At 38.8% G+C, this 67,679-nt stretch overlaps 4 protein-coding genes across 4 annotated transcripts; 2 read left to right on the forward strand and 2 right to left on the reverse strand.

Moving 5' to 3' along the window:
* The first annotated feature begins 7,150 nt into the window (after nt 1-7,150).
* On the forward strand, nt 7,151-9,946 carry LOC138404614 (uncharacterized). Its single transcript, XM_069509179.1, has 2 exons — nt 7,151-7,529; nt 8,481-9,946. Exons 1-2 carry the CDS (start codon nt 7,151-7,153, stop codon nt 9,944-9,946), a joined length of 1,845 nt encoding a protein of 614 aa, XP_069365280.1.
* A 21,939-nt stretch (nt 9,947-31,885) lies between these two features.
* LOC138404615 (uncharacterized) lies at nt 31,886-32,827 on the reverse strand. The gene is made up of 2 exons (XM_069509180.1): nt 32,276-32,827; nt 31,886-32,032 (listed from the first exon to the last, which is right to left on the reverse strand). The coding sequence occupies exons 1-2, from the start codon at nt 32,825-32,827 to the stop codon at nt 31,886-31,888; spliced, it is 699 nt and encodes a 232-aa protein (XP_069365281.1).
* LOC138404613 (glycine-rich protein 1-like) lies at nt 32,815-57,905 on the reverse strand. Its single transcript, XM_069509177.1, has 2 exons — nt 56,642-57,905; nt 32,815-32,949 (listed from the first exon to the last, which is right to left on the reverse strand). The coding sequence occupies exons 1-2, from the start codon at nt 57,498-57,500 to the stop codon at nt 32,942-32,944; spliced, it is 867 nt and encodes a 288-aa protein (XP_069365278.1). The 5' UTR covers nt 57,501-57,905; the 3' UTR covers nt 32,815-32,941.
* LOC138404616 (uncharacterized) lies at nt 39,098-47,567 on the forward strand. Its single transcript, XM_069509181.1, has 4 exons — nt 39,098-40,693; nt 41,144-41,218; nt 46,713-46,850; nt 47,542-47,567. The coding sequence occupies exons 1-4, from the start codon at nt 39,172-39,174 to the stop codon at nt 47,565-47,567; spliced, it is 1,761 nt and encodes a 586-aa protein (XP_069365282.1). The 5' UTR covers nt 39,098-39,171.
* Nucleotides 57,906-67,679: the final 9,774 nt, after the last annotated feature.

A 67,679-nucleotide genomic window follows, 5' to 3' on the forward strand; every position in this document is an offset into this window, starting at 1 on the left:
TGCAAGAAGAATTGGCTAGAAAGCAACTAAATCAAATAGAAATAGAAAACATCGAAACACCAGTTGAACTCGAACAAGCGATAACGACATACGCCAACTGTGTCGAGAAGGCTTGTTGTGAATCGATCCCTCCAGTCGCACGAAAACCCAAGTTTAAACTACCATGGTGGACCGAAGAACTCGAAGCTCTGAAGAGAGAGGTTATGACTAGGAAGCGAAGAATATCCTGCGCAGCACCACGAAGAAGGCAATACGTCGTCGACAAGTACCTGCAACTAAAAGAGAAATATGAACTGGAGGCGATGAAGGCCCAAACTGCAAGCTGGAAAGAGTTCTGTGGGACCCAGAGCCGCGAAAGTGTCTGGGACGGGATATATAGGGTAATAAGAAGGACGACTAAGAAATATGAAGACCATCCCCTAATAGACAACGGAGTGGTCCTGGATCCAAAGGACTCGGTCCAGCTTCTGACCAAAACGTTCTTCCCGCAGGACTTAGAAGCTGACGACAACCAAGTTCACAGAGAAACGAGACGGAAAGCTGAACTGGAAGTGGACAGTAGCCAGGAGAGCGTCCAAGACCCACCGCTCACAATGGACGAGCTAATACACGCGGCGGAAAGCTTCAACCCGAAAAAAGCGCCGGGAGCAGACGGGTTTACAGCTGATATATGCTTGGCCGCTATCAGAGCGAACGCACAAGTGTTCTTTGGTCTGGTGAGCAGGTGCTTCGCCTTGACATATTTTCCGATATTGTGGAAAGAAGCAACGATAGTAGTCCTGCGGAAGCCAGGCAAAGATGATTATACAAAGCCTAAGTCATACAGGCCCATAGGACTACTATCGGTCTTCGGTAAGATATTAGAGAAGATTATGATAAAAAGGATTCGTTGGCACCTGCTACCCAGACTAAACACGAGACAGTACGGCTTTGTCCCCCAACGTTCAACAGAAGACGCTCTCTATGACCTCGTCCAGCATATCCGAGAGAACGTTCGTGCAAAAAAGGTAAATATCGTGGTGTCTTTAGACATTGAGGGGGCTTTCGATAGCGCATGGTGGCCGGCAATAAAATGCAGATTAGCCGAAAAGAAATGCCCCCTCAACTTGCGCAGGATAGTCGACAGCTACCTTAAAGACAGGAGGGTAAGAGTGAGGTATGCGGACGAAGAGTTCTGTACCTCAACAACGAAGGGCTGCGTACAAGGGTCTATAAGTGGTCCAACATTTTGGAATACACTTTTAGACCCCCTACTAGACGAAATCAGCGAACGCGACGTACACTGTCAAGCGTTCGCTGACGACATAGTTCTGGTCTTCTCAGGGTTCAGCATTGCTCAAATGGAGCAACAAGCCGACCAAGTCCTGACCCGTGTGTATGAGTGGGGCCTCGCAAATAAGCTGAAATTTGCACCTCACAAAACAAATGCGATGGTAGTAACCAAGAAGCTTAAATGCGACACCCCTCACATACGCATGGGTGGCACTCAAATAGAAATTGTAAACAAAATTAAGATTTTAGGCCTATTGGTAGATAACAAATTAACATTTAATGATCATGTAAAGGCTGTGTGCCAGAAAGCTACCAATATTTACAAACCATTGGCAAGGGCAGCAAAAATTAACTGGGGACTGAACTCTGAGACTATCAGAACTATTTATGTGGCTGTGATTGAGCCCATTATCATGTACGCGTCCAGTGTATGGGCACCGGCCACACGGAAGTTGATGACACAAAAGCGGCTAAACACGGTTCAGCGGGGTTTTGCCCAGAAAATCTGCAAATCGTACCGAACCGTGTCACTGAACGCAGCACTTCTGCTGGCCGGTCTCATACCACTTGATTTACGGATACAAGAGGCGGCTCAGCTTTACGAGGCCAAAAGGGGCCGACCGCAGCCCATACTGAATGGCAGGGAGGTCGAAGAGAGAGTATGTTTCCTGAACGCCCCGCATCCCGCAGAGGAGGCTGTCGTGGGGTTCCGGTGCTTAGAGGACATGGAGGAGGCCACCATCGCAGACTATGACATGACCGGTCTGAGGATATTCACAGACGGCAGTAAAATGGACGCCGGAGTGGGTGCAGCTCTCTCGTGCTGGAGGGATGGAGAGGAAACACTGAGTAGGAAGTTTCGTCTCGAGCCTTACTGCACAGTGTTCCAGGCAGAGCTGTACGCAATCCTTAAAGCAACAGAACTGGCTTTAAAAGACAAGGACTGCTCTGTGAATATCCTCAGTGACTCCAGGTCTTCTTTAGAAATACTGAGCACTGGAACCTTCCACCCCTTGGCTTTTGACATTAGGAGAAATTTAGCTCTTCTGAGGGCAAAAAATAAGAGGGTCAGCCTCTTCTGGGTGCGAGCTCATGTAGGAGTGGTCGGAAATGAAAGGGCTGACTACTTGGCCAGGGAGGCTGTCACAAAGCTCAAGACCAGGCCGGCTTATGACAGTTGTCCAATTTCATATATAAAGAGATCCATAAGGGAGGACACTGTCATGAAATGGTCTGAGCGTTACAGGGAGGGTGTGACGGCGTCCGTGACCAAGACCTTCCTGCCGTCAGTTGAAAAGGCACATAAAATTTTGAAGAAAATTAAGCTCACACCCCTTTTGGTCCAAATATTCAGCGGACATGGCGGGTTTTCGGAGTACCTACACAGGTTTAAGTGTAAAGACGGTCCTGGCTGTGTCTGTGATGAAACGGTCGATGAATCAATATTGCACTTACTCATCGACTGTCCACAGCACAGCCGAATCCGAGAGGACCTCCACCAACAAATTAGGGTGGAACTGTGTAGGGACTCCGTCCCCGCCATTCTGGAGTGCGACGCAAGTCGGAGCTTATTCCTGCTATTTTGCTCTAAAATAGCAGGAATAGCTATTAAGAGGAACAGAACAGGGTGACAAGGACACAATGTTGTCCAGTATTATAGAATACGACGATTAACATGGGTCCAAATTAAACTGTTCTGTTCCTTTCAAACAGTCGCGAAGTTCGTACAGTCTGATAAAACTAAAACTTAAAAGGTCTCTGACATTATGTCAGGGGAAGAAGCTGCCTAAATAGAATCCGAAAAGATCTATTTAGTAATTTATAAAAAAAAAAAAAAAGCTGTCTGCATACTCAGCCAGTGCGAGCTGCTGTTATGGTGAACCAGAGACGGTGGCAGAGGCCTTGCAGGGTGGAGATTCTGAGAGATGGAGAGCCGCTATGTCAGATGAGTATAAATCTTTTGTTGATAACAACTGCTGGATATTGACGGAACTGCCTAAGGGTCAAAGACCTGTCAAATGTAAATGAGTATTCAAAAAGAAGAGAGGATTAACTGGAGAAGTTTTGAGATATAAGGCTAGATTAGTTGCCAAAGGATACACACAGAAACATGGTGTTAATTACTTTGAAACTTACTCGCCAGTTGTAAGGTATTCAACCTTGAGAATTTTACTTACTTTAGCTGCAGAGAAAAATATGGAAGTAGATCATTTAGATGTAAAAACAGCTTTTCTTAATGGTGATCTTAAGGAAACCATCTACATGGAACAACCAGAAGGTTTTATAGATAAAGAAAAGCCTCATATGGTCTATCGCTTGAATAAAGCAATTTATGGTCTCAAACAGGCTTCTAAAAGTTGGTATGAAAAGATTAATACTGTTTTGATAAACAAAATGAGTTTTAGAAAGCTTTCCTCCGAGCCATGTGTATTCATTAAGAATCATGATGATGGGACCATGACAATCTTGGCTCTTTATGTTGATGATATTATTTTGTTTACTAATAACCATAAAGAGAAACCTTTTATTAAACAGCAGATAATGACTCAGTTCGAGATGAAAGATTTAGGGCCAGCCCATCACATCCTTGGTATGCGACTATGCCGAAAGAATGGTATGTTTTCTTTAGATCAGACAGAATACATTCGTAGGGTGTTAGACCGTTTTAACATGACAAATTGTAAGCCAGCCAGCACCCTTATGGACACTGGATTAAAATTTGAGAAATGTAAGAATTTGAGGCACGACTCGAGTGCAACATAAAAGAAAACTTGCTGTACCTGCTCATAAAAAGGCAGGGTTCAGGGGCTGTTTTCGTTTTGCTGCAGCAAAGGTTTGGAATGATCTCCCACCTCCTCTCCGTGAATGGAATAGTCCTACAAGCGAAATTACGATAAAAAATAAATTAAGGAATTTTTACTTAAATGACCAGATAGAGGCAGCTAAATTTATTTACAGTAAATAATTAGTACCATTAAAACTAGGAAAATTATTACAAATTATATATTGTTTTTTCTTTTAAAGATAATTATATGTTCACTAGATGATGTTGCTGTATATTACTGATAGGTATTTTTAAATGATTAAGAGCTTTATTCTTTAGGCTAAGCTGGGAAGGGACATTTTTTATATTTTATATACTTATATTTTACTTTTATATTTACATTTATTTTTACTGCTAATTTTTAGATTTTGTTCTTTTTTATGTTACTGTTTTGGTTTTAGTTTGTTCTTTTTATGTCACTGTTTTGGTTTAGTTTATACAAAGTTTTATTGATCAATGCAGAGATAACGCAACGGGCGCGGTGCGTTTTTATTAATCAATATAAATTTATGGCGCAAACTGAAAACCAGCGCCGAGCATTGTGAGCAGTGCTCGGCTATGCTGAGTTTGCGACCTTTTGTCTATTGTTAGTTTTTAGTTTAGATAGTATATTAGATATTACATTGTACATACTAGTTACTAGCAATAATGTAAACAATAAAGCATATTTATTTATTTATTTATTTATTTATTTATTTAATAGTAAACATGATCTAAATGTACCATATAGGGAATTGATAGGTTGTTTAATGTATATTGTAGTATGTACTAGGCCTGATTTATAGCTAATGCTGTTAGTATTTTAAGTCAGTTTAATGATTGTTATAGTGAACTTCACTGGAAAGCCGCAAAATGCGTGCTGCGTTATTTAAAAGGTACAATTAATCATTGTCTTACTTATGTTAAAAGTGGTATGGAACTTAGTGCCTATGTAGATGCGGATTAGGCTTCTAATGAACTAGATAGAAAATCATTTTCAGGTTTTGTATTTAAACTTTGTAATTCAACAATATCATGGGAAAGTAGGAAGCAAAAAACGGTTGCTTTGTCTAGTACTGAGGCTGAGTATATGGCGTTATCGGATGCATGTAAAGAGGCTTTATTTATACGATCCTTTTTGTTTGAATGTTTAGGTATAAATAATTGTAAGATTTCCATGTATAATGATAGTCAGTCTGCACAAAAACTTAGTACTAATCCCATGTATCATTCAAGAACAAAGCATATTGATGTCAGGCATCATTTTATTCGGGAAATTATAAATAAAGGTATAGTTAATTTGTGTTATATGTCAACGGATAACATGATGGCTGATATATATTAACTAAGCCCTTAACTCAGTATAAAACTGAAAAATTTGTAAATCAGTTGGGCTTGTCTAAGAATAACTTAGTTTAAGTTTTCATAAGTTATTATTAGAGTATGTTCTATGGTTGAATTATGTGTTTAACTTAAGATTTTGCTTATGTATTAGGTGAAATATTGCATGGTCATTATGCATTTATGTTGAATATTGTATTAATGTTTAATGACCATATCATGTGCACAATGTATAACTGTAAGTTATTGTGAATGTTTCGTTTAAGGGCCAGTGTTGGAAGTGTAAACGAAGCATTATAGAGTAGGTGGTTTGTCTATGGTGTTGCATTGTCTTTACTCCTGTCAAACGTCTATGCTCTCTCTGCCTGCGACTGGCCACCGACTCACTGTGTTTTTATATGTGCTCCTGTTCAGGATAGCCGCAGTTATCCGGCCGCGTTGAGAAGGTCGCGCGTCGGCAACGGCTCGCGTGTTACGCGACCGCGTACGACTAGCGGACCACACATTTACTTTCAGACACGACAACGAAAAGTTACCACGTCAGACGATTCTGTGTCTTTACTCATTTTATTAATTGTTCTCTTAAATAATAAAAATATAACGTATAATACAGTTCACTATTTTATTGGACGCCGAGAAATCCCTCAACAATACGTGCAGGGCACTTGGCTCCACTATATGGTCCTTCATCACCAAAATGAATCAACGACGTTTGTGAAGAGAACAATACCTGGACGCAGAAGTTCATCGCCACGTACATCATTCCCGCGACTCCTGGATTTTTTGTGGCTTTTGGAGTGAATAGTGCTGAGTTATATTTTAGAACACCAGCATAAATTCTCGGCCATACATCTCATACAACAGGATAGTGGATTAATAATTATAATAATTATTGTGTACTGGTCTTAAGACGTCGACAATCCAGTTTGAAAACGCAATATTGGTCAAGAATTCATCAACAAGACAGTGAAGATATTAATTGTGTTGTGCTCAGATTTGGTTCTCCGGTGTGAACATTGCTGAGTCATTGTTGGACATAGCTGACATACTTGGACTTCAAACAAAGCCAACCAAAAAGGAATTGTCAAGAGGATAGCACAGAAACGTGAGATCGTTCCATTATTATCCTTCTTATTCATCCTTATCGTCCTTCATTGCCTTTAGTTACATTTACTTATACCATTTTTAATAATAAGTAAAAAGAATTCATATCATCAATTGCATATATAGTTAAACATTTTTCGTATAATCGTATCATTAGAATCATAAATTAGTGATTCATCTTCATATTTCAAGTATATCACGCATAATAATTCATTAAAGTTCACAACAAGTCATCATTTTACATCATATAATAAAATTTATAAAGACTGTTGTATTTTATTTTCAGTGAATTTATTTTTATAAAGTGGGTAATTTGAAAATCATACGTGCCTATAGTAGCAAAAATCAACGCCTTACATAATTTATAGCAATTTTTAGTAAATTAATTTTCACTTTTGTAAAAAATTTACAAAAGTGACTAGAATATTATTGCTATTGTACTTCTGACAGGCGTCGAATTTTTTCATACTTTGGTTAGGTAGGTTCAACGCCTTACATAATTTGATAGCAATTTTAAATTTCAACGTTTTACAAAATTTTCGTAAGTGAGAAAAAATAACATTGCCATCATAATTCTGACAGGCGTCGAATCCTTTAATACTCTGATTAGAATTTTTTTTCAAATTCAAAATGAGTGAACAAAAACAATTAAAACAGTTAATTAAAAAGCGAGCTATTATTAAAGGGAAGCTTACAAACTTCAGTACTTATTTAAAATATCTTAAACAATGTAAGGAAACAGATCCTATTCAAATTCAAATCGAACTTCAATTGCGGTTAGAAAAGTTAGAAGCTTTATACGATGAATTTGATAGTTTTCAGAACGAGATAGAGGAGATATCTGAAGCGATCGAGGATGAATGCAAAGAGCGTCAAACATTTGAGACGCTATACTATTCGCTCGTGTCTTCCGGTCGAGCTTTGATCGCGAGCCATCGTAAACTATCGATGCCGTCCCATGACTCCATGGTTGCGACAGACGCTGAGGATTCTTCAGATATAAACAAACGTAAGGTTGTTAAGCTACCTAAAATAGATCTGCCACATTTTAATGGCGACTATCATCACTGGCTCGGTTTCAGGGATACATTCAATTCGTTAATTCATTCTGACGAAAGTATTGACCCGATTAGTAAATTTCATTATCTGCGCGCTTCACTTAAAGGAAATGCTGCGTCAACTATATCAGGATTGGATTTTTGTGCAGACAATTATCAAGCAGCATGGAAAATCTTATGCGATCGATATGATAATAAGCGACTTCTTGAAAATCATCATTTGAATTCGCTTTTAAAAATAGTTTCTCTACAAAAAGAGTCAAGTGCAGACTTGCGTAATTTAGTAGATGCAATAAATAAAAATCTAAGAGCTTTAGCCAATTTAGGTCATTCAGTTCAACATTGGGACATTTTAATTATTCACATTATGTCTTGTAAATTAGACAGTGTTACCAACAGAGAATGGGAAACTCATAGGAACAAATTAAAGGATTCTCCAACCTTAGATATTTTTTTAAAATTTATTTCCAATAGAGCTAATGTTTTGGAGACTCTTGATACTACTAAACAGGACACCAATAAACAGGATAATACTAAACATATTGTGGTGAATAATAAACCAAAAAGTCTTCTTGCTTCTACGAGTAAAACTAAATCAAATTCGTGTCCACTATGCAATCAAGAGCATTGTCTATATAAGTGCGAATCTTTCAGACTCCTACCAGTAGAAAGTCGAATTCAGAAAACTCTAGAATTTAAAGTTTGCATGAAATGCCTTCGATTTGGCCATTCAAAAAATAAATGTAGATTTTCTAATTGCAAATACTGTTCAAAAAAGCACAGCACATTATTACATTCAGAATCCATTACTCCTCCTGCTGTCACTGAAAACATAGCCTTATCAGCCAATAATCAATCGCATGACTCCTCGTTTACAACTTCAACTGTTTTACTTTCCACAGCCTTGGTTAAGGTACTTGATAGCAACGGGCAGTCGCATGCTGCCAGAATCTTGCTAGACAATGGGAGTACTACCAATTTTGTAACGAAGGACTTCTGCAGAAAGCTGAATCTCAATACGGTTTCAGCCAAATATAAAGTAACTGGTATTAATAATCAGGCTCTCTGTAGTAGAGAGTCTTGTTCAGTTACATTAGAGTCTTATATTGGTTGTTTTAGGACAGGTATTGATTGTATTGTTCTGCCAATCATTACCACTCCACAACCATCGACAAACATTAAATTGCAAGATTTACAAATACCCTCAGGAATTTGCTTAGCAGATCCGTCATTCCATATTCCATCCACTATAGATATTTTAGTAGGAGCTGATATATTTTGGAGTGTAATCGGCACCAATCGCATCTGTCTCGGTAAAAATAAACCTACTCTTTTTGAAACACAGTTAGGATGGATTGTCTCTGGTACAGTGCGAACTAATAGTAAGAACGATAACATATGTATGTTAAGCAGTTCCTTAGATTTTGATCTGTCACGCTTCTGGGAGTTAGATTCCATATCTTCTAAGCATAATTTAACCCCAGAAGAACGAGCGTGTGAGGAACATTTCATGAAGACCACTAAACGTAAACATGATGGACGTTTTATTGTCTCCTTGCCTCTGAAGGAATCTCCCGAAGTTTTAGGAGATTCGTATCAAATGGCTAAGAGCAGATTTCTATCTTTGGAACGCAAGTTGGGGAGAGATTCCAACATGAGACAACTTTATGTGGAATTCATGAAAGAATATCTGACCCTCGATCACATGACAGAACAAAAAACTCTTAACAATAAAGCTTGTTATTTACCTCATCATGGTGTTTTAAAAGAATCCCGCACAACCACAAAGCTCCGCGTCGTTTACGATGCGTCCGCAGCTACCAAGTCTGGAAAGTCGCTAAACGACATTCTAAGAGTTGGACCAACAGTACAAGACGATTTACTGTCTATACTGCTGCGTTTTAGACAACATAAGTACGTCGTTACTGCGGATGTAGAGAAGATGTACCGCCAAACGGAAATTTTCGAACAGCAACGCGCACTTCAACAAAATTTGTGGAGATTCGATCCCTCTCATCCTCTTAAAAGCTACCAGCTTAATACTGTTACTTATGGCACTGCTTCAGCGCCTTATTTAGCCACAAGATGTCTTCTTCAATTAAGTCATGAGGCTAAAGATCCAGATGTTAAACGTGCAATTCGTCACGATTTTTACGTTGATGACTTTCTGTCTGGTCATACAACCATAGAAGACACTATATCTTTATGTCGTGGAGTAATGAGCGCTTTTTCATCCGCTCAATTGAATTTGCGTAAGTGGTATTCTAACCATGAGGATATTCTGCAAGCAATTTCTGGTGAGGCAAAGATATCGGGATCAGTAGATCTCAGCAGTGACAACCTCTCTAAAACATTAGGGTTAAATTAGAAATGTTCGACGGATGCTCTATTGTTTTCCATTGACATTCCATCAAATTTCACTGTTAATAAACGACATATTTTATCAACAATTGCCCAAGTTTTTGACCCGCTTGGTCTAGTTGCACCCTGTTTCGTGGAAGCAAAGATCATATGCCAGCAATTGTGGATAAACAAGTGTGGTTGGGATGACTCAGTTCCTACACACATAAGACAAGCCTGGTTTGAATTTGCTAATTCATTACCACAATTAAATACAATACTCTTGGATTATAGGCGGTAGTCGCCTATAAAAAGCGAAGCGCGTCCAAGTATGGTCTCATTCTGACGCAGAAATTCATTGTGCATAGACGTGGTTTGTGACTCCGAGTTGGTTCGATATTTTTCTTTTTATAATTGTTTGTGCTAATTTTGTTCCAATCATTAAATATTTTGGACTTGTAAAAGTATTTGGTTCTGTTTTAATAAATTGTGATTTTTTTGATTTGAATTTCACTTCTGTACCTAAAATCAGAAGTGGGATTCCTATTCAATAGCCCACTATAGTTAAAATCTAGTCACTGACAATCAGTTTGCTTAAATTGGAACAAAATTCTAACCTTTAAATTTTTGTTGTTTTTCTTGTACAATGTCGGATCGCGGGTATCGTAACCGCGATCGTAGCCGTGATGTGCCGTGATCAAACTCGAAGTTCTCGAAGCAGACCACGTTGATGTGAACCAGCAGGGCCTAGATATAGGTCGCGAGATCACGCACCTAGTCGTGTTTTTATCCAAACGTTACACTCAATAATGAATCAATACTCCGCGATAGGAAAAACACGTCGAGACTTGTCGAAAATAGTTTAACCTCGGTAGTAACTACACGCGAGTGTAATATTAATCGTCTCTGTAACACTGTGACCGTTCAAACAGAATGCAACACTCCCGTTTCCGCACCTTGTTCCGCACAAGATGAAGTCACTGAAATTAAATCTTTAAAATCAAGTACCTATACCTTTGGCTTTATGGCTAAGCACGTATTGGCCACGTGAACGTATCTAGTTCAAGTGTGTTTATCCAAATTGAATTTTTGTCTAAAAGTTTCACGTCTACCCTACGTGTTTTTGTGAATTAATAATGCCGTCGTCTAAATCTGCTAATCGATTTAAATATAAAAGTAATTCACGTAAATTGAATAATGAACAAAGGCGTGCTAGTCGGTGTCGTACAATTAGTGGAACGTAGATGTCTTTATTTTTGGTCTCGATTTTTAATGATGTTGATGCATGGTGTAAAAAAGTTGATCATGTTCGTAACCTCAACCGATGGCATAGCCGGGAGGTAGTTTCGTAAAGTGAAACTTGTACAAAAGGTTTTTGTTATGATCAGTCTTAGATCAATTTTAAAACGGAATTCATTCCGCTGTGCCCACGAGAGGTCGATATTGAGATTAAGAACATCTATGTCGGTCCATTAGTCACTTCATGAAGTATCTCACCAAGATACCCGCAATTTAAATTCGCAGTTTAAGACTAGAAAGCGTAGTCTTAGTCATAGTACTTTCCAATCACGCTGTTTTCTGAGTGAAAATTAGGATCACAGAGTGTACCTACTGTACGAAAAGTTAAAACTTATCGAAAACCAAAAACATCGGTTTTGATGCAGTTTGTTCTTTTTGTAAAAAGAGTAACCGTAATGTAGGTAGATGAGTTTTTGCTAAACAATTATTTTTGCCACGAGATAACAAATTGAGTTTCCACAAGATTAGAAATCAGTCTTCATGTGGTGTTAGATCGTTGTATGAATAGGTGGATCTGTCGTAATAAGGACTGTACTAAACCAACTGGGATTATACTTATATTCGAACACGATTCGAACATAGTCGAACATAGTGCTCACATTTATCTTTCTTTTCTCGAATGTTCCGACGCAATGCTGCACGCTTGGCTGCGGGCTTTGGAATTCTGCATGAGAGCGAGGCTGGCTATGCTCTGGCCTGACGCTGCGCTGGCGTTGCTGCGCCGTGCCGCGCCGCCGCCGCGCCTTTCTGCGCTCTGCACGAGCGTGACGGTGCGCTGGCGTTGCTGCGCCGTGCCGCGCCGCTGCCGCGCCTTTCTGCGCTCTGCACGAGTGTGACGCTGCGCTGGCGTTGCTGCGCCGTGCCGCGCCGCCGCCGCGCCTTTCTGCGCTCTGCACGAGCGTGACGGTGCGCTGGCGTTGCTGCGCCGTGCCGCGCCGCCGCCGCGCCTTTCTGCGCTCTGCACGAGCGTGACGGTGCGCTGGCGTTGCTGCGCCGTGCCGCGCCGCCGCCGCGCCTTTCTGCGCTCTGCACGAGCGTGACGGTGCGCTGGCGTTGTTGCGCCATGCCGCGCCGCTACCGCGCTTTTCTGCGCTCTTGGCGAACGAGACGGCGCGCTGGTGGTACTGCGCTGCGTGCGCCGCTGTGGGCTACGGTGCCTCTCGCGAGCATGGGGCTCACTGGTGTCGCGGCACCAAACCGCGCATGCTGCTCCAAGCTTCGGCGCCCTTCGCAAACGTTGCAGCTCACTGGTATTGTGACACGATGCCGCGCGCATCGTGGGGAAACATAAGTGCTGCCGAGCCCTTGTAGGAGCTGATTGGTGAGAATGTTCTTTTTTAAAGTTAGTGCCCATGATTTCGATAGGTATGTGTTGTAGTAAATCACGTTACCTGCGCATACCATCGTGGACTTAAAGGTGTTTCGTATAATATGCGAGCCAGTGACGCACTGTAGTGCGTTCGTAAATAATGTAACGTGGGTAGATTCAACTTTTTTAGAAAATCTGATGATTCCCGTTACCGATTGTTTCCGATTTTGCCATTTTTATTAGATTCATTTGTTAGGGTCAGGCGAGGCCGAGTCCTTAAGACAAGGCCATAACGTAGGTAAAGTGCTTACCCCTTGAGTACATTAAACAAATCTGGCAATCTAAGATCTAGCTGGGTACTTTCGGCGCTACGTTGACGAGTATGCTATTCAGACAGCCTGCCTTGCACGTTTGACGAAAAAAAGAGGTTCCTTTTCAATGAGGCCCTGAACAGGAAAAGATACGTCAGAACATCACTGAGCGACTCACCACTGAGTCCAAGGTAGCAATCTTTGCTAATTTACCCACGGTGCAGTGAGTAGGTAGTACTGCTACGTGCTGGGAGCGTTGGCAGTCAACACTTGCGCCACCATTTGGTTTGTCTTCACTTTATGGGTGTGACCAACTACAACGCTTTCACAGCCACCGAGCCTAAGAAGGCCGTACTGCCGCGCGTTACTCGTATGTGGATTTATTTCCATGACTTCACCTTCTACTTTGAGTACCAAAAGCGCACGATGATGTGTTATGGCGACTATTTTAGCTCCAACCCTTTAAGTCAACAGCATCACCAAGACGAGCAACTGGGCTCAGATGGTGCAGGTCACAGATCAGGACAAGCTCGTCGAGTATCTGTAAGTGGGACAGCTAGACTCTCATCGGTATTAAAGTGTTACGCTCTATTACCGCTACTCACCAGTAGGAGCGGAAGCGTGGTTGTCGTGATACCGTCGTCTGCTGCAAGTCTTTGCCGAGAAGACTCTGAACCTGATCCCGAAGTACTTCTGGTTTCCTGGGCTACTTCAGTTCGTAGTCAAGTATGTGGCTCACTGCCTGGTTTGTATATCAAACAAGCGATAGATCTCTAGAGTTCCTCAATAGCAGACAACAGTGCGGTTGCTGAAACTGTACGGCTTGATCAAGTGGCATGGCGTGAAATGTGACGCTCCAGGGCGATTGAGCTGCTGAGTGAAATCGTGCCCGGCAGGGATGCCTATGCTAATCAAAATCGTCGTCCGCCTCGTGTGTTTCAGGCTGGAGCCATGGTGTTTGTGATCAAGTACTCCCAGTCCACAGGGAAACTTGATCCTGGTATGCGGGGGCCATACAAGGTCCTGAATACCCTGCCAAGCAGCCGTTACGAGCTGGAACTGCTGAGTGGGTCGTATGGTACGACTACTCAGGTGGCAGTGGAGGGCATGGTGCCCTGGCGAGGAGAGTGGCGCCTGGACGCGTGTACTGCTTTCTTCAAGTATGAGTTCAGCTTGTTGGCTACTTTGTGGTGGTGAAGATTAAAGTCGTGATTTTGTTAATCATAGCTCTAAAACTCTTAGCCTCCTAACTAAAAAGGCCTTCCTTGCTCCCTTACCTACTTATCTAATTACGGACTGACACACGACATCTATTTTTCTGCTATGACTAAACGAATCACGGTAACGCTTTACTCCTCAAGGGAAGTTCAACATTGGCTGATTGAGATGCACTTTGATCAGACTGTTGCCCGAGCCCGGTGGTCTGATGATGGTCATTTCAAGTTCCTGCTTCATCAACTAGTTCCCGAGCCTGATGAACGCTGGGCCGTAAGGCGGTCCATCTGACATCTACCGACATGGACGCATGGCCGTAAGGCGGTCCATCTGACATCTACCGACATGGACGCATGGCCGTAAGGCGGTCCATCTGACATCTACCGACATGGACGCATGGCCGTAAGGCGGTCCATCTGACATCTACTGACATGGACGCATGGCCGTATGGCGGTCCATCTACTGACATGGACGCAAGGCCGTATGGCGGTCCATGGGTGCGCGCGCTAGGTTTGAGACGTCTCATAGGTTGTTAGGTGTCACCTCCTCTAGGTGATAGGGACACCCCATAAAACTAAATGATTTATCTACATGTGTAGCTAATACTAAGTCGAATTTCGAATTGCTTACTCATTGTGTTACCATTTTTAGCTATGGAGTTTTGCTATATCGAAGCTAATTTCAGGTGATGACTATGAAGTAGTTGGCCCAGGTGCTGGTCCCCCTTCCGCACCTGAGTCTGCCCCGGCACCTCCAGCGGTAGAGGCAGAGGCATCGCTCCATTCGGCAAGCTCCTCACCGGTCTCCCCTCGCGCACCGCACGCCGACAGCGTTGCGGCGCCAGCTGCAAGACTCCGCAGAGAAGATCTCACGACCTTTTCTGGCTATGACGGCGGACGAGTACGCCGCATGGTCAGGAGAGGCCGTCTTGGATTATAGGCGGTAGTCGCCTATAAAAAGCGAAGCGCGTCCAAGTATGGTCTCATTCTGACGCAGAAATTCATTGGGCATAGACGTGGTTTGTGACTCCGAGTTGGTTCGATATTTTTCTTTTTATAATTGTTTGTGCTAATTTTGTTCCAATCATTAAATATTTTGGACTTGTAAAAGTATTTGGTTCTGTTTTAATAAATTGTGATTTTTTTGATTTGAATTTCACTTCTGTACCTAAAAATACATATTCCCAGATGCGTTACCTCAAATTCATCCATTGATATGCAGCTTCATATATTTACAGATGCCTCGGAGAAGGCTTACGGCGCATGCATTTATGTAAGATGTTTAGACAATGATGGTACAGTAACAACTCATTTGTTAGCATCTAAGAGTAAGGTAGCTCCAATTAAAACCATTTCTATTCCCCGATTGGAGCTTTCGAGTGCACTACTTGGAACGAGATTAGGCATAAAAGTATTAAATTCATTGACACTTCAATTTAGTAAGTGCATTTTGTGGTCTGACTCCACCATTGTCTTGGGCTGGCTGGGCTCTTCTCCAACTCACTTGAAGCCCTTCGTTCGACATCGAGTGTCTGAAATACAGGAAAGCTTCGCAGATCATGAGTGGCGCTACGTTCCTTCCAAAGAAAACCCGGCAGATCTCGCTTCTCGAGGTTTAAAGGCTGACGCTCTAGGTAAATCATCGTTGTGGTGGTCAGGACCGTCTTTTTTAAGGTCTGATCAAATTAATTGGCCAGAAAAACCTAAGCAGGAAATACAAGTTTCTGACTTGCCAGAAACTATAGTCAAATGTTTTCATACTACTGATGAAATAAACTTATTTTCTAAATTGATTAGTAATTGTTCGTCATTGTCAAAAGTACAACGCGTTACTGCACTTATTTTTAGATTCATCAACATTTGTCGCAACAGATTTAAAAGGGTTATCGGCAATATAACAACGATTGAGTCTAACGTCCGTAGCCAGCATTCACCGGCAGACACGATCGAAGAGGGTATTCATTTCTCTTTTATTCCTGCGTATATCCTATATTTTGGGGACATTTGGGAAAGCGCGGTAAAGTCCGTTAAACGCCATTTAAGACGAGTTCTCGGTTTAACTTACTTGGACTATGAAGAAATGAACACTTTGTTGATACAGATAGAAGCAATTTTAAACTCCCGTCCAATTTCTCCATTATCCGACGATCCTTCTGACCTTTACCCACTCACTCCAGCACACTTTCTAATTGGGCGATCTCTGCTTTTTGCACCACAAACTCAAATCTCATGCAGCAGAATTTCATCCCTGGCGAGGTTTCATCGCATCGAGTTGTTAAAGCAACACTTCTGGGGCCGGTTTTCAAATGAATATATCACATTACTGCAGCAAAAGACCAAGTGGTTGCAGTCACAAAGGCACCTTAAGGAAGGAGATCTTGTTGTCATAAAGGAAAAGACAAGCCCCCCGTTAATGTGGCTACTAGGAAGAATTGTCCACGTGCTGCCCGGCGGAGACGGTGTTGCGAGGGTCGCCGATATAAAAACTAAAAAGGGGATCATTCGACGAGCGTTCAACAACATTTGCCCCTTGCCAACCAGTCTTGAAGATACTTCAACGCCGGGAGTATGTTCAGGATAGCCGCGGTTATCCGGCCGCGTTGAGAAGGTCGCGCGTCGGCAACGGCTCGCGTGTTACGCGACCGCGTACGACTAGCGGACCACACATTTACTTTCAGACACGACAACGAAAAGTGACCACGTCAGACGATTCTGTGTCTTTACTCATTTTATTAATTGTTCTCTTAAATAATAAAAATATAACGTATAATACAGTTCACTATTTTATTGGACGCCGAGAAATCCCTCAACAATACGTGCAGGGCACTTGGCTCCACTAGCTCCCAAATAATTAATTAAATCTAGTTTGATCCCTTTTTAAATATTTTCTTTTCACTGCCTACACCCTTCACATTACACAAACTGTTTTAGAGATTTCGGACTTCTTTTATTAAATTTAATACCTATTTAGTGTTAAGTTCAGTGCACAAACAGTTTTAGAGATTTTGGACTCATTTTCATATTTAAGTATAAGTAGGTATGTAAATATTATCAAGATGTCAAATTGCTTTGTTATACACGGACAAGGTAAATGTTTTGATTGTTTATTTTATTAACGGCTGAACTCAAGTAATACCTAATCACTCTACCTGTAATCTGTCGATAAGTTACTTAGCAAAGTCAAAAAAACCGGCCAAGTGCGAGTCAGACTCGCGTACGAACGGTTCCGTACCAGTATCTATAATATCGGCAAAACAATCATGTCTGTTGAATGGGAGCCCCCTTAAATATTTATTTTATTCTGTTTTTTAGTATTTGTTGCTATAGCAGCAACAAAAATACATCTGTGAAAATTTCAACTCTCTTACTATCACAGTTCATGAGATACAATCTGGTGACAGACTGACAGACAGACGGACGGACGACGGATTGGATGCAGAGTGCTAAGTGCGGATTAGCAGGCATGTAGGTTCCTTACAATGTTTTGCTTCACCTTCACCGAGCTGTGGAGTGGAAGTCTATCAGTTGAAACTAACATAATAATATAATTGTTAAGGTTTTGTACCAAAAATGTAAAAAAGCAATACTTATATTTTATTATTATGACTAAGTCTGTATGTCTGTCACACCTGCTTATTACAAGTATCTACTTATGCTATTGTTGTGGTTAAATAAAACTCGTGATAACGATTTATCAGAAGGTAAGAATTGGAGTGTATTTATTGGAAATAGCTTAGCCTAATATATACAAAAGTGGATCTTAAGATTACCTACGCTAACGAGTACTTATTGCTATTACTTATATCTAAACCAATGCAGGCGTCGCCGTGTGTAATGGATATGCGCGCATGCGCATTACGTCATTACATTATATTTTCTTGGGCCGCCCCGCCGCGCGGCGCCGCAGCTCTCGCGCCGGCTTCAGTCACTCCTAGCCGCTGTGGCGTGCGGACGTCGTCGCGTGCTCAGAGCCGGCCGAACACGTCACCGACGATCATGTGGAGCGATTTCGTTTGCAGCAGCTTGTGCTTCTGGAGTCTTCGTGCTAGCGTGCTTTGGATGTCATATTGTAACCATCAACAGTGTTCGTGATCATCACTGTGCATGTAACCATCAACGCTTCTAGTCATCACTATTATCTCCGAAATACGCTAGCCAGCTCGTCCGGTTGGAGGTAAGAAATCGTTGCTTATTTTCATAAAGTGTTCATGCCTTCCATGCTGTTTCATTTCTTCCACCGCTCTTGTCCATTAAATAAAGTATTTTCCTTATCCATGTGTTGTTTGTTGATTTTCTTGTTCCCCGGTAAACCCGAGGTAAAATTGCGGGTAAGGTAAGGTTGTTGGTGGTATTCGACGGCAGCGGGATATTGCAGGAACGGCGAGCGTAGGTATTCCGTAAGTATGTAATATAATATGGTAGGCACTCCCATACTATTAACTTGAAATTACTATAGTTTTAAATAATGCAATGCAATTGCAAAATGTACGACTTTAAAGTGGAACATTATATGAAAGGGTTTCATTTACATTCTTGTTGGGGCAAGTTCAATTTCTTCCCCAACTTGACGAATGAGTTTAGGGGTTTTAATCACTGGGTTTTGGGGAATCTTATTAGTGGACTGGTTAGGTTTTGACAAGGTTTCGAGAGCTCCCTGCTTCCCTTTGCTAGACAATCTCTCCCCATGAACCTGCAGACACCTCTAAATAGATAATACCACCTACCTTTGAAAGTCTGCAGCTTTCCGTGTGTGATCTCACTAGGTCCGCCTTTCGTAGCACTGTCCGTCCCACGACGAGCAGTTAGACACCAAACTTGCACAATGTTAACGATGAGTGGTCGAATTTATAGTAGACGCGGCGATGCGGCCATGTTTGTGGTTTTGGCATACGAGCGGCGTGCGTGCTTCGCGCCGATTTGAGACACACTGGCGCCTGGCGGTCGTTGCGTGCGCTGGCGCCACGATCGTTTGATCCGCAAAGATGCGCGGAATGGTTAGGCGGTAAAAATCTACTTTGAAGATACCTACATTTTCATGAGGTTTGAAATTATACGCAAAGCAGGGAACATTTCCGAACACCGCCCACCGTTAAAATGTAATTTTAACCGGACTCAAAATTAAAGAGAGAATTGTGAAACTGAATTTAAGAATTTGGTAATAACGAAAGAAAAGTTAACTAAACTTAAAACGAATCTTAAACTAAGAGAATAATTATTAAACGAAATCCAAATTAAATAGAGAGAGGTAATGGAGACGACCTATGAACAGGCCGTTTCAGAAAACCTTGTTGAGTTTTGAGAGTGACGGAGAGAATGACACCATCCTTAGAAGGATTTACTTCGGAAACCCGATCTAATTTCCACTGTAGTGGAGGTAAGTTAGGATCATTGACGAGAACTAACGTCCCTACTTGAAGGTTTTCAATCGGCTTCGTCCATTTGTTCCACTGTTGAAGCGTGTACGAATATTGAATGCGTGAAACTTGCATAGAACGATTCGAAAATCCACGCTGATATGAAATTATAGTTTTAAGTTTCCAAATAGCATTAGACTTTGTCAGGACCGGTCCTGACAAAGTCTACTGCAACTTTAGAAAAGAGTCTGATTTGCACATGAGCCGAAAGCAAATCAGTAATTTTAGATTCGAAAAAGATTACCCGACGACGAAAATATTTGAAACAGTGGAAAATTATTATTTTGACAATTTGTTTGGTGCAAATAATCCAATAATTTACTGTAAACGAAATTAATGTGGCTCGTAATGTGGAACGGATGCAAATTAATTTTATATGCAAAAGAAACGAAAAGATGATTAAAATGATTTTCAGAACATAATACGAAATAGTTTTTCCGATAGTCGAAATCCGAGTTAGATTTTCGACCGCCCACCCTGAGGAGAACCGGCTGGTCGACGAATGGGTTTCTAATGTCACTTGGAACCTCTGCACTCCAGTGACCGTGAGCTAACCAAAGTTCTCGAATAAGAACTTTAGCAGCAACGATATTCGGGATCAAAGAGCCGAGGGGATCGGAAATGCGTATAATTTCTGACGAAAGTATCTGTCACCCTGTCGGACTGAGGTTCAACGTGAGACGAAAACACGTCCTCTAGAGGCTGCGTGGCTAGACTCAGGACCTTAACCGAACTGTCTTCAACTGAGGAAACTGTTGAAGGCTCAACGTCTTTAGTTACATCTGAAAGACGCTGCAAACGTGTAAAACTGTTCGAGTACTGCTTGTGAAGTTTGAATTCATATCTCATAAGCAGAGCGAAACGTTGATTTTGGAGACAAAAGGTGAGTTCGATCGAATCTGAACCACTTAGAATGTTATCCATATAGGACAATCGACGAATAAATTCAGCAGCCTCGGAATCTTCCGATTGAGGATCCGAAACTAACTGCGAAAGAACACGAATAGCTAATAACGGCGACGACGAAAAACCGTTCGTAGCTTTCCCCAATCGAAAGACTTGAGGATTTCGAATGGCACCTGAAACATGTGCTGTTAGGCCACAATCTGCCGTACAATCCGAACACGAATTACAAAGCTGCTCATCAGGCACAAAACGAGGCTCCATCGAAAGGGAGCCTTTAAGCGCTAATGAACACGGCTTATCGAATTGTGGCTCAGTTTCCCGAATTGGAAGTGAGACCACAAATTTCCTGGACGTCAACCGTTCGTGTGTTCGACCGAATGTCTGTTCACACTGTTGATCGTCAGCTGCAGACGAAACGAATTTATCTGGGGTCGATTCTGATTCCCAGACTTTACGAATAATATTATCAAGACTGTTCTCTTGATGTGAAACGACGAAAGACGAAACATTTGTTTTCGAATTTTTATTACGGACGAATCTTTGGTCAACTTTTCCGATGACAAGCCAACCAAGTGAACTAGAAATGGCCATTGGAGTTCCAATAGGTCCACGAAGAGGTTGTCCGACGAAAATATCATCATAGATATCTCCTCATAGAAGAATATCTACTGACGACGGCGAATTAAAATTAGGATCAGCAAGACGCAAATGTTGTATATGAGACCACGATTCTGTCTCGATAAAGTTCGAAGGTTTAGCTGACGTGATGTTTTTCAAAATCAATGCAAGAAGAGCTAACTCCAAACCAGGACCGGTGTGTGATTTAATCACCGAAGTTACGAATCCTTTCGAACAAGTAATTAGATCGCCGATGCCTTGAATAGGCGTGCCTAACTTGCTGCGAGTTAAACCAAGACGCGTTACCAAATCGTCGGTGACAAAGGAAGCTTCAGAACCTGGATCAACGAGAGCTCGAGCACTAATAAATTTACCTGAAGAATTGCGAATTAAAACGATAGCTGTCGAAATCAGGACTGTATGTTGATTAGAAATCGCATCAGTTGAGTGTAACGAGACAACATTAACTGATTCACTCGAAGACTGATCCGGTTTTTCTTGGGCTTCTGAAGGCTGATCAGATTCTGATTGAACTTCTGATGTTTCTCTAGAAGTACTCGCATAATGCAACATCGAACAGTGATGAGAAGCATCACAAACTGAGCAACGAATTTTAGCGCATGCTACATTAGGATCGTGCACGGGCTTTAGGCATCTGAGACATATCCCTTTTTCTTTCGCGAACATGAATCTATCGTAGGGTTTCTTTTTCTTGAAAGCAGCACATGAAAATAATGAATGCGACCCTCGATTACATAACACGCAAGCTTTAGATTTGAACGAATTAGAATTTGATTCCGTCGAATTACTGGAATCAGAAGAAGTAACGAATGACGAAGTAGCGCGAGGTCTATCTTTCTGCATCGCGGAACGAGACGAATCAAAACGGGAGGTTGGGCGCGAACTTTCCCAAGCAACAATTTCACGATTTAAAAATTCTTGAAGCTCACAAAATCTCGGAAGTGAGTTCGTAGGAATAGATTTATCAAATTCACGACGTGTGTCGGGATCTAATTTTCTGTATAACATATGGTACAATACGAAGTCCCACTCGTCTATCGGAAACCCCATTGAATCTAGGGCGCCGATATTTTCTAAAAAACCACTGAGGATAGTCCGCAGTCCTGAAGCACTAGGCGAAGTTAAATTTGGGAGTTTATACATTGCATCCATATGTTGCATGGCGATTAAGCGGTCGTTTTTATAATTGTATTCCAAAATGCTCCATGCTTTTTTATAGTTACTACTGATGATTGACATCCCTTTTAATAATTTGCTTGCATCACCACGAAGATACGATAGCAAATATTGAAATTTAGCTACGTCCGAAAGATCCTTATTTTTATCAATCAGCGATATAAACAGATCACTAAACGAATTCCACTGTTTATAATCACCCGAAAATGAAGGAATTGATAATGGTGGCAATTTTGTCTGGCTGTAAATTTTGGGGACTTTCCGATTTAGAAATCGGTTCCTCTAAACCGAATTTTATACTCATGATTTCTCGAATTAAATCATTAAAAGCTGCACGAGTTTTGCTATGTTCTGGACTCAAAGCTTTTGTACTTTCAAGTTCTAAATTCTCGAGAGATGATTGAATTTGTTCGAATTGGTCTTGTATACTAGTAAGTCCCGTACAAGAAACCATGAATTTGCGATAAGAAATAGCATTAGAATCTGCTTCCATTCCTAGCTGAGTTATCGTATTCAGTTCTTGTTCTTTGCATTCTCTCCTATGCATCAAACGTGTGTACTCAGTTGATTCAGTCATGATGTAAACGAATAAAAACAATGAGAACCGAAAATAAAATCAAATAATAAAATAAAATTAAATTTGTAAAATTTATTTTATGAACTTGGACAAACCACTGCCGTGCGCCTCACAGCACAATCAGAACCACGAAAACAAATAAAAACGAAAAATTAACAAAAATAATTTTGTTGAACTTGGCTGATGCACTGCCGTGCGCCTGAGGAACGATTTACTAATCGGAAAACAAAAAACCACAAAAACGAATCAACGAAAAAAAAAAATCTTTTGTTGAACTTGGCTGAGCAACTGCCGTGCGCCTAGAAGTACGAATTACTAATCCGAAGCACGGTCGAAAACAAACAAAAACGAAACAAAAAAACTTTTGTTAAACTTGGCTGAGCCACTGCCGTGCGCCTACAAGTACGAATTACTAATCGGAAGCACGGTCGAAAACAAACAAAAACGAGACAAAATAAAACTTTTGTTAAACTTGGCGGAGCCTCTGCCGTGCGCCTACAAGTACGAATAACTCGACTAGAACACAAAACGAACGAAAACGAAACTCCGAAAAAAAAAACTTTTTTGGTTGATCTTGGCTGATCCACTGCCGTGCGCCTAAAGGTTCGAATTACTAAGCTAAGACACGGCAATAAACGAAAACGAAAAGAAAAAAAATATATTTTTCTTTGGACTAAAATCGTAAGTCGTGTCGTAGTCGTACGGTATAAATGCAGAATAATCCGCTCGATGTTCAAGTATTCGAAACTTACCCACTTTTTATTTCATATTTTATTTTATGTCGAAAAATATTTGATTTAACAATTTAGCTATAGGTATCTTAATGACCGCTTGCGAAACGAAATACGAATATAACACGAATAGTGTTCAAACCACGATAGGTTTATGCATGAACACTAACGAAACGAATAGGTATACAAATGCGAGGCAATCGATTTCGATTTACGATTGACCCGCAATTGCAATGAATATTAGGTCAAACGAAAAACGAAGCGAAAACAATTAATAACTACCTATTCACAGCTCAAACTGGTCATTTAGATGCCTACTTAGTAGCTTCTCACAAGAAAAATGAACGAAGTCGGTTGACCTATTTTAATTCCAAATTACGATGAACTACGAATCGAATTTTGAGCAAGATGGCGTCATTCGAATATCACTTTTGAATATTACAAAATGAAAATTACAAAATTCGGTATCTAGTGAGATGTTAAAATATAGATATAGGGAACTTAAATATTCGAAGAGAAGGTCTAAAATGGTAGTAGGGAACCTAATATCCAGCGAGAAGGACCAAAATGTTGGGGCAAGTTCGATTTCTTCCCCAACTTGACGAATGAGTTTAGGGGTTTTAATCACTGGGTTTTGGGGAATCTTATTAGTGGACTGTATAGGTTTTGACAAGGTTTCGAGAGCTCCCTGCTTCCCTTTGCTAGACAATCTCTCCCCATGAACCTGCAGACACCTCTAAATAGATAATACCACCTACCTTTGAAAGTCTGCAGCTTTCCGTGTGTGATCTCACTAGGTCCGCCTTTCGTAGCACTGTCCGTCCCACGACGAGCAGTTAGACACCAAACTTGCACAATGTTAACGATGAGTGGTCGAATTTATAGTAGACGCGGCGATGCGGCCATGTTTGTGGTTTTGGCATACGAGCGGCGTGCGTGCTTCGCGCCGATTTGAGACACACTGGCGCCTGGCGGTCGTTGCGTGCGCTGGCGCCACGATCGTTTGATCCGCAAAGATGCGCGGAATGGTTAGGCGGTAAAAATCTACTTTGAAGATACCTACATTTTCATGAGGTTTGAAATTATCCGCAAAGCAGGGAACATTTCCGAACATTCTTATAAATAGGTTTTTATTTATTTTTAAGCAAAGTTGGGAAATTAAGGTGTAACACCCCTGTACCTCTGAGGACCACATACAGCTGTCTGTCCTGTTCCTGATCTCGCCTCTAGTTGCGCAAAGATGGCCATAGGCAGAATTCGGTTAGCAGGATATTTAATTTTGAAAAAAATATTAATTTTTTTACAGTTTTGACGCCAAATGAACCGAAGCTGAAGGAAATAATTACAAAGTTGAAGAAACAAGTGCGCAGAAAACAAGATAGCAAACAAGTCTCTTAATGATACAATCAGGTTTCTTGCCACATAAAATTATTCCTGCACTTTCGGGATGATCGCATGAGTCTCGATGGATTGACGCTAATTCCCTGAAAACAGCGAAGGACCCTTAATATGGAACACAACATTGGCAGTGTCCTCTCCGAGAATTACATATTATTATTTGTCTCATTTGCTGTGGAGCTGGAGACCCTGAGGCCACGGCGTAGTGCCAAAAATAAGGCTAGCCATAAGTGTTATTGTTAAATAAATCATAAAAAGTATCTATTGTTTTTGTTAATTTCCTTGATCCCTCCATTTCATTAATAATAATGATAAAGTCAGTCTAATGGAAACAGTGAAAATGGTGGGAAATTAAAAAAATAAGTTGTGTATTCCCAGATTAACTAGGGATAAAGTATCAAATACGTTTTCCTAGTTAATCCGATGTCACAACCTATTTTTTTTATTTCACCATTTTCACTGTTCATTAGATCTATAGTAGACATTTTAAGAGTATTCAATATAGTACGTAGGTAAATACATATATATCGAGTTTTGTCTATGACCACTAGATGGCGCTGCTTTCTAAGAAATAAAACTTGACGAGATGTACATCTATTTCAGGTATACATATTAATCTATGTTTGTGCTTCTTGTATGAGTCTTTACTTTGATTGACTCGTTAGTTTATTTATTAATTTAAGTTTGAACCCCAAAATGATTATTTACTAATTACAATGAAGAAAAAAGGGCTCAGTCGATTTCATTTCACACAAAAGACAACAAGGGGTAAAACAAATGACGTTTTTATTTAAAGCATATTAATACTAGCTTCAATATTATAACTGAAATATTGAAACTAATATGGGTACACTTATTTGTGCTTCTTGTATGAGTCTTTACTTTGATCGACTCGTTAGTTTATTTATTAATTTGACTTTCAAACCAAAATATGGTAGTGTTTACAAATTTCAACGCAGAACAAAGGACTCTGTCGATTTCATTTCACACAAAAGACAACAAGGGGTAAAACAAATGACGTTTTTATTTAAAGCATATTAATACTAGCTTCAATATTATAACTGAAATATTGAAACTAATATGGGTACACTTATTTGTGCTTCTTGTATGAGTCTTTACTTCGATTGACTAGTTAGTTTATTTATTAATTTGAGTTTGAAACCAAAATATGGTTGTTTTACAAATTACAACGCAGAAAAAGGGACTCAGCCGATTTTGTTTCACACAAAAGACAACAAGGGGTAATACAAATGACGTTTTCATTTAAAGCATATTAATAATAGCTTCAATATAATAGCAGAAATATTGAAGCTAATATGCATACACTTATTTGTGCTTGTATGAGTCTTTACTTTGATTGACTCGTTAGTTTATTTATTAATTTGAGTTTGAAACCCAAAATGATTATTTACTAATTACAATGAAGAAAAAAGGGCTCAGTCGATTTCATTTCACACAAAAGACAACAAGGGGTAAAACAAATGACGTTTTTATTTAAAGCATATTAATACTAGCTTCAATATTATAACTGAAATATTGAAACTAATATGGGTACACTTATTTGTGCTTCTTGTATGAGTCTTTACTTCGATTGACTAGTTAATTTATTTATTAATTTGAGTTTGAAACCAAAATATGGTTGTTTTACAAATTACAACGCAGAAAAAGGGACTCAGCCGATTTTGTTTCACACAAAAGACAACAAGGGGTAATACAAATGACGTTTTCATTTAAAGCATATTAATACTAGCTTCAATATTATAACTGAAATATTGAAACTAATATGGGTACACTTATTTGTGCTTCTTGTATGAGTCTTTACTTCGATTGACTAGTTAGTTTATTTATTAATTTGAGTTTGAAACCAAAATATGGTTGTTTTACAAATTACAACGCAGAAAAAGGGACTCAGCCGATTTTGTTTCACACACAAGACAACAAGGGGTAATACAAATGACGTTTTCATTTAAAGCATATTAATACTAGCTTCAATATTATAGCAGAAATATTGAAGCTAATATGCATACACTTATTTGTGCTTGTATGAGTCTTTACTTTGATTGACTCGTTAGTTTATTTATTAATTTGAGTTTGAAACCCAAAATGATGTAATTTACTAATTACAATGAAGAAAAAAGGGCTCAGTCGATTTCATTTCACACAAAAGACAACAAGGGGTAATACAAATGACGTTTTCATTTAAAGCATATTAATACTAGCTTCAATATTATAACTGAAATATTGAAACTAATATGGGTACACTTATTTGTGCTTCTTGTATGAGTCTTTACTTCGATTGACTAGTTAGTTTATTTATTAATTTGAGTTTGAAACCAAAATATGGTTGTTTTACAAATTACAACGCAGAAAAAGGGACTCAGCCGATTTTGTTTCACACAAAAGACAACAAGGGGTAATACAAATGACGTTTTCATTTAAAGCATATTAATACTAGCTTCAATATTATAACTGAAATATTGAAACTAATATGGGTACACTTATTTGTGCTTCTTGTATGAGTCTTTACTTCGATTGACTAGTTAGTTTATTTATTAATTTGAGTTTGAAACCAAAATATGGTTGTTTTACAAATTACAACGCAGAAAAAGGGACTCAGCCGATTTTGTTTCACACACAAGACAACAAGGGGTAATACAAATGACGTTTTCATTTAAAGCATATTAATACTAGCTTCAATATTATAGCAGAAATATTGAAGCTAATATGCATACACTTATTTGTGCTTGTATGAGTCTTTACTTTGATTGACTCGTTAGTTTATTTATTAATTTGAGTTTGAAACCCAAAATGATTATTTACTAATTACAATGAAGAAAAAAGGGCTCAGTCGATTTCATTTCACACAAAAGACAACAAGGGGTAAAACAAATGACGTTTTTATTTAAAGCATATTAATACTAGCTTCAATATTATAACTGAAATATTGAAACTAATATGGGTACACTTATTTGTGCTTCTTGTATGAGTCTTTACTTCGATTGACTAGTTAGTTTATTTATTAATTTGAGTTTGAAACCAAAATATGGTTGTTTTACAAATTACAACGCAGAAAAAGGGACTCAGCCGATTTTGTTTCACACAAAAGACAACAAGGGGTAATACAAATGACGTTTTCATTTAAAGCATATTAATACTAGCTTCAATATTATAGCAGAAATATTGAAGCTAATATGCATACACTTATTTGTGCTTGTATGAGTCTTTACTTTGATTGACTCGTTAGTTTATTTATTAATTTGACTTTCAAACCAAACTATGGTATTGTTTACAAATTTCAACGCAGAACAAAGGACTCTGTCGATTTCATTTCACACAAAAGACAACAAGGGGTAAAACAAATGACGTTTTTATTTAAAGCATATTAATACTAGCTTCAATATTATAACTGAAATATTGAAACTAATATGGGTACACTTATTTGTGCTTCTTGTATGAGTCTTTACTTTGATCGACTCGTTAGTTTATTTATTAATTTGACTTTCAAACCAAAATATGGTAGTTTACAAATTTCAACGCAGAACAAAGGACTCTGTCGATTTCATTTCACACAAAAGACAACAAGGGGTAAAACAAATGACGTTTTTATTTAAAGCATATTAATACTACCTTCAATATTATAACTGAAATATTGAAACTAATATGGGTACACTTATTTGTGCTTCTTGTATGAGTTTTTACTTCGATTGACTAGTTAATTTATTTATTAATTTGAGTTTGAAACCAAAATATGGTTGTTTTACAAATTACAACGCAGAAAAAGGGACTCAGCCGATTTTGTTTCACACAAAAGACAACAAGGGGTAATACAAATGACGTTTTCATTTAAAGCATATTAATACTAGCTTCAATATTATAGCAGAAATATTGAAGCTAATATGCATACACTTATTTGTGCTTGTATGAGTCTTTACTTTGATTGACTCGTTAGTTTATTTATTAATTTGAGTTTGAAACCAAAATATGGTTGTTTTACAAATTACAACGCAGAAAAAGGGACTCAGCCGATTTATTTTCACACACAAGACAACAAGGGGTAACACAAATGACGTTTTCATTTAAAGCATATTAATACTAGCTTCAATATTATAGCAGAAATATTGAAGCTAATATGCATACACTTATTTGTGCTTGTATGAGTCTTTACTTTGATTGACTCGTTAGTTTATTTATTAATTTGAGTTTGAAACCCAAAATGATTATTTACTAATTACACTGAAGAAAAAAGGGCTCAGTCGATTTCATTTCACACAAAAGACAACAAGGGGTAAAACAAATGACGTTTTTATTTAAAGCATATTAATACTAGCTTCAATATTATAACTGAAATATTGAATTTAATATGGGTACACTTATTTGTGTAAGGAGACCACGAAGGAAAAATAACTCGAAGACGATTTCACAAGTTTATTTGTCGGTTTTCATTACAGAACTGCTTGCCTATTAGGCCACACGGCTTTTTATATCGTTTATCATGAATGAACTATGATATTAATCGAAATGACGTGAAGGTACCTTCATTCATTCCTTAAGAATCGTTTTCAAAGTATCTTAATTAAAGTCATTATTATGTTAACAACCAAATATATGTAATACTATTTTGATAAATAATTTTAGTAATTTTAACGATTAGCAAGCTTAATAAGTAAGTTACTTTAAATAGATATGCAATTTAGGGATGTGTATTGTCAACAACATTTGATTGAATGAATCACATAAGGTTTAGGTTGCAATATTCTTCATTCAATCAAATGTTTCCTTCATATCATATTTAATGCGTTCTATTATTTATGGCCATAGTATTTAACTCATTACAAATTTTTATATTGGATGATTGATTTCACGATTTTTAACATTTCGGCCTTTCTGATAATCATAGTTTGTCCTCAAACTTTTAATTGCATAAGTAGATAATTAACTATAATTGACAATATTTTAGCACCTTTGTATTAAGTGAGAAGAGCGTGCTAAAGACTTTTAAATTTAAGTAGAATTTCCTTATATCTTCACATAATGTACTTATGTCCACTGTGCTTTTGCTTTCATGAGACTACACCTTGACTATATCAAACTCAAATTGTTTATCCAGAATTGGTAAAATGATGTAGTGGTGATAATTAATACGTACTTAAAACTAAAGCTACGAGAATGCCAAACGCGCCCGTCTGAGCGTGAAAGAGCCTACAACAAACTCAGCCGGGTATTCTTTTTATTATCACCACTTTACAAAATCACTAAGAACTTACACAAAGCTGTTAAGCAACTCATTCCCAACCAAGCTTTCTTATCATTCAAATAGTACTTTACGTATTATTGTAATAGAATTTTTTAATAAGTTTACGTTTTATGAAAACTTTGAACTTGTTGAGAGACATCTCCAATATGTCTTCTGGAAGCTTATTATACCAGCTAAATGTTTTATTACCAACTAACTTAACTAAATATAAAATCCTTGAGATTATTTAAGATCTATTTAACTAATATTACTAAGATTTTAATTCATCTTGATCTTATTTAAGATTTTTAGCTTCCGGACTATTATTTTATACATTTAAAACAGGATTAAAATAATCGTCAAACTGTAACAATTAAATCAGAATTACAATATTCAAATGAGAATGGATTGATACATGAATTAAGTAATAACTTTAGTATTTGAGTAATGAAACATAATTAGAACTTGAGTGACGTCAAAAATTGTGTCGCAAAAAAAAATAACCAATCAATAATTTAATTTATCATAATCTGAAGCATTAATTAAAATTACACTGATTTAAATAAAATCACAGAAAATAAAATTCTCATACATATTTACTAATTCTATCTATCTATCTTGTATGAATTAATTTAAAGAAAATCTCTCGTAGGAACTTCCATAGTCCTGTGCCGCCTGAATCCAGCAGCTCCCTGCTACTCATATCATTCAATTTTCAAATAATGCTTAACATTTTCTATAAGCATCCCTAATTTTATGCCTGAAATTTTCTTCAGACATGCCCTTAATTTCGTGTCTAGAACTTCTTCAGACATACCCTCATTTTATGCTGGAAGTTCCTTCAAACATGCCCTTAATTCTATGCCCGAATTTTTTTTCAGACATGCCCTTAATTTCGTGTCTAGAACTTTTTCAGACATACCCTCATTTCATGCTGGAAGTTCCTTCAGACACGCCCTTAATTTAATGCCTGGAACTTCTTCGGACATGCCCTCGGTTCATGCCTGGAAGTTCATTTTGACATCCCCTTAACTTTATGTTAAGGAATACCCTTTGATCCCTTGATTTTTCCGTTAGAGATACTACATTTAATAATGATAATAATGTTGATATTATTATAATTATTTATTCTCTTCACTATCTGTACTATTATTAATTGATTGATTGAATTTGGTTAATGAGTGTACTAGTTCAAGATTTTTCATAGATTACTTATTTATATATCAAAAAAAAAATAGAAATGTCATTTTTTTTCATTTAAAGTTAATATGGCATAATCCAATAAGTGAAAGATTTCTCTAATTTATTAATCCCTTCATCAAAATCTTTAAAAAAAAGACAATGCTTTAAATAATATTGTTCTCTGAGACTCAACTAAACTAAAACAAATTATCGGGTGTCATAAAATATCATCGAGTGAGAGTTCTGAGTCTAAGCATTGGGTTATGGGTACTTCCACTGTTATGTTCCCTAGTCCCTACCCATGTCTTTCGAAAACCCAAGCAAATCTACAAGATCCACACAAGCCCTTAAGGTTTTGCGATTAATCGATTGTAATTAGCATGTACTATTTTCTTTAACATGATCTGAGTCGGGAATGCAAAAGTGGTATATAATTTAGTGCACTCATTAACTTTTGTTGTTGAATCAAATTTAGAGATTATTTTATTTTCATCATAATGCAGTTTTGGAGATTGATCATTGATAAATCTACAAAACTCATGAGCCTCATGAAATCTATATAACTTATATTAACATGTTTACATCGATGCACAATTATCACCATTTGAATTAGCAGACTTTTCTGCTTCCCTCGGTTGCTCTGGTTGGACTACCAGCCGCACCGCGGCGGCCGAGCTCTCGGCCGCGCCGACGGCCGCGCTCTCGGCCGCGCCGACGGCCGCGCTCTTAGCCGCGCCGACGGCCGCGCTCTCAGCCGTGCCGACGGCCGCGCTCTCAGCCGTGCCGACGGCCGCGCTCTCAGCCGCGCCGACGGCCGCGCTCTCAGCCGCGCCGACGGCCGCGCTCTTAGCCGCGCCGACGGCCGCGCTCTTAGCCGCGCCGACGGCCGCGCTCTTAGCCGCGCCGACGGCCGCGCTCTTAGCCGCGCCGACGGCCGCGCTCTCAGCCGCGCCGACGGCCGCACCGACGGCTGCGCTCCCGGCCGCACTCCCAGCTGCGCCAACGGCCGTGCTCCCGGCCGCGCTCCCGGCTGCACCGGCGGCGGCCGTGCTCCCAGCCGCGCCGACGGCCGCACCAACGGCTGCGCTCCCGGCCGCACTCCCGGCTGCGCCAACGGCCGTGCTCCCGGCCGCGCTCCCGGCTTCACCGGCGGCCGCGCTCCCAGCCGCGCCGACGGCCGCACCGACGGCCGCGCTCCCAGCCGCACTCCTGGCTGCGCCAACGGCCGTGCTCCCGGCCGCGCTCCCAGCCGCATCGACGGCCGCGCTCCCGGCCGCACCGACGGCCGCGCTCCCGGCTGCACCGGCGGCCAAGCTCCCGGCCGCGCCGGCGGCCGCACTTCTGGCCGCGCCGACGGCCATGCTCCCGGCCGCGCTCCTGGCCGTGCCAGCGGCCGCGTCAACGGTCGCGCTCCAGGCCGCACCAGCGACCGCGCTTTTGGCCGCGCCGACGTTTGCGCTCCCGGCTGCACCGGCGGCCGCACCGCCCAGCTGTCCTGCCGGCTGCGCTCCCAGTCGCATCGCGGCGTGGAGGCCGCGCTTCTGGCCGCGTTGCCAGCCGTGTTCCCGGCTGTACTCCGGCCACACCGGCGGCTGCGTCTCCGGCCGCACTTCCAGGCTGAGGCTTGCGGCACATCATCGTCCTCGATATGAAAGAACGAAAAAAAAAAGACAAATTGAACATTTTGACCATGTAAATCAATGTAATGCGGGTAGATGAAAAACACACATTACTTAGAAATAGATGTTATTGCGTTAGATTTTAACATACTTAATTATTTATAGTTTCAAAATCGGTTAGCTACGTAGATCGGTTAGAGACGTTAGTAACACGGAAAGATCAAAACATGGAACTCGATGAAATACGGGTAGATTAAAAAAAATCACTCCTATCTCAGCAAAGTTTCATTTTGTTCCTTTATCCTTTTCGTAAATTATCTTTTGAAGGTGGTGGGTACTTCCATAATTAACTCCATAAATGGATATTAATGAACAGGTTTAAAACACAAAAAAAAACATCTCAATTTTCAAATCGCTTTAGACTTATTCACACAATAAAATAAATCACTTATTACCTGCGTTCAGCCGATCGATCCCTGCTTCTGATGTAAGGAGACCACGAAGGAAAAATAACTCGAAGACGATTTCACAAGTTTATTTGTCGGTTTTCATTACAGAACTGCTTGCCTATTAGGCCACACGGCTTTTTATATCGTTTATCATGAATGAACTATGATATTAATCGAAATGACGTGAAGGTACCTTCATTCATTCCTTAAGAATCGTTTTCAAAGTATCTTAATTAAAGTCATTATTATGTTAACAACCAAATATATGTAATACTACTTTGATAAATAATTTTAGTAATTTTAACGATTAGCAAGCTTAATAAGTAAGTTACTTTAAATAGATATGCAATTTAGGGATGTGTATTGTCAACAACATTTGATTGAATGAATCACATAAGGTTTAGGTTGCAATATTCTTCATTCAATCAAATGTTTCCTTCATATCATATTTAATGCGTTCTATTATTTATGGCCATAGTATTTAACTCATTACAAATTTTTATATTGGATGATTGATTTCACGATTTCTAACATTTGTGCTTCTTGTATGAGTCTTTACTTCGATTGACTAGTTAGTTTATTTATTAATTTGAGTTTGAAACCAAAATATGGTTGTTTTACAAATTACAACGCAGAAAAAGGGACTCAGCCGATTTTGTATCACACAAAAGACAACAAGGGGTAATACAAATGACGTTTTCATTTAAAGCATATTAATACTAGCTTCAATATTATAACTGAAATATTGAAACTAATTTGGGTACACTTACTTGTGCTTCTTGTATGAGTCTTTACTTCGATTGACTAGTCAGTTTATTTATTAATTTGAGTTTGAAACCAAAATATGGTTGTTTTACAAATTACAACGCAGAAAAAGGGACTCAGCCGATTTTGTTTCACACACAAGACAACAAGGGGTAATACAAATGACGTTTTCATTTAAAGCATATTAATACTAGCTTCAATATTATAGCAGAAATATTGAAGCTAATATGCATACACTTATTTGTGCTTGTATAAGTCTTTACTTTGATTGACTCGTTAGTTTATTTATTAATTTGAGTTTGAAACCCAAAATGATTATTTACTAATTACAATGAAGAAAAAAGGGCTCATTCGATTTCATTTTACAAAAAAGACAACAAGGGGTAAAACAAATGACGTTTTTATTTAAAGCATATTAATACTAGCTTCAATATTATAGCAGAAATATTGAAGCTAATATGCATACATTTATTTGTGCTTGTATAAGTCTTTACTTTGATTGACTCGTTAGTTTATTTATTAATTTGAGTTTGAAACCCAAAATGATTATTTACTAATTACAATGAAGAAAAAAGGGCTCAGTCGATTTCATTTCACACAAAAGACAACAAGGGGTAATACAAATGACGTTTTCATTTAAAGCATATTAATACTAGCTTCAATATTATAACTGAAATATTGAAACTAATATGGGTACACTTATTTGTGCTTCTTGTATGAGTCTTTACTTCGATTGACTAGTTAGTTTATTTATTAATTTGAGTTTGAAACCAAAATATGGTTGTTTTACAAATTACAACGCAGAAAAAGGGACTCAGCCGATTTTGTTTCACACAAAAGACAACAAGGGGTAATACAAATGACGTTTTCATTTAAAGCATATTAATACTAGCTTCAATATTATAACTGAAATATTGAAACTAATATGGGTACACTTATTTGTGCTTCTTGTATGAGTCTTTACTTCGATTGACTAGTTAGTTTATTTATTAATTTGAGTTTGAAACCAAAATATGGTTGTTTTACAAATTACAACGCAGAAAAAGGGACTCAGCCGATTTTGTTTCACACACAAGACAACAAGGGGTAATACAAATGACGTTTTCATTTAAAGCATATTAATACTAGCTTCAATATTATAGCAGAAATATTGAAGCTAATATGCATACACTTATTTGTGCTTGTATGAGTCTTTACTTTGATTGACTCGTTAGTTTATTTATTAATTTGAGTTTGAAACCCAAAATGATTATTTACTAATTACAATGAAGAAAAAAGGGCTCAGTCGATTTCATTTCACACAAAAGACAACAAGGGGTAAAACAAATGACGTTTTTATTTAAAGCATATTAATACTAGCTTCAATATTATAGCAGAAATATTGAAGCTAATATGCATACATTTATTTGTGCTTGTATAAGTCTTTACTTTGATTGACTCGTTAGTTTATTTATTAATTTGAGTTTGAAACCCAAAATGATTATTTACTAATTACAATAAAGAAAAAAGGGCTCAGTCGATTTATTTTCACACACAAGACAACAAGGGGTAACACAAATGACGTTTTCATTTAAAGCATATTAATACTAGCTTCAATATTATAGCAGAAATATTGAAGCTAATATGCATACACTTATTTGTGCTTGTATGAGTCTTTACTTCGATTGACTCGTTAGTTTATTTATTAATTTGAGTTTGAAACCCAAAATGATTATTTACTAATTACACTGAAGAAAAAAGGGCTCAGTCGATTTCATTTCACACAAAAGACAACAAGGGGTAAAACAAATGACGTTTTTATTTAAAGCATATTAATACTAGCTTCAATATTATAACTGAAATATTGAAACTAATATGGGTACACTTATTTGTGCTTCTTGTATGAGTCTTTACTTTGATCGACTCGTTAGTTTATTTATTAATTTGACTTTCAAACCAAAATATGGTAGTGTTTACAAATTTCAACGCAGAACAAAGGACTCTGTCGATTTCATTTCACACAAAAGACAAGGGGTAAAACAAATGACGTTTTAATTTAAAGCATATTAATACTAGCTTCAATATTATAGCAGAAATATTGAAGCTAATATGCATACACTTATTTGTGCTTGTATGAGTCTTTACTTTGATTGACTCGTTAGTTTATTTATTAATTTGAGTTTGAAACCCAAAATGATTATTTACTAATTACAATGAAGAAAAAAGGGCTCAGTCGATTTCATTTCACACAAAAGACAACAAGGGGTAAAACAAATGACGTTTTTATTTAAAGCATATTAATACTAGCTTCAATATTATAGCAGAAATATTGAAGCTAATATGCATACACTTATTTGTGCTTGTATGAGTCTTTACTTTGATTGACTCGTTAGTTTATTTATTAATTTGAGTTTGAAACCCAAAATGATTATTTACTAATTACAATGAAGAAAAAAGGGCTCACTCGATTTCATTTCACACAAAAGACAACAAGGGGTAAAACAAATGACGTTTTTATTTAAAGCATATTAATACTAGCTTCAATATTATAACTGAAATATTGAAACTAATATGGGTACACTTATTTGTGCTTCTTGTATGAGTCTTTACTTCGATTGACTAGTTAGTTTATTTATTAATTTGAGTTTGAAACCAAAATATGGTTGTTTTACAAATTACAACGCAGAAAAAGGGACTCAGCCGATTTTGTTTCACACAAAAGACAACAAGGGGTAATACAAATGACATTTTCATTTAAAGCATATTAATACTAGCTTCAATATTATAGCAGAAATATTGAAGCTAATATGCATACACTTATTTGTGCTTGTATGAGTCTTTACTTTGATTGACTCGTTAGTTTATTTATTAATTTGAGTTTGAAACCCAAAATGATTATTTACTAATTATAATGAAGAAAAAAGGGCTTAGTCGATTTCATTTCACACAAAAGACAACAACAAGCTGGTTGATTTGGCATTGTTCACAGGTCGAACAAGCCGCTTTTGGATCCTATCAAGTTGAAGGAGTTCTTCTTTCCGTCTGTTGTGTGTTGAAGGAGTTGATATTGGGGCGCTCCGGCCCAAAGGTGAAAGCAAAAATTTCACACAAAAGACAACAACAACGGATCAAACAATGGCGTTTTCATTTCAAGCATATTGATACTAGCTTCAGTATATACCAGAAATATTGAAGCTAATATGCATATACTTATTTGTGCCTCTTATATGAGACTACTTTGATTGACTCATTAGTATATTTATTAATTTGAGTGTCAAACCCAACAATGGTCAGGTTTACAACGCAGAATGAAGGACAGATATTTCACACAAAAGAACAATAACAGATGAATCTTAAGCTTAATTATCTCAACAAGCTTCAACAGCTCAACGGTTAAAAAGAAAACACAAATATGTGATTTATTTATTTTGAGTCAATGTCAAGAACGGTTTGGTTGGTTAACAATGCAGAACATAGGACTCTGCCAGTCACATTTCAAACAGAAAACATCAACAATAGTTCAAATATATAGTATGAATATTCACTTCAGTATTGGAAAACTAATGAATATTGAAGCTAATATGCATATACTTTTTTATTCTTAATCTCTCATTTAAAAAGCGAGCGCCTCTAAAGCGTATGGTTATCTTTAAAGTATTTCTGGCTATGGTTATCTTTCTAGGGTTAAGTAACAATAGGAAGAATCAGCCTATCATCGTGGGATCATATTATGCTCACGTTGGATAGTAAGCTCGACAAAAGTGTAACGAACAAGCACCAACAGGGACAGTACCAATACGTTTGTCCATAATGCAATCTTTGATGTAAGCAATGCGAGGAGACTTCAGGTAATTTATAAATTTCTCATAATAAATACCACCAAGATTCCACGGATGGAAAAGGTTACCAAAAAATAATTATTGCATCTCATAGGATAGCAAAGTACAAAAGGTGATCAGAAAACTGATAAAACAGTAGGAAAACCAAACAACGAAAGAATAAGTTAAACCTTTTTACCATCGATATACCTACTACCCGCGCGGCGTCATGGCGGCGCCCCCGATAAACACTTTTTCGTAAGGACTGATCCACGTCTTACATCAGAACCAATTACAAGAGAGATAATTATTTTTAAATTTCACAATTAAATTGATGAAAGCCACTTACTTATAACAAATAAACAAAGAAAGTTTGTGATTACAGCAAAGAAACGAGCAGTGACGCTTACCAAAGACCACAGAGTACATTGAATATAGGGTATAGAGTTAACACTGAGAATTATTCCACCAGAACCATCTAGCGATATGTGACGTCCCTAAGCCGAGAAAAATCGCGCTCCTCAGGATATTTCTTAAATAATATTATTCACTATTCACACAACACACAATAATATTAGTCTCACTGTACAACCAGTACAGTGAGACGGACTTGTGAGCGGCGCGACGTGGTACAATAACCTATAACGACTTTTACCGGGGGAGTATTGTTATCATTCTATACAACTTATTTCAATAATCTAACACTCCTCACACGATAGGTATTCGTAAGTACATTCTCGATTATTTCGAGACACGTCCTTCACACTAGGCAAAACTTATTCTCACTTCGCTTGACTTACAGTGGAAGCGAAGTTGAAGAGTAACTTGTAATTTACTGCCTCAGACAAAACGAACATTACACTGTACATAATATCATAATGATTACATTAGGTACAATAAAGTCCACCTGAGTTAGGTATAAATAGTTATTAGTTAAATCTAAGTATAGTGTGACTAAATTATCCCATTGCTTCTTTATCTGTATTTGCATAACGTACCTAGGTACCTACTTATTACATTTTTAGCCCATTTTAAAAAATAATAGACCTAGTCTACATACCACGAAGCTAATTTTAACTTTTCTTTTTAGTTTATTAGCTATCTCATTAGATTACTTTTGTTATCTCCCTTTTTTATCTCTCATCCTCTCCCTATCAGACTTAACACTTTCTTTCCACTTTCATTTCCTTCACTTACATATATCTTTTGGTGTGTTTCAGGTGTATAATAAAAGATGGCTCCTGTGTTTACCCGAAAAGCAGCCGCTATGGAAGAACAACAGAAACTAAAAAATGCCCTACAAGAATTGAAGTCACTGAAACAACTTAACGCACAATTACTGAAGGAACAAGATGAGAGTGAAGCTGAGATGAGAGCCGTCATTGCTAGGAACTCACAGTTGAAGGCTGAACTTGCTAACCTGCATAGCGCTCACACCCTTTTGTCAGAGGAGCGTGACCAACTTCAGGTGGCAGTCGGCTCATTCGACCAGTGCATACAAACTTATGAAGAGGCTCTGGGAAAGATATCTATGTTAGAGGATGAATTAAGCCAATCTCAAAAATTAATTTGTGACCTTCAGTCACAAATAGCAAGTTATGAAACTCAAAAAACAAATAACTTGTATGACGAGCTGCTTGCTTCATCCTCGACAGCACCAGTGGTGACAATCGACCTGACCTGTGACAGTCCATGTGCTGGAGATAATAAGCCACATTTAGAAACTATATTTTTAAATAGTCACAAAAAAATAAAAAAATACATCAAAATAGGCAAATTTATTAAAAGAACAAAAAAGTTAATCAAAAATCAGAAAGTAAGTAGTAAAAACATTATGCTTAGAAAAGAACGTTCAGACTTATTAAATAAACTCAATGCATATTGTTCTTCATTTCAAAAAATGAGAGAGCAATATGAAACTGACGTTCAGAGCCTTAACAAGGAGATTTCAAAATTGGAAAACTCCTTGAGAACTGTTACTTCCCAGTACGAGCTGTCACGGAAACAGGTCGGTGAGCAAATACTGGCGGCTGATGAGCTGTTAGCGTTAAGTAACTATAATATAGACCGTTTTGACTCTCTGGTAAATAAATGTGAGTGTTCAAATAATGTTCCTAGCGATATGCCAGTGCTCAGTCAGTGCACTGAAGAAAGAAAAGGCTGTGAAAACAATGATATCTTGTTATGCTCCCCTCAGCGAAAAACATTTGTTGTTTCAGATGGTTTGGGAAAAGACTTTGGTCATTTACTAAGTAACAAATTACATCAAAAAGTCTTTAACGTTTGTAACCCTGGGGCACCATATGAATATATAATTGAAAATGTAAAAGGTTGCTGTCTAGATAAACATAGTACAGTTGTCTTGTTGATAGGTGACAGCATGCAAATAACAAAAAAAGAAATTTTGAGAAGCTTTGCATACCTATTAGACTTACAAAACAGGACGGGTTGTAAATTCATTTTTTGTACTTTCCCGTACTCTTGCACTTTGACCCCAGCACAAAATAGGTATATCTACAATCTCAACAGGCTTCTGCATAATTTAACTTATGGTCACAGGGATTATTTTCATATAATTGACACAAATAACTTTATTAAAAAATTTTCATTGACAAAAGATACTATGTATCTGCCCCATAGATGTAAGAAACAAATAGCTACCTTGGTAGCTTATAATATACAAGACCCAGCTATTTTTAGCTTGAACTATGCTGAAAACGGTACATGTTGTACAAAATATAGTTTAGACATAACTAGTAATAGTACTATTTCCGGTTTTTCTACACAGGACCCAAACTATAGTAATAGTTTGGATACAAATTGTAATAAGGATATTATTGTAAATAATAATAATATTTTAAACTAAGTAGTCCGACAACAGATAAGCTGTGTAAAATCTATCTATCTTGTACACCAGAATATACAGGGCTTATCTGGCAAAGAACATGAGATAGAGTTGTTTATTAAAAAATTTGATATTGACATTTTATGCCTCACTGAGCATTGGCTAAATAGTCACCAATTAATAATAAATTTAAAACATTATCAATTGTCAAGTGCGTTCTCAAGAAAGAAAGCCATACGGGGCGGATCTTTAATACTAATTCGCATCAATGTTAATTATAAAGAACGGAAAGACATTGTTACTCTTTCGGTGGAACGCACTATTGAGCTGTCCTGTGTTGAGCTGGAGCGTTATATTGTAGTCTGCGTGTACCGACCCCCCTCAGGTGACTTTGTTCTGTTTGAGGACGTTATGGAAGAGGCCCTGAGGCGGATATGTAGGTCATCAAAAAAGATATTAATTTGTGGAGACTTTAACATCGATATTTTGCTTCACAATTCTTCCACTGATAGATTACTTAATTTATTTAAAAGCTTTAATTTAGAAAACATTTTCAATGTACCAACACGGATAACTGCAAATTCAGCCACTTGTCTAGATAACATTTTCTGTAACTGCACGATTGTCGAAAAATCCATCATCACGAATCTAAGATCCGATCACTGTGGACAGATGATATCTGTCCCCAGTGATAATCAAGACACAACAAAGCTAATAAAATATAGGCCAGTTACCATTAAAAAGGTAAAGCAGTTCAAACAAAAGGTTTTAACTGCTTTACCTAAACTTGAGTTCACACAGGGTGGTCCGGATGAACACTATAATGTTTTTTTTGACCTAATAAACTCTCATTTTAATTCTACTTTTAAAATTGTAGAGAAAAAGCTGTCTAAAAACCTTAAATTTAGTGACTGGGCTACTGTTGGCATTTATAAAAGCAGAAATAAGTTGTTCGACTTGTATGCAGAAAAACAATATAATTATACTCCCTCATTTGTCGAATATGTCAGAAATTATTCTAAATTATTCAGAAAGGTTTGCATACAAGCAAAGTCACTTTTCATAAAACAAAAAGTTATTAACTCTGATAATAAAATAAAAGCAGCTTGGGATGTCATCTCTGATGAAATTGGGAAACAAAAAGTGGACAGCAATAAATTGGAGCTTAAAATTAATAACCGTGTTATTGACTCCAACATTGAAATTGCAAATACATTTGAGAATTTTTTCCGGAATATTCCAGTCACCACTACTAGTTCCCTTAGTTCCTCGCCAACAGAAGCCTATGATCTACTCAGGGCCAATGTTGCTGAGTGCGGTGTCTTGTTTAGGTTTGAATACGTTACTCCACATGACATTATTAAAGTGTTCAAATCTTTACAAAGCAAAAAAACAGGAGATCTATGGGGGATATCAGTAAAAATAATCAGCAATATTATCGATATTATTGCGCCATATCTAGCCATAATTTTTAATGAATCTGTGGATTCAGGATCCTTTCCAGACCTCATGAAATGTAGTAAATTGATACCTCTTTTTAAATCTGGTTGCAGAAGTGATCCAAATAATTACAGGCCAATTTCAATTCTGCCAACACTGAGCAAGATATTTGAGAAAATCATGCTCAACCAACTGCTTCGGCATTGTTCGGAAATGTTCCCTGCTTTGCGGATAATTTCAAACCTCATGAAAATGTAGGTATCTTCAAAGTAGATTTTTACCGCCTAACCATTCCGCGCATCTTTGCGGAAAAAACGATCGTGGCGCCAGCGCACGCAACGGCAGCCAGGCGCCAGTGTGTCTCAAATCGGCGCGAAGCACGCACGCCGCTCGTATGCCAGATCACAAACATGGCCGCATCGCCGCGACTACTATAAATTCGACCACTCATCGTTAACATTGTGCAAGTTTGGTGTCTAACTGCTCGTCGTGGGACGGACAGTGCTACGAAAGGCGGACCTAGTGAGATCACACACGGAAAGCTGCAGACTTTCAAAGGTAGGTGGTATTATCTATTTAGAGGTGTCTGCAGGTTCATGGGGAGAGATTGTCTAGCAAAGGGAAGCAGGGAGCTCTCGAAACCTTGTCAAAACCTATACAGTCCACTAATAAGATTCCCCAAAACCCAGTGATTAAAACCCCTAAACTCATTCGTCAAGTTGGGGAAGAAATCGAACTTGCCCCAACATTTTGGTCCTTCGAGCCGGATATTAGGTTCCCTACTACCATTTTAGACCTTCTCTTCGAATATTTAAGTTCCCTATATCTATATTTTAACATCTCACTAGATACCGAATTTTGTAATTTTCATTTTGTAATATTCAAAAGTGATATTCGAATGACGCCATCTTGCTCAAAATTCGATTCGTAGTTCATCGTAATTTGGAATTAAAATAGGTCAACCGACTTCGTTCATTTTTCTTGTGAAAAGCTACTAAGTAGGCATCTAAATGACCAGTTTGAGCTGTGAATAGGTAGTTATTAATTGTTTTCGCTTCGGTTTTCGTTTGAGTAACTACCTAATATTCATTGCAATTGCGGGTCAATCGTAAATCGAAATCGATCGAAGGGTAAATCGATTGCCTCGCATTTGTATACCTATTCGTTTCGTTAAGGTTCATGCATAAACCTTTCGTGGTTTGAACACTATTCGTGTTATATTCGTATTTCGTTTCGCAAGCGGTCATTAAGATACCTATAGCTAAATTGTTAAATCAAATATTTTCGACATAAAATAAAATATGAAATAAAAAGTGGGTAAGTTTCGAATACTTGAACATCGAGCGGATTATTCTGCATTTATACCGTACGACTACGACACGACTTACGATTTTAGTCCAAAGAAAAATATTTTTTTTTCTTTTCGTTTTCGTTTATTGCCGTGTCTTAGCTTAGTAATTCGAACCTTTAGGCGCACGGCAGTGGATCAGCCAAGATCAACCAAAAAAGTTTTTTTTTCGGAGTTTCGTTTTCGTTCGTTTTTGTGTTCTAGTCGGGTTATTCGTACTTGTAGGCGCACGGCAGAGGCTCCGCCAAGTTCAACAAAAGTTTTTTTTGTTTCGTTTTTGTTCGTTTTCGACCGTGCTTCCGATTAGTAAATCGTACTTGTAGGCGCACGGCAGTGGCTCAGCCAAGTTCAACAAAAGATTTTTTTTTTCTTTCGTTGTTTCGTTTTTGTGGTTTTTTCGTTTTCCGATTAGTAAATCGTGCCTCAGGCGCACGGCAGTGCATCAGCCAAGTTCAACAAAATTATTTTTGTAATGTTTCGTTTTTATTTGTTTTCGTGGTTCTGATTGTGCTGTGAGGCGCACGGCAGTGGTTTGTCCAAGTTCATAAAAATAAATTCTACAAATTTAGTTTTATTTTATTATTTGATTTTATTTTCGGTTCTTATTGTTTTTATTCGTTTACATCATGACTGAATCAACTGAGTACACACGTTTGATGCATAGGAGAGGATGCATAGAACAAGAACTGAATACGATAATTCAGCTAGGAATGGAAGCAGATTCTAATGCTATTTCTTATCGCAAATTTATGGTGTCTTGTACGGGACTCACTAGTATACAAGACCAATTCGAACAAATTCAATCATCTCTCGAGAATTTAGAACTTGAAAGTACAAAAGCTTTGAGTCCTGAACATAGCAAAACTCGTGCGGCTTTTAATGATTTAATTCGAGAAATCATGAGTATAAAATTCGGTTTAGAGGAACCGATTTCTAAATCGGAAAGTCCCCAAAATTTACAGCCAGACAAAATTGCCACCATTATCAATTCCTTCATTTTCGGGTGATTATAAACAGTGGAATTCGTTTAGTGATCTGTTTATATCGCTGATTGATAAAAATAAGGATCTTTCGGACGTAGCTAAATTTCAATATTTGCTATCGTATCTTCGTGGTGATGCAAGCAAATTATTAAAAGGGATGTCAATCATCAGTAGTAACTATAAAAAAGCATGGAGCATTTTGGAATACAATTATAAAAACGACCGCTTAATCGCCATGCAACATATGGATGCAATGTATAAACTCCCAAATTTAACTTCGCCTAGTGCTTCAGGACTGCGGACTATCCTCAGTGGTTTTTTAGAAAATATCGGCGCCCTAGATTCAATGGGGTTTCCGATAGACGAGTGGGACTTCGTATTGTACCATATGTTATACAGAAAATTAGATCCCGACACACGTCGTGAATTTGATAAATCTATTCCTACGAACTCACTTCCGAGATTTTGTGAGCTTCAAGAATTTTTAAATCGTGAAATTGTTGCTTGGGAAAGTTCGCGCCCAACCTCCCGTTTTGATTCGTCTCGTTCCGCGATGCAGAAAGATAGACCTCGCGCTACTTCGTCATTCGTTACTTCTTCTGATTCCAGTAATTCGACGGAATCAAATTCTAATTCGTTCAAATCTAAAGCTTGCGTGTTATGTAATCGAGGGTCGCATTCATTATTTTCATGTGCTGCTTTCAAGAAAAAGAAACCCTACGATAGATTCATGTTCGCGAAAGAAAAAGGGATATGTCTCAGATGCCTAAAGCCCGTGCACGATCCTAATATAGCATGCGCTAAAATTCATTGCTCAGTTTGTGATGCTTCTCATCACTGTTCGATGTTGCATTATGCGAGTACTTCTAGAGAACCATCAGAAGTTCAATCAGAATCTGATCAGCCTTCAGAAGCCCAAGAAAAACCGGATCAGTCTTCGAGTGAATCAGTTAATGTTGTCTCGTTACACTCAACTGATGCGATTTCTAATCAACATACAGTCCTGATTTCGACAGCTATCGTTTTAATTCGCAATTCTTCAGGTAAATTTATTCGTGCTCGAGCTCTAGTTGATCCAGGTTCTGAAGCTTCTTTCCTCACCGACGATTTGGTCACGCGTCTTGGTTTAACTCGCAGCAAGTTAGGCACGCCTATTCAAGGCATCGGCGATCTAACTACTTGTTCGAAAGGATTCGTAACTTCGGTGATTAAATCACACACCGGTCCTGGTTTAGAGTTAGCTCTTCGTGCATTGATTTTGAAAAACATAACGTCATCTAAACCTTCGAACTTTATCGAGACAGAGTCGTGGTCTCATATACAACATTTGCGTCTTGCTGATCCTACTTTTAATTCGCCGTCGTCAGTAGATATTCTTTTAGGAGGAGATATCTATGATGATATTTTCGTCGGACAACCTCTTCGTGGACCTATTGGAACTCCAATGGCCATTTCTAGTTCACTTGGTTGGCTTGTCATCGGAAAAGTTGACCAAAGATTCGTCCGTAATAAAAATTCGAAAACAAATGTTTCATCTTTCGTCGTTTCACATCAAGAGAACAGTCTTGATAATATTATTCGTAAAGTCTGGGAATCAGAATCGACCCCAGACAAATTCGTTTCGTCTTCAGCTGACGATCAACTGTGTGAAGAGACATTCGGTCGAACACACGAACGGTTGACGTCCAGCAAATTTGTGGTCTCACTTCCAATTCGGGAAACTGAGCCACCATTCGATAAGCCGTGTTCATTAGCGCGGAAAGGCTCCCTTTCGAGGGAGCGTCGTTTTGTTCCTGATGAGCAGCTTTGTAATTCGTGTTCGGATTGTACGGCAGATTCTGGCCTTACAGCACCTGTCTCAGGTGCCATTCGAAATCCTCAAGTCTTTCGAGTGGGGAAAGCTACGAACGGTTTTTCGTCGTCACCGTTCTTAGCTATTCGTGTTCTTTCGCAGTTAGTTTCGGATCCTCAATCGGAAGATTCCGAGGCTGCTGAATTTATTCGTCGATTGTCCTATATGGATAACATTCTAAGTAGTTCAGATTCGATTGAACTCACTTTTTGTCTCCAAAATCAACGTTTCGCTCTGCTTATGAGATATGAATTTAAACTTCACAAGCAGTACTCGAACAGTTTAACACGTTTGCAGCGTCTTTCAGATGTAACTAAAGACGTTGAGCCTTCAACAGTTTCCTCAGTTGAAGACAGTTCGGTTAAGGTCCTGAGTCTAGCCACGCAGCCTCTAGAGGACGTGTTTTCGTCTCACGTTGAACCTCTGTCCGACAGGGTGACAGATCGTATACTTTCGTCAGAAATTATACGCATTTCCGATCCCCTCGGCTCTTTGATCCCGAATATAAATAAAAAATAAAAAAAATAAAAAATAAAATCATTTTATTTCAGGTTTGGGACCCATACTGTTCATATACTGTACATATCGTTGCTGCTAAAGCTCTTATTCGAGAACTTTGGTTAGCTCACGGTCACTGGGGTGCAGAGGTTCCAAGTGACATTAGAAACCCATTCGTCGACCAGCCGGTTCTCCTCAGGGTGGGCGGTCGAAAATCTAACTCAGATTTCGACTATCGGAAAAACTATTTCGTATTATGTTCTGAAAATCATTTTAATCATCTTTTCGTTTCTTTCGCATATAAAATTAATTTGCATTCGGGCTTACGAGCCACATTAATTTCGTTTATAGTAAATAATTGGATTATTTGCACTAAACAAATTGTCAAACTAATAATTTTCCACTGTTTCAAATATTTTCGTCGTCGGGTAATCTTTTTCAAATCTAAAATTACTGATTTGCTTTCGGCTCGCGTGCAAATCAGACTCTTTTCTAAAGTCGCAGTAGACTACGCAGGACCGGTCCTGACAAAGTCTAATGCTATCCGGAAACTTAAAACTATAATTTCATATATGCGTGGATTTTCGAATCGTTCTATGCAAGTTTCACGCATTCAATATTCGTACACGCTTCAACAGTGGAACAAATGGACGAAGCCGATTGAAAACCTTCAAGTCGGGACGTTAGTTCTCGTCAATGACCCTAACTTACCTCCACTACAATGGAAACTGGGTCGAGTTTCCGAAGTAAACTCTTCTAAGGATGGTGTCATTCGCTCCGTCATTCTCCAAACACAACAAGGTTTTCTGAAACGACCTGTTCGTAGGTCGTCTCCATTACCTCTCTCTATTTAATTTGGATTTCGTTTACTAATTATTCTCTTAGTTTAAGATTCGTTTTAAGTTTAGTTAACTTTTCTTTCGTTATTACCAAATTCTTAAATTCAGTTTCACAATTCTCTCTTTAATTTTGAGTCCGGTTAAAATTACATTTTAACGGTGGGCGGTGTTCGGAAATGTTCCCTGCTTTGCGGATAATTTCAAACCTCATGAAAATGTAGGTATCTTCAAAGTAGATTTTTACCGCCTAACCATTCCGCGCATCTTTGCGGAAAAAACGATCGTGGCGCCAGCGCACGCAACGGCAGCCAGGCGCCAGTGTGTCTCAAATCGGCGCGAAGCACGCACGCCACTCGTATGCCAGATCACAAACATGGCCGCATCGCCGCGACTACTATAAATTCGACCACTCATCGTTAACATTGTGCAAGTTTGGTGTCTAACTGCTCGTCGTGGGACGGACAGTGCTACGAAAGGCGGACCTAGTGAGATCACACACGGAAAGCTGCAGACTTTCAAAGGTAGGTGGTATTATCTATTTAGAGGTGTCTGCAGGTTCATGGGGAGAGATTGTCTAGCAAAGGGAAGCAGGGAGCTCTCGAAACCTTGTCAAAACCTATACAGTCCACTAATAAGATTCCCCAAAACCCAGTGATTAAAACCCCTAAACTCATTCGTCAAGTTGGGGAAGAAATCGAACTTGCCCCAACAGGCATTTTAATCTAAATAAGCTACTCCATTCTGAGCAGTATGGTTTCACTAAAGGTCGATCAACAACCGACGCGGCCGCAATGCTGTTAAAGCATATATTCAGTGCATGGGAAGGCTCACAGAATGCCATTGGTATTTTTTGTGACTTATCCAAGGCATTTGATTGCGTTGAGCACGAGACTCTCCTGGTTAAATTGAGCCACTACGGAATCAAAGACACTGCGCTTGGTCTCATTGCGTCTTATCTTGGTAATCGTATTCAAACAGTGTGTGTTAACGATGTAAAGTCATCCGGATCAGCCTCACTAATGGGTGTTCCTCAAGGCTCTATTCTGGGTCCTTTCATGTTCTTGGTATACATAAACGATTTACCATATTTTGTCCAAAATACTTGCGATATTGTACTATTTGCTGATGATACGTCTTTGATTTTTAAAGTTGATAGAAATAAAGACAATTTTGACGATGTGAGTAGTGCCATATCTCAGGTAACTCACTGGTTTACCGTAAATAATTTACTTTTAAATTCAAAAAAAACTAAGTGTGTTGAATTCGCACTGCCCAATACCAAGAACACAAGTAACATTAATTTAATGATAAATAACGATACATTACAAATAGAAGAGACTACAACATTTTTGGGGATAACCTTAGATGCGAAGCTTCAATGGGGCACCCATATATCAACTCTTGCTAGCAAATTAAGCTCTGCCGCTTACGCTGTTAGAAATATTCGGCAGTTAACTGACGTGGAAACCGCAAAGATAGTATATTTTGCTTACTTCCATAGTATTATGTCTTATGGAATCTTAATATGGGGTAAAGCGGCAGATATTGGGAGAATTTTTGTATTACAAAAAAGGGCAATACGCGCAATTTATAACTTAAGACCACGCGATTCCCTTCGAGAGAAATTTAAGGAAATAGATATCCTTACTGTAGCCTCTCAATATATTTATAATAACATAATTTTTGTAAGACAAAATATTCTTAGTTACAAGAAAATTGGTGATCTACACAATAGGCTAACTAGAAACAGAAACAAACTTGCAGCTCCTGCCTTCCGCCTCAGGAAAGTCCAAAAGTCATTTGTGGGTATTGGTATTACCTTTTATAATAAAATCCCGCAAACTATTTTGGACTTACCTTTGCACAAGTTTAAAAAATCTATTAAAAATATGCTCCTGAAAAAAGCATATTACACAATTGAAGATTATCTAAATGATAAAAGAGCGTGGATTTGACCTGCAGCTCGTTCCAGCAACGCACAAGACTGCAAATACTATTTTATACATGGCATAATTTTGTACCTATATCAAATATTTGAAAAGAGCAACCGCCGAGTTTCTTGCTGGTTCTTCTCGGCAGGAAAGGCATTCCGAACCAGTGGTAGATGCATCCGACTATTCGTAAGCACTTGTAAAAGTTTATACGAATAAAAAAGATTTTCATTTCATTTCATTTTCATTTCATTTCATTTCATTCCCCAAAGTAATTTCCAAAAATCAAATATTTATTGATTTGACTTTTAGAAATTACTTTGGAGACAGTGGAATTTGAATTACTTTAGGCAAATAAAACAACAGTTTAGCGATTAGACAGTTTTTTATAATTTCTTATATTAAATAGATTAAATGCCAACATTTTAATTATATCACCTTCGTCTTAATCTAAAATTTCAATTCAAAATGAGCATGGCACACTCGTCGGTTTCGATACACATAGTGAGGATCCAAAGATGTGTCTAGTCCAACAGCTGGAGTCCACGCAAGATACAGATCCATTTCATTTTCAGGATTGGGAAATGAATGAAGAATTGTACCATCTTTGCCTGAAAAAAATTGTGAGAACTGACCACATACCGTTGCATAATTCATCATCATCAATGAGTACTACTACCAGCTTCTGTTTATGACTTTGTCGGCGAGGACTTTAGAATTGGTGCATATCTCTGTTGCTAATTAACCTAATCCAAATTGTTTCTTTAATTGTGATGTGGAGGAGCAACAAACATCCAAAATTACATCTATATATATAAAAGGAAAAGGTGACTGACTGACTGACTGACTGACTGATCTATCAACGCACAGCTCAAACTACTGGACGGATCGGGCTGAAAATTGGCATGCAGATAGCTATTATGACGTAGGCATCCGCTAAGAAAGGATTTTTGAAAATTTAACCCCTAAGGGGGTGAAATAGGGGTTTGAAGTATGAATGAAAGTCAGTTAGTTTGAAGTAAGAATCGTGAAATTTTGTATTTACACAAATTGTTATAAACATAGAAAATGTGTATCATGGTTTTTGAAAAATTTAGCCCCTAAGTAGAAAATTAAGGGGTTTGAAATTTGTATGAAAGTCTGTCAGTTTTAAAATTTAAATCAAGATATTGAGTATGTAAATGTAAGTAGGTATATATTATAGAAAAACAGATGACGTAGGCATCCGCTTAAAAATAATTTTGGAAAACTAAACCCCTCAGGGGTTAAAACAGTGTCAATTTTCAAACCCCTATTTTAACCCCTGAGGGGTTTAGTTTTCCAAAATCCTTTCTAAGCGGATGCCTACGTCATCTGTTTTCTATAATATATACTTACACTAGCTTATGCCCGCGACTTCGTCCACGTGGAGTAAACAAAATTTAAACCCCTATTTTACACCCTTAGGGTTGATATTTAACAATGAGATTTTAACATAATATGAGCTTAATAAAATATGGCATTAAAAATGCAACCCCTATGGGGGTGAAATAGCTATTTGAAGTTTGTATGAAAGTTTGTCAGTTTTGAAGTAAGAAAAATTTAGCCCATAAATAGAAAATTAAGGGGTTTGAAATTTGTATGAAAGTCTGTCAGTTTTAAAATTTAAATCAAGATATTGAGTATGTAAAATATGTAAGTAGGTATATATTATAGAAAACAGATGACGTAGACATCCGCTTAAAAATAATTTTGGAAAACTAAACCCCTCAGGGGTTAAAACAGTGTCAATTTTCAAACCCCTTTTTTAACTCCTGAGGGGTTTAGTTTTCCAAAATCCTTTCTAAGCGGATGCCTACGTCATCTGTTTTCTATAATATATACTTACATTTATATACTCGATATCTTGATATCTATAAACAAGTTTGCCAAGAATGCTCTGAGTTTATCACACACATGCTTTATATGTTCGTGCCAGTTGAATTTGTGATCTATTATTAATCCTAAGTATTTATGCGAACTTACTATTTTGCGCCTGACCGCTTTTCCGCCAATTTCCGCACGGAAAACGCGGAAAACCGTGCGCCGATCACAGCATAGACATCTGTACCGAGTTGATATAGCTAAGTAAAATTTCTCATACAAAATTCATTGATTTGCTTAAAGAAACTGCATAAATCCTGCGTCGTTGTCCCGGTTCTTCGAATTTTCACGTGAAAATCCCTCAGGGCGTTGCTTTCCACCGGCCCCAGCGTCCTGCGAAAGAAAATCCAAAATTAAAATTTTCAAAAAATTTTCACTTACAAAATTTTTCGGCAAAATTTATACCCCAAATTTTCGTAGTTTTCCGGTCTTTTCCGACTCGGACGGTGCCCGCGCGTGAGGACCGTGCGCCTGACCGCTTTTCCGCCAATTTCCGCGCGGAAAACGCGGAAAATCGTGCGCCGATCACAGCATAGACATCTGTACCGAGTTGATATAGCTAAGTAAAATTTCTCATACAAAATTCATAGATTTGCTTAAAGAAACTGCATAAATCCTGCGTCGTTGTCCCGGTTCTTCGAATTTTCACATGAAAATCCCTCAGGGCGTTGCTTTCCACCGGCCCCAGCGTCCTGCGAAAGAAAATCCAAAATTAAAATTTTCAAAAAATTTTTCACTTACAAAATTTTTCGGCAAAATTTATACCCCAAATTTTCGTAGTTTTCCGGTCTTTTCCGACTCGGACGGTGCCCACGCGTGAGGACCGTGCGCCTGACCGCTTTTCCGCCAATTTCCGCGCGGAAAACGCGGAAAATCGTGCGCCGATCACAGCATAGACATCTGTACCGAGTTGATATAGCTAAGTAAAATTTCTCATACAAAATTCATATAATTAATTATATAATTTAAACCAATATCAAAAAATATTTTTAACACCACTGGTATTAAACTACAAAATATCCTTCAACACCATTGGTTTTAAGGCACCATCGTAAACATCATAAAATTGTCCCTTAACACCATTGGTTTTGATCCATATACCTATCACTATACAATTTTTCATAAATAAAATATAAAATCCAAAAAGGTAGTAAATAAAAACATATGAAGGTAGGTACCAAAAATTAAAATGTCAAAAAATATCACACAAAAATAATTTACATTAAAAAGATCGTCAAAGAAGTAATCAATATCAAAAATAGTTAAATACAAGAAAATCCATGTTCAAAAATTTAAAACATTTCAAACATCAAAAACGTCAGAAAATAAAAAGTATTATTCAAAACGCATTCCGAATACTCATGGGATTGCCGAGGTATTGCAGTGCTTCTACTATGTTTGCCGAAGCGGGGGTGCCTGACTTCTATTGTATTGTTAGAGCTCGCGTGGCATCCTTTTGGGAAAGACTTCGGAGCTCTAACAATGCAATACTCAAGGTCGTTTGTGAAGGGATGCCCAGCCCTATTTTTAGTTATTGGCTATCTGTACACCAGGATAAGAACAGAAAGTAATACCTGTGACCTGTGACATCTGAAATGAGTTTTTTAACCATTTCAGTTAGTTGTAAGGTATCTTTATGTATTTTTTATTTTTATTTGTATGCTTTGTAATGTAAATTGTATTTTATTTTATTGTAATTTTTAAATGTGTTTATGGGTTTTATGCCTGACAATAAAAAACTATTATTATTATTATTATTAAAACAAAAACCTACGGAACTAAAAAATATCAAACACAAGTGGGTAGTCAAGAATCTCTAAACTCCAATATTCTAAATTTAGGTTTCAGGTTTGACCATAGTCCACCACGCTGGCCAAGTGTGGTTTGGCAGATCCATTACATCACATTACAGAACAGTGGGTATTTACAAAAAAACAATGACATCAAACAATCAGTAGCTACTATTCTATAATCTGACAATTGCCTCCGGCCTTTATTGCAAGGTACCTATTCCCCTGCTGAATGGGACTTAGCGGCATAGCAACAGGATAAGACATCAGCAGCCTAACCTATCCATATATAAAAACTACAAAAATAAACTCAAACAAAATTTCTAAACTATTGTAGGTAGGTATCACAAATCTTTCGTCTCTACGTTTTGCGAGTGAGAACTCCGATGCAAAGTCAATAGCAAAATAACAAAATGGCCACGCTAATCGCAATTTCTGATCAATGAATCATCAACATTTAACGAATGATGGAATGTGTATTTCTGAAACAAAACTACAACAAAAAAATTTTTTTTTTTTTTTTGTTCTTTTTTTTTTCTCTGTTCTTTTTTTCTCTGTCATTATGTAACACATAAATAATTAATAAACATCTATTCGGCCAACCTGAAAAGTACTTTGTTCTCGAAGTACTTACACATGTAAGGAGACCACGAAGGAAAAATAACTCGAAGACGATTTCACAAGTTTATTTGTCGGTTTTCATTACAGAACTGCTTGCCTATTAGGCCACACGGCTTTTTATATCGTTTATCATGAATGAACTATGATATTAATCGAAATGACGTGAAGGTACCTTCATTCATTCCTTAAGAATCGTTTTCAAAGTATCTTAATTAAAGTCATTATTATGTTAACAACCAAATATATGTAATACTACTTTGATAAATAATTTTAGTAATTTTAACGATTAGCAAGCTTAATAAGTAAGTTACTTTAAATAGATATGCAATTTAGGGATGTGTATTGTCAACAACATTTGATTGAATGAATCACATAAGGTTTAGGTTGCAATATTCTTCATTCAATCAAATGTTTCCTTCATATCATATTTAATGCGTTCTATTATTTATGGCCATAGTATTTAACTCATTACAAATTTTTATATTGGATGATTGATTTCACGATTTCTAACATTTCGGCCTTTCTGATAATCATAGTTTGTCCTCAAACTTTTAATTGCATAAGTAGATAATTAACTATAATTGACAATATTTTAGCACCTTTGTATTAAGTGAGAAGAGCGTGCTAAAGACTTTTAAATTTAAGTAGAATTTCCTTATATCTTCACATAATGTACTTATGTCCACTGTGCTTTTGCTTTCATGAGACTACACCTTGACTATATCAAACTCAAATTGTTTATCCAGAATTGGTAAAATGATGTAGTGGTGATAATTAATACGTACTTAAAACTAAAGCTACGAGAATGCCAAACGCGCCCGTCTGAGCGTGAAAGAGCCTACAACAAACTCAGCCGGGTATTCTTTTTATTATCACCACTTTACAAAATCACTAAGAACTTACACAAAGCTGTTAAGCAACTCATTCCCAACCAAGCTTTCTTATCATTCAAATAGTACTTTACGTATTATTGTAATAGAATTTTTTAATAAGTTTAAGTTTTATGAAAACTTTGAACTTGTTGAGAGACATCTCCAATATGTCTTCTGGAAGCTTATTATACCAGCTAAATGTTTTATTACCAACTAACTTAACTAAATATAAAATCCTTGTGATTATTTAAGATCTATTTAACTAATATTACTAAGATTTTAATTCATCTTGATCTTATTTAAGATTTTTAGCTTCCGGACTATTATTTTATACATTTAAAACAGGATTAAAATAATCGTCAAACTGTAACAATTAAATCAGAATTACAATATTCAAATGAGAATGGATTGATACATGAATTAAGTAATAACTTTAGTATTTGAGTAATGAAACATAATTAGAACTTGAGTGACGTCAAAAATTGTGTCGCAAAAAAAATAACCAATCAATAATTTAATTTATCATAATCTGAAGCATTAATTAAAATTACACTGATTTAAATAAAATCACAGAGAAAATAAAATTCTCATACATATTTACTAATTCTATCTATCTATCTTGTATGAATTAATTTAAAGAAAATCTCTCGTAGGAACTTCCATAGTCCTGTGCCGCCTGAATCCAGCAGCTCCCTGCTACTCATATCATTCAATTTTCAAATAATGCTTAACATTTTCTATAAGCATCCCTAATTCTATGCCTGAAATTTTCTTCAGACATGCCCTTAATTTCGTGTCTAGAACTTCTTCAGACATACCCTCATTTTATGCTGGAAGTTCCTTCAAACATGCCCTTAATTCTATGCCCGAATTTTTTTTCAGACATGCCCTTAATTTCGTGTCTAGAACTTTTTCAGACATACCCTCATTTCATGCTGGAAGTTCCTTCAGACACGCCCTTAATTTAATGCCTGGAACTTCTTCGGACATGCCCTCGGTTCATGCCTGGAAGTTCATTTTGACATCCCCTTAACTTTATGTTAAGGAATACCCTTTGATCCCTTGATTTTTCCGTTAGAGTTACTACATTTAATAATGATAATAATGTTGATATTATTATAATTATTTATTCTCTTCACTATCTGTACTATTATTAATTGATTGATTGAATTTGGTTAATGAGTGTACTAGTTCAAGATTTTTCATAGATTACTTATTTATATATCAAAAAAAAATAGAAATGTCATTTTTTTTCATTTAAAGTTAATATGGCATAATCCAATAAGTGAAAGATTTCTCTAATTTATTAATCCCTTCATCAAAATCTTTAAAAAAAAGACAATGCTTTAAATAATATTGTTCTCTGAGACTCAACTAAACTAAAACAAATTATCGGGTGTCATAAAATATCATCGAGTGAGAGTTCTGAGTCTAAGCATTGGGTTATGGGTACTTCCACTGTTATGTTCCCTAGTCCCTACCCATGTCTTTCGAAAACCCAAGCAAATCTACAAGATCCACACAAGCCCTTAAGGTTTTGCGATTAATCGATTGTAATTAGCATGTACTATTTTCTTTAACATGATCTGAGTCGGGAATGCAAAAGTGGTATATAATTTAGTGCACTCATTAACTTTTGTTGTTGAATCAAATTTAGAGATTATTTTATTTTCATCATAATGCAGTTTTGGAGATTGATCATTGATAAATCTACAAAACTCATGAGCCTCATGAAATCTATATAACTTATATTAACATGTTTACATCGATGCACAATTATCACCATTTGAATTAGCAGACTTTTCTGCTTCCCTCGGTTGCTCTGGTTGGACTACCAGCCGCACCGCGGCGGCCGAGCTCTCGGCCGCGCCGACGGCCGCGCTCTTAGCCGCGCCGACGGCCGCGCTCTCAGCCGCGCCGACGGCCGCGCTCTCAGCCGCGCCGACGGCCGCGCTCTCAGCCGCGCCGACGGCCGCGCTCTCAGCCGCGCCGACGGCCGCGCTCTCAGCCGCGCCGACGGCCGCGCTCTCAGCCGCGCCGACGGCCGCGCTCTCAGCCGCGCCGACGGCCGCGCTCTCAGCCGCACCGACGGCTGCGCTCCCGGCCGCACTCCCGGCTGCGCCAACGGCCGTGCTCCCGGCCGCGCTCCCGGCTGCACCGGCGGCGGCCGCGCTCCCAGCCGCGCCGACGGCCGCACCAACTGCTGCGCTCCCGGCCGCACTCCCGGCTGCGCCAACGGCCGTGCTCCCGGCCGCGCTCCCGGCTGCACCGGCGGCCGCGCTCCCAGCCGCGCCGACGGCCGCACCGACGGCCGCGCTCCCAGCCGCACTCCCGGCTGCGCCAACGGCCGTGCTCCCGGCCGCGCTCCCAGCCGCATCGACGGCCGCGCTCCCAGCCGCACCGACGGCCGCGCTCCCGGCTGCACCGGCGGCCGAGCTCCCGGCCGCGCCGGCGGCCGCACTTCTGGCCGCGCCGACGGCCATGCTCCCGGCCGCGCTCCTGGCTGTGCCAGCGGCCGCGTCAACGGTCGCGCTCCAGGCCGCACCAGCGACCGCGCTTTTGGCCGCGCCGACGTTTGCGCTCCCGGCTGCACCGGCGGCCGCACCGCCCAGCTGTCCTGCCGGCTGCGCTCCCAGTCGCATCGCGGCGTGGAGGCCGCGCTTCTGGCCGCGTTGCCAGCCGTGTTCCCGGCTGTACTCCGGCCACACCGGCGGCTGCGTCTCCGGCCGCACTTCCAGGCTGAGGCTTGCGGCACATCATCGTCCTCGATATGAAAGAACGAAAAAAAAAAGACAAATTGAACATTTTGACCATGTAAATCAATGTAATGCGGGTAGATGAAAAACACACATTACTTAGAAATAGATGTTATTGCGTTAGATTTTAACATACTTAATTATTTATAGTTTCAAAATCGGTTAGCTACGTAGATCGGTTAGAGACGTTAGTAACACGGAAAGATCAAAACATGGAACTCGATGAAATACGGGTAGATTAAAAAAAGCACTCCTATCTCAGCAAAGTTTCATTTTGTTCCTTTATCCTTTTCGTAAATTATCTTTTGAAGGTGGTGGGTACTTCCATAATTAACTCCATAAATGGATATTAATGAACAGGTTTAAAACACAAAAAAAAACATCTCAATTTTCAAATCGCTTTAGACTTATTCACACAATAAAATAAATCACTTATTACCTGCGTTCAGCCGATCGATCCCTGCTTCTGATGTAAGGAGACCACGAAGGAAAAATAACTCGAAGACGATTTCACAAGTTTATTTGTCGGTTTTCATTACAGAACTGCTTGCCTATTAGGCCACACGGCTTTTTATATCGTTTATCATGAATGAACTATGATATTAATCGAAATGACGTGAAGGTACCTTCATTCATTCCTTAAGAATCGTTTTCAAAGTATCTTAATTAAAGTCATTATTATGTTAACAACCAAATATATGTAATACTACTTTGATAAATAATTTTAGTAATTTTAACGATTAGCAAGCTTAATAAGTAAGTTACTTTAAATAGATATGCAATTTAGGGATGTGTATTGTCAACAACATTTGATTGAATGAATCACATAAGGTTTAGGTTGCAATATTCTTCATTCAATCAAATGTTTCCTTCATATCATATTTAATGCGTTCTATTATTTATGGCCATAGTATTTAACTCATTACAAATTTTTATATTGGATGATTGATTTCACGATTTCTAACACATAGGAAATGCCACAAGAATACCAACATAACTAAAAAAAGTAAGATGACTCATCACTCGTAAAACAATATTCAATGATTCAATGTCAACATCACTATCATATAAATTACAAATATACGGCTAGACGTCAGACGGAAATTAAAATAGAACACAAATTAACCATCAGTAAATATTTACTGACAAACTTGCTTTAGTTTTTCACCGCTCGGTCAGTCTGACATTTAACCACATTTTATCATTTTCAAACTACAAACCTAGGTGCGATTAGATAATGTTACTAAGGAACCGTATACAAAAAAAAGACATAACCTAACCTATTGTAAGTCTAACCTAACGTAATCGTATGATCATTTACTTAATAAAAATTTCATACCAGCTAACTACCTGCAAATTTTCAACATTAATTTTCGTAATACCGATTTGTGTTATTAGCCGAGACATCATGCGATTTAACACCTTCAAACATTAATCTGAGTCATTGAAACAGAATACCTATACGGAATACAAAATTACCCGCAAAAATTTTATTTATTTAGTACCCACATCTTTTCTATAATACAATTAGTTTGTGTTACTACATTACGCAGAGTATTAATAGGTCCATGATTACGCAATAAAACTTTTTAAGGCCTACCTGCCTGAAAAAAATAGTCTCGCAAAAACACTTTTTTTTTTTTTCACTTTCACAACACTTTGAACAAAATAAGCTTCCATACCGATTTAGGGTATCCAGATTAAGGATATCCAATGTCCATTGTGGTACCTCTCGTGGACGTCAGTCATCACAACGCCTGTTGTAACATCTTCGATGGCTTTTCACAAAGCCATCCGAATTGGCCGGTATTTCTGAAACTTGTACAACTGTATTAGAAAAGGCACAATTCAGCCATATCGTATCCCACTTCTGATGCTAGATTAGCCTCAGAAGTATAGAGACAATAGAGTCAGGAATCAACCTACTGAGAGTCTAAACCTTAGTTCGTTATCAATAAGCTAGGGCGTGGTTGTAGGTAGGAGACAAAATAAAAGATTGTATAAGGAAATAAACTGTTTTATTCAGGGAAAAGTCCCTCCAAATCAAAGTTTATCTTTACCATTACTTATTGCTTTATCATTAAATAATTTATTATTTCCTTTAAGAAAAATCTACCGCCAGTTCGAAAAAGCATATCTACCGAGAGAAAGAACTGGCAAGAAAAAACTCGGTGGTGTCTATTTTGAAATACCAATTACACATTTGAACAATACATAAAACAAAATATAAAGTACAACAACAGGAATAGAAAATCACAATCAAATAAACAGTATTTCGTACCTGTAGCTATTTCACAGCTTCTTCTTAAAAATAGGAAAATTAATGATTTCTACCGTCAAAGCAGAGCCATTTATAGGCTGGGATTAACTCCCACCCTCTGTATAAAAATATAGTGCTACCATGTAAAGATTAAATTCAATAGAGTCAATAGAGTTTAAACTCTACTAAATTTATATACTTTAAATACCACATTATACTCTATTTAAATCTACAATTACTTTATTTCTAAAATATAATAAAATCTTAATTAAGTTTCGCCATGTAAGTACCATAGATTTGCCATTTATAATCTGTTAATTGTTCTGTCACGTCTGTAGTATTTTTCTATCATTTTGACGTGCCTCTGTTTACAAATAAAATGTCTATGGTTTAGAATTAATTCTTAAGCAAAATCTAAAGAGTTTAGTAGCAATTTCAAGAAATAAATAGCAACTCTAACCATATATCTTATAAGTGCATCCAATCCAAAGCGATAACTGCTGCCAACAAACTTGGCATCCTCAACAAAGTCAAACGGTACAGCTTGTTACCCTGTACCGAGCACAGGTTCCATCGTGCATGGAGCACTGCAGCCACGGAAGCCACGTGCCGCGCGAGACGCCGTCCGCGTCCGTCGGTGGCTCTCCTGGAAATCTCAATATTATTTAAAATAATAGTTACCAGTAGACGTGATGCTGTCGATCACCGGGAACAGCTCGAAGTCGAGATTGTTGCTCCTGTTTATGATGACATGCGAGAAGCCATTCGTTTCCATGAAGGCCGATAAATAATCCCCTTGCAATTGTTCGAAGAACGGAGCGGGTGTCGCCCAGAGGTCGAAACTAAACTCCTCATCGGAGACATAGTGACGTTGAGCATCGTCGCTCTCGTCTCGCCGCTGGAACGCGTTCGCCACGTCGAGCTGCACCGACGTGGTCAACGAGCGGATCTGAGCAAACCCCGAACTCGTCTCTCGTGAGATACTGTCGTTGGTATACTCGGCCGTTTGTGAACGACTCACTGAGTACAGCGATTGTTGTCGGGATCGGGATCCGCTAGCGCCGCTCAGGGAGGGGTCACGGTCGCAGTGAGCCGGGCTGGAGCCGGATGCGGAAGGTGCATACGTCCAGGAGCAGTCGTCTTCCATATTGACTTGGCTCTGCGGCTCCGACCCCTCCGTCGGCGTGGAGGTCGCACCGGGCGCCTCGCGCGCCGGCGATCGCTCTCTATTCATATCTCGTCATTCGGAATGTCGAACAGTTTTAATAACACTGTAACTTTTTTCTATTGCTTTTTTAATTTGTTCTGTTTTCGGCGGTATAATCGCAAGGTCGGGGAAATCTGTACCGAGTTGATATAGCTAAGTAAAATTTCTCATACAAAATTCATAGATTTGCTTAAAGGAACTGCATAAATCCTGCGTCGTTGTCCCGGTTCTTCGAATTTTCACGTGAAAATCCCTCAGGGCGTTGCTTTCCACCGGCCCCAGTGTCCTGCGAAAGAAAATCCAAAATTAAAATTTTCACTTACAAAATTTTTCGGCAAAATTTATACCCCAAATTTTCGTAGTTTTCCGGTCTTTTCCGACTCGGACGGTGGCCGCGCGTGAGGACCGTGCGCCTGACCGCTTTTCCGCCAATTTCCGCGCGGAAAACGCGGAAAATCGTGCGCCGATCACAGCATAGACATCTGTACCGAGTTGATATAGCTAAGTAAAATTTCTCATACAAAATTCATAGATTTGCTTAAAGAAACTGCATAAATCCTGCGTCGTTGTCCCGGTTCTTCGAATTTTCACGTGAAAATCCCTCAGGGCGTTGCTTTCCACCGGCCCCAGCGTCCTGCGAAAGAAAATCCAAAATTAAAATTTTCAAAAAATTTTCACTTACAAAATTTTTCGGCAAAATTTATACCCCAAATTTTCGTAGTTTTCCGGTCTTTTCCGACTCGGACGGTGCCCGCGCGTGAGGACCGTGCGCCTGACCGCTTTTCCGCCAATTTCCGCGCGGAAAACGCGGAAAATCGTGCGCCGATCACAGCATAGACATCTGTACCGAGTTGATATAGCTAAGTAAAATTTCTCATACAAAATTCATAGATTTGCTTAAAGAAACTGCATAAATCCTGCGTCGTTGTCCCGGTTCTTCGAATTTTCACGTGAAAATCCCTCAGGGCGTTGCTTTCCACCGGCCCCAGCGTCCTGCGAAAGAAAATCCAAAATTAAAATTTTCAAAAAATTTTCACTTACAAAATTTTTCGGCAAAATTTATACCCCAAATTTTCGTAGTTTTCCGCTCTTTTCCGACTCGGACGGTGCCCGCGCGTGAGGACCGTGCGCCTGACCGCTTTTCCGACAATTTTCGCGCGGAAAACGCGGAAAATCGTGCGCCGATCACAGCATAGACATCTGTACCGAGCTGATATAGCTAAGTGGAATTTCTCATACAAAATTCATAGATTTGCTTAAAGAAACTGCATAAATCCTGCGTCGTTGTCCCGGTTCTTCGAATTTTCACGTGAAAATCTCTCAGGGCGTTGCTTTCCACCGGCCCCAGCGTCCTGCGAAAGAAAATCCAAAATTAAAATTTTCAAAAAATTTTCACTTACAAAATTTTTCGGCAAAATTTATACCCCAAATTTTCGTAGTTTTCCGCTCTTTTCCGACTCGGACGGTGCCCGCGCGTGAGGACCGTGCGCCTGACCGCTTTTCCGACAATTTTCGCGCGGAAAACGCGGAAAATCGTGCGCCGATCACAGCATAGACATCTGTACCGAGCTGATATAGCTAAGTGGAATTTCTCATACAAAATTCATAGATTTGCTTAAAGAAACTGCATAAATCCTGCGTCGTTGTCCCGGTTCTTCGAATTTTCACGTGAAAATCTCTCAGGGCGTTGCTTTCCACCGGCCCCAGCGTCCTGCGAAAGAAAATCCAAAATTAAAATTTTCAAAAAATTTTCACTTACAAAATTTTTCGGCAAAATTTATACCCCAAATTTTCGTAGTTTTCCGGTCTTTTCCGACTCAGACGGTGCCCGCGCGTGAGGACCGTGCGCCTGACCGCTTCTCCGCCAATTTCCGCGCGGAAAACGCGGAAAATCGTGCGCCGATCACAGCATAGACATCTGTACCGAGTTGATATAGCTGAGTAAAATTTCTCATACAAAATTAATAATAATAATAATAATAATAATAATAAGTATGACGAGAACCTCGTGAGAGCTGAGACGGAGAAAAAGCGCAAGTATCTCGATCTGGCTCACGAGGTTTCCGACATGTGGCATGTGGAGTCCACTGAAATCATCCCAATCGTCATATCTGCGAATGGGTTGATCCCAGTCAGCCTCGCTCAACATCTGAGGCGACTGGGTTTCCGTGGCAGTTCGCTCGCAGCCAGGATGCAAAAAGCGGTCTTGCTGGACTCGGCTAGGATAGTCCGCCGATTTCTTCACCTGTCGCCCTGACCCCCGGCCGTTTGGTCTCCCCTGCCGGGGTGTAATCCTCCGCCCGGTACAAATATGTATGTATGTAATGTATGTAGGTTTATTTATTTTTATGTATGTAAGTATATTATGACTCTTTTGGCTTTTATATGTATCTATTTTGTACGCGGGCGTGAGAGTAGATGTATATCCATAATAATAATAATAAATATGCTTTATTGTTTACATTATTGCTAGTAACTAGTATGTACAATGTTATATCTAATATACTATCTAAACTAAAAACTAACAATAGACAAAAGGTCGCAAACTCAGCATAGCCGAGCACTGCTCACAATGCTCGGCACTGGTTTTCAGTTTGCGCCATAAATTTATATTGATTAATAAAAACGCACCGCGCCCGTTGCGTTATCTCTGCATTGATCAATAAAACTTTGTATAAACTAAACCAAAACAGTGACATAAAAAGAACAAACTAGACCAAAACAGTAACATAAAAAAGAACAAAATCTAAAAAATAGCAGTAAAAATAAATGTAAATATAAAAGTAAAATATAAGTATATAAAATATAAAAAATGTCCCTTCCCAGCTTAGCCTAAAGAATAAAGCTCTTAATCATTTAAAAATACCTATCAGTAATATACAGCAACATCATCTAGTGAACATATAATTATCTTTAAAAGAAAAAACAATATATAATTTGTAATAATTTTCCTAGTTTTAATGGTACTAATTATTTACTGTAAATAAATTTAGCTGCCTCTATCTGGTCATTTAAGTAAAAATTCCTTAATTTATTTTTTATCGTAATTTCGCTTGTAGGACTATTCCATTCACGGATTCATAGATTTGCTTAAAGAAACTGCATAAATCCTGCGTCGTTGTCCCGGTTCTTCGAATTTTCACGTGAAAATCCCTCAGGGCGTTGCTTTCCACCGGCCCCAGCGTCCTGCGAAAGAAAATCCAAAATTAAAATTTTCAAAAAATTTTCACTTACAAAATTTTTCGGCAAAATTTATACCCCAAATTTTCGTAGTTTTCCGGTCTTTTCCGACTCGGACGGTGCCCGCGCGTGAGGACCGTGCGCCTGACCGCTTTTCCGACAATTTTCGCGCGGAAAACGCGGAAAATCGTGCGCCGATCACAGCATAGACATCTGTACCGAGCTGATATAGCTAAGTGGAATTTCTCATACAAAATTCATAGATTTGCTTAAAGAAACTGCATAAATCCTGCGTCGTTGTCCCGGTTCTTCGAATTTTCACGTGAAAATCTCTCAGGGCGTTGCTTTCCACCGGCCCCAGCGTCCTGCGAAAGAAAATCCAAAATTAAAATTTTCAAAAAATTTTCACTTACAAAATTTTTCGGCAAAATTTATACCCCAAATTTTCGTAGTTTTCCGCTCTTTTCCGACTCGGACGGTGCCCGCGCGTGAGGACCGTGCGCCTGACCGCTTTTCCGACAATTTTCGCGCGGAAAACGCGGAAAATCGTGCGCCGATCACAGCATAGACATCTGTACCGAGCTGATATAGCTAAGTGGAATTTCTCATACAAAATTCATAGATTTGCTTAAAGAAACTGCATAAATCCTGCGTCGTTGTCCCGGTTCTTCGAATTTTCACGTGAAAATCCCTCAGGGCGTTGCTTTCCACCGGCCCCAGCGTCCTGCGAAAGAAAATCCAAAATTAAAATTTTCAAAAAATTTTCACTTACAAAATTTTTCGGCAAAATTTATACCCCAAATTTTCGTAGTTTTCCGGTCTTTTCCGACTCGGACGGTGCCCGCGCGTAAGGACCGTGCGTCTGACCGCTTTTCCGCCAATTTCCGCGCGGAAAACGCGGAAAATCGTGCGCCGATCACAGCATAGACATCTGTACCGAGTTGATATAGCTAAGTAAAATTTCTCATACAAAATTCATAGATTTGCTTAAAGGAACTGCATAAATCCTGCGTCGTTGTCCCGGTTCTTCGAATTTTCACGTGAAAATCCCTCAGGGCGTTGCTTTCCACCGGCCCCAGTGTCCTGCGAAAGAAAATCCAAAATTAAAATTTTCACTTACAAAATTTTTCGGCAAAATTTATACCCCAAATTTTCGTAGTTTTCCGGTCTTTTCCGACTCGGACGGTGGCCGCGCGTGAGGACCGTGCGCCTGACCGCTTTTCCGCCAATTTCCGCGCGGAAAACGCGGAAAATCGTGCGCCGATCACAGCATAGACATCTGTACCGAGTTGATATAGCTAAGTAATATTTCTCATACAAAATTCATAGATTTGCTTAAAGAAACTGCATAAATCCTGCGTCGTTGTCCCGGTTCTTCGAATTTTCACGTGAAAATCCCTCAGGGCGTTGCTTTCCACCGGCCCCAGCGTCCTGCGAAAGAAAATCCAAAATTAAAATTTTCAAAAAATTTTCACTTACAAAATTTTTCGGCAAAATTTATACCCCAAATTTTCGTAGTTTTCCGGTCTTTTCCGACTCGGGCGGTGCCCACGCGTGAGGACCGTGCGCCTGACCGCTTTTCCGCCAATTTCCGCGCGGAAAACGCGGAAAATCGTGCGCCGATCACAGCATAGACATCTGTACCGAGTTGATAAAGCTAAGTAAAATTTCTCATACAAAATTCATAGATTTGCTTAAAGAAACTGCATAAATCCTGCGTCGTTGTCCCGGTTCTTCGAATTTTCACGTGAAAATCCCTCAGGGCGTTGCTTTCCACCGGCCCCAGCGTCCTGCGAAAGAAAATCCAAAATTAAAATTTTCAAAAAATTTTCACTTACAAAATTTTTCGGCAAAATTTATACCCCAAATTTTCGTAGTTTTCCGGTCTTTTCCGACTCGGACGGTGCCCGCGCGTGAGGACCGTGCGCCTGACCGCTTTTCCGCCAATTTCCGCGCGGAAAACGCGGAAAATCGTGCGCCGATCACAGCATAGACATCTGTACCGAGTTGATATAGCTAAGTAAAATTTCTCATACAAAATTCATAGATTTGCTTAAAGAAACTGCATAAATCCTGCGTCGTTGTCCCGGTTCTTCGAATTTTCACGTGAAAATCCCTCAGGGCGTTGCTTTCCACCGGCCCCAGCGTCCTGCGAAAGAAAATCCAAAATTAAAATTTTCAAAAAATTTTCACTTACAAAATTTTTCGGCAAAATTTATACCCCAAATTTTCGTAGTTTTCCGGTCTTTTCCGACTCGGACGGTGCCCGCGCGTGAGGACCGTGCGCCTGACCGCTTTTCCGCCAATTTCCGCGCGGAAAACGCGGAAAATCGTGCGCCGATCACAGAATAGACATCTGTACCGAGTTGATATAGCTAAGTAAAATTTCTCATACAAAATTCATAGATTTGCTTAAAGAAACTGCATAAATCCTGCGTCGTTGTCCTGGTTCTTCGAATTTTCACGTGAAAATCCCTCAGGGCGTTGCTTTCCACCGGCCCCAGCGTCCTGCGAAAGAAAATCCAAAATTAAAATTTTCAAAAAATTTTCACTTACAAAATTTTTCGGCAAAATTTATACCCCAAATTTTCGTAGTTTTCCGGTCTTTTCCGACTCGGACGGTGCCCGCGCGTGAGGACCGTGCGCCTGACCGCTTTTCCGCCAATTTCCGCGCGGAAAACGCGGAAAATCGTGCGCCGATCACAGCATAGACATCTGTACCGAGGTTGATATAGCTAAGTAAAATTTCTCATACAAAATTCATAGATTTGCTTAAAGAAACTGCATAAATCCTGCGTCGTTGTCCCGGTTCTTCGAATTTTCACGTGAAAATCCCTCAGGGCGTTGCTTTCCACCGGCCCCAGCGTCCTGCGAAAGAAAATCCAAAATTAAAATTTTCAAAAAATTTTCACTTACAAAATTTTTCGGCAAAATTTATACCCCAAATTTTCGTAGTTTTCCGGTCTTTTCCGACTCGGACGGTGCCCGCGCGTGAGGACCGTGCGCCTGACCGCTTTTCCGCCAATTTCCGCACGGAAAACGCGGAAAATCGTGCGCCGATCACAGCATAGACATCTGTACCGAGTTGATATAGCTAAGTAAAATTTCTCATACAAAATTCATAGATTTGCTTAAAGAAACTGCATAAATCCTGCGTCGTTGTCCCGGTTCTTCGAATTTTCACGTGACAATCCCTCAGGGCGTTGTTTTCCACCGGCCCCAGTGTCCTGCGAAAGAAAATCCAAAATTAAAATTTTCAAAAAATTTTCACTTACAAAATTTTTCGGCAAAATTTATACCCCAAATTTTCGTAGTTTTCCGGTCTTTTCCGACTCGGACGGTGCCCGCACGTGAGGACCGTGCGCCTGACCGCTTTTCCGCCAATTTCCGCGCGGAAAACGCGGAAAATCGTGCGCCG

Source organism: Maniola hyperantus, unplaced genomic scaffold (genome assembly GCF_902806685.2).
Source record: "Maniola hyperantus unplaced genomic scaffold, iAphHyp1.2, whole genome shotgun sequence".
NCBI classification, from domain to species: domain Eukaryota; kingdom Metazoa; phylum Arthropoda; class Insecta; order Lepidoptera; family Nymphalidae; genus Maniola; species Maniola hyperantus.

Excerpts from the sequence above, each read along its gene's own strand:
- LOC138404614 (XM_069509179.1), top strand. The coding sequence starts at position 7,151 with ATGAGTGAACAAAAACAATTAAAACAGTTAATTAAAAAGCGAGCTATT. Across the intron at positions 7,530-8,480 it reads TTCTTCAGATATAAACAAAC|CCTTGGTTAAGGTACTTGAT; the intron begins GTAAGGTTGTTA and ends TACTTTCCACAG.
- LOC138404615 (XM_069509180.1), bottom strand. The coding sequence starts at position 32,827 with ATGCGACTGGGAGCGCAGCCGGCAGGACAGCTGGGCGGTGCGGCCGCC. Across the intron at positions 32,033-32,275 it reads GTGCGGCCGGGAGCGCAGCC|AGCGCGGCCGTCGGCGCGGC; the intron begins GTCGGTGCGGCC and ends GGCGCGGCTAAG.
- LOC138404616 (XM_069509181.1), top strand. The coding sequence starts at position 39,172 with ATGGCTCCTGTGTTTACCCGAAAAGCAGCCGCTATGGAAGAACAACAG. Across the intron at positions 40,694-41,143 it reads ATATAGTTTAGACATAACTA|TCTGCGTGTACCGACCCCCC; the intron begins GTAATAGTACTA and ends GTTATATTGTAG. Across the intron at positions 41,219-46,712 it reads AGAGGCCCTGAGGCGGATAT|ATGTAACTAAAGACGTTGAG; the intron begins GTAGGTCATCAA and ends AGCGTCTTTCAG.
- LOC138404613 (XM_069509177.1), bottom strand. The coding sequence starts at position 57,500 with ATGCGACTGGGAGCGCAGCCGGCAGGACAGCTGGGCGGTGCGGCCGCC.